At 43.5% G+C, this 62,591-nt stretch overlaps 1 protein-coding gene across 3 annotated transcripts; it reads left to right on the top strand.

Moving 5' to 3' along the window:
* Window positions 1–7,173: 7,173 nt before the first annotated feature.
* On the top strand, window positions 7,174–61,941 carry POMK (protein O-mannose kinase). 3 transcript variants are annotated; one of them, XM_055349169.2, is made up of 6 exons: window positions 7,190–7,258; window positions 11,234–11,325; window positions 16,209–16,304; window positions 16,757–16,843; window positions 17,232–17,534; window positions 47,451–61,941. In XM_055349169.2, exons 5-6 carry the CDS (start codon window positions 17,253–17,255, stop codon window positions 48,219–48,221), a joined length of 1,053 nt encoding a protein of 350 aa, XP_055205144.2. In that variant the 5' UTR covers window positions 7,190–7,258; window positions 11,234–11,325; window positions 16,209–16,304; window positions 16,757–16,843; window positions 17,232–17,252; the 3' UTR covers window positions 48,222–61,941. The 3 variants fall into 3 exon arrangements, with proteins under 3 accessions (XP_004047021.2, XP_004047022.2, XP_055205144.2); XM_004046973.4 differs by lacking the exon at window positions 16,757–16,843 and having other exon boundaries at window positions 7,174–7,258; XM_004046974.4 differs by lacking the exons at window positions 16,209–16,304; window positions 16,757–16,843 and having other exon boundaries at window positions 7,180–7,258.
* The last annotated feature ends 650 nt before the right edge of the window (window positions 61,942–62,591 follow it).

The raw sequence follows: 62,591 nt of genomic DNA, 5'->3' as shown, positions 1-62,591 counted from the left end.
AGCCTTTTATGATGCAGGACGCCATGCCAGGAAGGAGTTGGGAGTGGTTAGCAAGCTAGCTTGCTGTACCTGCACTTAATCTCACTTTATTATTTATTTTTATATATTGATTTTTTGTTTACAAGGAGTCCCACTCTGTCACCCAGGCTGGAGTGCAGTGGCGTGATCGCAGCTTACTGCAACCTCCACCGCCCAGGCTCAAGCAATTCTCCTGCCCCACCGTCCCGAGTGGCTGGAATTACAGGTGCCCGCCACCATGCCTGGCTAATTTTTGTATTTTTAGTAGAGACGGAGTTTTACCATGTTGGCCAGGCTGGTCATGAACTCCTGACCTCAAGTAATCTGCCTGCCTGGGCCTCCCAAAGTGTTGGGATTACAGGCATGAGACACCAGGCCCGGCCTCAGTCTCACTTTATCTGTAATTTTTGTTCAATGTCAAAGCACCAAAATACAACTAAGGAAATCATACAGCGTTACATAGTCATCCTTTCTCAAGATAAATTTAGGAAATAATATTTTAATACTTTTTGAAGAAAATATATGTGGTGTTATTTCTAACATTTTACATGTTTTTGTTATTTTTAGAATCCAAAAATTTCCAGTTTTATTTTTGAAGCTGCCATAAAGTGCCATTTCCATGTAGACCATTTCAAAGGTGTTATAAGGATCAAAAGCTACATAGAAAAGTTCTCATAAGATAGCAATTACTCTCTGCAGGGCACGATGGCTCACGCCTGTAATCCCAGCACTTTGGGAGGCCAAGGCGGGCAGATCATTTGAGGTCAGGAGTTTGAGACCAGCATGGCCAACATGGTGAAATCCCCATCTCTACTAAAAATTCAAAAGTTAGCCAGGCGTGGTGGCAGGCACCTGTAATCCCAGCTACTTGGGAGGCTGAGACAGGAAAATTGCTTGAACCCAGGAGGTGGAGGTTGCAGTGAGCTAAGATTGTGCCATTACACTCCAGCCTGGGCAACAGAGCGAGACTCAGTCTCAAAAAAAAAAAAAAAAAAAAAAGCAATTACTCTCAGAAACTATATCGGTGACCCAAAACTGATTGGATTTGGGACTTTGGACTCAACAGAGCTCATAGAGAGAGCTTAATAAAAAGCATAGTGAGGCTGGGTGGAGTGGCTCATGCCTATAGTACCAGCACTTTGGGAGGCCGAGGCAGGAGGACTGCTTGAGCCCTGGAATTCAAGACCTGCCTGGGCAACAGCAAGATCTCATCTCTACAAAAATATTTTTTAAAATTATTAGTGAAGAGTGGTGTGCGCCTGTAGTCCCAGCAACCCGGGAGACTGGGGTGGGAGGATCACTTGAGCCAGGGTGGTCCAGGCTGCAGTGAGCCATGGTCGTGCCACTGCAGCCTGGGTGACAGAGTGAGACTGTGTCTCAAAAACTGTTTAAAAAATGAGTTTGTTATTTCAAGGAAAACAACGGAATGTTGCCAATGATAAAATGTGAGCTTTCTTTTTTTTTTTTTTTTGAGACGGAGTTTCACTCTTGTTGCCCAGGCTGGAGAGCAATGGCATGATCTCGGCTCACCACAACCTCCGCCTCCCGGGTTCAAGCGATTCTCCTGCCTCAGGCTCCCAAGTAGCTGGGATTATAGGTGTCTGCCACCAGGCCCAGCTAATTTTTTGTATTTTTAGTAGAGACAGGGTTTCCCCATGTTGGCGAGGCTGGTGTCGAACTCCAGACCTCAGGTCATCTACCAGCCTCGGCCTCCCAAAGTGCTGGGATTACAGGCATGAGCCACCATGCTAGGCCAAAAATGTGAGCTTTCAAGTGACAATTTTAGGCTGGACGTGGTGGCTCATGCCTGTAATCCCAGCACTTTGGGAGGCTGAGGCAGGTGGATCACTTGAGGTCAGGAGTTTGAGACCAGTCTGGCCAATGTAGTGAAACCCCATTTCTACTAAATATACAAAAACTAGCTGGGTGTGGTGGCACGCACCTATAATCCCAGCTACTTGGGGGGCTAAGGCAGGGGAATCACTTGAACCCAGGAGGCGGAGGTTGCAGTGAGCCGAGATTGCACCACTGTACTCCAGCCTGGGCAACAAAGTGAAATTTCATCTCAAAAAAAAAAAAAAAAAAAATAAAGTGTATTAATTCCCAGGGGTTTGGAGAATTTCCTTCTATCTTCTGTTATTTCTAGTTGGTTTTATTTTGTTTTAGTGGTACTCCAGGGGTTACAAAATATTCAACTTTTCACAGCCTATTTAGAATATTTTGTCACTTCAGTTGGCATATGGAAACATTACCACCATATGTCTCCTTACCGTTCACCATTTCTTACATTGAAAACCCCATCAGAGGCCGGGCGCGGTGGCTCACGCCTGTAATCCCAGCACTTTGGAAGACCGAGGCGGGCGGATCACGAGGTCAGGAGATCGAGACCATCCTGGATAACACGGTGAAACCCCATCTCTACTAAAAATACAAAAAACTAGCCGGGCATGGTGGCGGGCACCTGTAGTCCCAGCTACTCGGGAGGCTGAGCCAGGAGAATGGCGTGAACCCGGGAGGCAGAGCTTGCAGTGAGCCGAGATCACACCACTGGACTCCAGCCTGGAGTGAGACTCTGTCTCAAAAAAGCAAAACAAAACAAAACAAAAACAAAAACAAAAACAAAAAAAAGACAAAACAAACAAAAATAAAACCCCATCAGATAATCTTATAATACTTTTGTATTAAACCACCAAACATATTTTAAAGAACTCAAGAAGGAGAGTGTATCGCATTTACCCAGTTATTTATATTCTCTGTTATTCTTTCATTTCTGTTATTCTGTCCAAAGAACTTTCTCTTTTTTTTGAGATGGAGTCTCACTCTGTCGCTCAGGCTGGAGTGCAGTGGCGTGATCTCGGATCACTGCAAACTTTGCCTCCCAGGTTCAAGCAACCTCAGTGCCTCAGCCATGCGAGTAGCTGGGATTACAGGCAAGTGCCACCACGCCCAGCTGATTTTTGTATTTTTAGTAGAGATGGGATTTCACCATATTGGCCAGGCTGGTCTCGAACTCCTGACCTCGGGTGATCTGCCCACCTCAGCCTCCCAAAGTGCTGGGATTACAGGCTTGAGCCACCAAAGAACTCTTTTAGCAGTTCTGTTAGAGTAGGTCTGCAGGCTACAAATTCTCTTAGTTTTCCTTCATCTTAGTTTATTTCAAGGTTATTCCTGAAGGATGTTTTCACTGCATATGGAATTCTGGGCTTGCAATTCTTTTCTTTCAGCACTCGAAAAACGTTGTGCCACTTTGGTCTTCGTGATCTCAGAGGATAAATTCACTGTCATTAGGATTGTGGGTCACCTAGAGCTCGTGGCATTTCTCTTTGGCTGTTTTCAACTTTTTTTTCCTTGTCTTTATTTTTCAGCAGTTTGATTTTGATGTGTCTGGGCATGGATGTCTTTGGATTTATTGCATTTGGGGTTTGCTCAGTTTTTTGAATCTGTAGGTTGGTGTTTCTTTCCCAAACTTGGGAAGTTTTCAGCCATTATTTCTTCAAAAACTTTTTAGTGCTTTCTTTCTCATCTGCTTTGGGATTCTGATGGCATAAATATTAGACCTTTTGTTATGTCCCACAGGTGCCTGAAGTTTTATTAATTTTTCCCTCCTCTCTGTTGGTCAGTTTGGATAATTTCTATTAATCTGTCTTCATGTTCACTGACTCCTCTGTCATTTCCATTCTGCCATTGAATCTATCCAGTGAGTTTTAAAATTTGATTATTGTACTTTTCTATTTTAAATGTTTATTTGGTTCCTCTTACTTTCTCCAAGTTTTTTACTCATACTTTCTTTTTTAAAATTATTATTTTTTATTTGTTTGAGACAGAGTCTCGCTCGGTGGCCCAGGCTGGAGTACAATGGCACAATCTCGGCTCACTGCAACCTCCACCTCCCAGGTACAAGCGATTCTCCTGCCTCAGCCTCCTGAGTGCACCTGCCACCATGTCCGGCTAATTTTTGTATTTTTAATAGAGACAGGGTTTCACCATGTTAGCCAGGCTGGTCTCGAACTCCTGATCTCAAGTGATTCGCCTGCCTCAGCCTCTCCAAGTCTTGGGATTACAGGCGCGAGCCACTGTGCCCAGCCCCATACTTTCTATTTTAACTTTTGTTTCAAGAATGTTTATAATTTTTTGAGCATTTTCATAATAACTAATGTCTTTTTCAGATAATCCTAACAGTCATTTTATAGTTGGTGACTCTTGATTATCTTTTCCCATGCAAGTTGAGATTTTTGTGATGGTTTATGCCTAGCAATTTTGTATCCTGAGCATTTTGAATATTATGAGGCTCTAATTCTTGTTTAAATCCTATGGAGAATGTTGGCATTTTAATTTTTTTTTTTTTTTTTTGAGAAGGAGTCTTGCTCTGTCACTCAGGCTAGAGTGCAGTGGTGTGATCTTGGCTCACTGAAACCTCTGCCTCCTGGGTTCAAGTGATTCTTGTGCCTCAACCTCCCGGGTAGTTGGGATTACAGGCATCCGCCACCATGCCCGGCTATTTTTTTTTTTTTTTTTTTTTAAGTAGAGACCGAGTTCCACCATGTTTACCAGGCTGGTCTCAAACTCCTAACCTCAGGTGATCTGCCCTCCCTAAGTGCTGGGATTACAGCTGTGAGCTACCGCCCCTGGCCAACATTTTAATTTAAGCAAGCACATGAACTAGTTAGGGACAGCCTGCAGGTTCCGATCTTCTTCTGGGGTTCATGTTCCAAAGTGAGTTCTGTGTTCATACCCTCTGTGGGGCTATTTGGATCTGTCTCGCGGCTGCATCCTCCCGTGGTTTGGTACCTGAACAAAAATCTGTTCATAAGCACAGTTCTCTGAGTGTTTGGTGTGCTCGTTAAGTCGATGATACGCAGGTCAGCGATGAGCCAAAGAGTTCAAAAATAACTCTGTGAGGTTGCTTGCCAGATGCTCTCGCCTTCCGCTATCTTCTCAGTGTTTTTAGGTTCCCTCAGGTTTCAGTGCGCTGGTCTGAAACTTCCCACTTTCAGTTTGGCTTGGGGGAGCTGCCCACTTCCACAATTGTGCCACAGCAGTGGGAAACAATTAAAAACAACAAAACACCAAGTTTGTGTCTGTCCTCTTGGAGCTGCAGTGCTACTGAATGGAAAGGACTATCTCTTTCCCTCAGACTTTTGGCTGCTGAAGCTTTTTGCTCTGGCCTTGGGCTTGACTGGGGGCTGGAGTGCAAAGAAAAGAAGAAAATAGAAAGAACAGGGAATTTTCTTCACTCCCTCTGAGGGTTAGGAGTTTCCTTTTCTGCTCCACGAGCCAGAATCAGAGGGTTTCTCCCGAGTCTCTGTGTGTGCCCCCGACACTCAGTTCCAGGCTTTGGACTACCTTCAGCTTGAAGATGGGTGACACAACCAGTTTGATGGTGCGTCAAATTCTGCTGTTCTTTTTATTTTTAATTTTTTGTTTGAATTTAATTCCTCTAATTTTTCATCAGTGTTAAAATTTCACCTTTTCCCAGCACCCCCAAAAAACCTGTGGGCACAAAATGGTGGCCACGTGGCAAAGAACTCAGCAAGGAGAGCTGCTGGTTGGTTTCTATCTTCGTTTGAGACGGAGCTTTGCTCTTTTGCCCAGGCTAGAGTGAAGTTGTTGGGGAAACCAGCCCCACACCACCCGGCGGGTACCCCGAGTCCAGCGAAGACAAAGGAATTAGAAAGAGAATAAGAGTTTAAAAGGCGGGTCCGGGGGACCGGAGCGTCGGAGGCTTGCTCACGGCCCCGAGCTCTCGGCCTCCACCCAATTTATTGGTGTGTATTCACACTGTTGTGCAACCATCACCCCCAACCATCTCCAGGACTTTACCATCTTCTCACACTGAAACTGTGCACCCGTTAGCATTTTTCATGGCTATGTGGATGTAATATAATTTCTTTCAGAAACCCCTATTGTTATACATTCAGGTTTCTTTTTTTCTCTATTATAAATATCTTTTATCAGCAATGCTTCAGCAAGATCTCTTGTGCATACATCTTGCAGACATATTATTTCTTTTTCTTTTTTTTTTTTTTTTGAGACGGAGTCTCGCTCTGTCGCCCAGGCTGGAGTACAGTGGTGCGATCTCGGCTCACTGCAAGCTCCGCCTCCCGGGTTCACGCCATTCTCACGCCCGCCACCATGCCCGGCTAATTTTTTGTATTTTTAGTAGAGACGGGGTTTCACCGTGTTATCCAGGATGGTCTCGGTCTCCTGACCTCGTGATCCGCCCACCTCGGCCTCCCAAAGTCCTGGGATTACAGGCATGAGCCACGGCGCCCGGCCGCAGACATGTTATTTCTGAAGGATAAATTCCTAGAAATGGATTTGCTAGGGCACGTAGGAGGAATTCCAATTTACACTCACCTGTATGTGTGAGGAAACTTTCAGACTCTACTGTAACGACAGGAGGTATTACCGCTGTTTGTCCATGTGATAGGCAAACGTTTCTGTTAATTTTAATACTGTTTGGATAGCTAGTACAGGCTCAGTTTTTCTAACCCACACCATGTTACTGTCTTGATTCTGGACTTTCGCAGTGTGTCAGTGTAGAAGCAGCTAACGCTTCCGATGTACACAACCTAGACGTTCCATGACCCAGCCTGACTTCGATGCTGCAAGCCTCCCTTTCGGTTCCCCGGAGCAAGCGCCCGAGTGCGTGTTGGGCTCCCGGCAGGGCTCCTGGCCGGCCCCCGACGGACTTCCCCGCCTTTGCCCAGTCCTGCCCCTCCGCGGAGGCTTGCCAAGGTCTTGTCTGCTGCGCTTGATGTGTGCAGCTCAGCTTTACTGCGTCTAGGCTAAGCCCCACAGTTTCTTTTACAGAGCGATTGTCCAACTTCAGGCATCTGGGTCCCCCAGTGGCGGGTCTGGGCCGGAGCTGGGAATCAGCCTTTCCAGCAAGGTCCCTGCAGATGCCGCGGGTCTGAGGACTACGCTTTGGAAGGCCTCGCAGTGCGTCTAGATCTGACAGCTGCTCTGCATGAGCCTGGCTCCAGGCTGAAGCAATAGTCGGTCAACACAAAATCGTTCTCCCAATTTCGGGAAGCAGAAGCCAGACAGGGAGACTGGGTAGGTGCGCGCTGGTACCGCCGCGGCGTTCGCTCCGGCTTCAGTGCACGGCCGGAGGAGGACGCCAGGGGGCAGCAGCGCCACGCTCGCCCGCCCAGGACGCGCTTCCGAACGCGCAAGCGCAGTAGGCCCAGTGCGTGCTGGCCCGGGGTGGCAGGGGCCGCAGAGGCTTGGGCTGCAGGTAGGTGCTGCGGGGAGGGGTGAGAAGGCGAAGGGGCGAGGGGGCGTGCAGCTGGGTTTCCCGGGGGACCCTGTACGTGGCCTGGGCCGCACCCCTCGCAGCCCCGGCCGCCTGCCCGCGGCCTGTCCGGAGGCTCCCTAGGAGGCTGCGCTGGGCCTGAGCTGCCGTGTCCACCGCGCCCAGCCCCTATCTCCGCGTCCACCCCTGCGCGGTAGCGGGTCGTTAAAGAACCAGAGAAGGGCCGGGCGAGGTGGCTCCAGCCTGTAATCCCAGCGCTTTGGGAGGCCGAGGCGGGAGGATCGCGTGAGCTCAGGCGAGAGCAGCCTGGGCAACATGGCGGAACTTCTGTCTCCGTAAAAAAGCACTTAGCCGGGCGCGGTGGCGCCGCCTATAGTCTCATCTACTCCGGAGGCTGAGGCGGGAGAATCGCTTGAACCCGGCGGGGGAGGAGGTTTCAGTGAGCCGAAATCGCGCCACTGCACTTCAGCCTGGGGGCCAGAGTGAGAGGCTGTTTCTATTATTATTACTTTATCATTATTATTATTATTTGAGACGGAGTCTCGCTCTGTCGCCCAGGCTGGAGTGTAGTGGCGCGGTCTTGGCTTCTGGGATTACAGGCGTCCGCCACCACGCCCGGCTAATTTTTGTATTTTTAGTAGAAACGGGGTTTCCCCATGTCGGTCAGGCTGGTCTCGAACGCCTGACCTCAGGTGATCCGCCCGCCTCTGCCTCCCAAAGTGCTGGGATTACAGGCGTGAGCTACTGGGTCCGGCAGAGGCTGTCTCTGTTTAAAAAAACAAAAACCAAACCAAACCAAAACAAAACAAAAAACAAAAAAACCAGAAAGGACCGAGGACTCTGTCTCAGCTCTTTGCCTTTGGGTGTTTATTCTGCACGAGATCATTGTTGCCAGGAGGTGTTAAGTGTAATCATATTCTTCTCTTTTTTTTTAGAAAGCAAAATTTCGCTGTTTTGTTGCATAATCTTGTCTTTGCCACCCTTTGCCTTTGCTATAGAACCTTAAGGCTAAATAAGCGTTCAGAATATTTAAAATAATCCTCTTAATGTACCTTGTGCTTTATTGGCACAATGGAATTCTGCTCTAAACTGTATTGGATGACACTACTCTGTGTCTTCCCTAGTTGTAGAAAATATCTTGTAAGTCGGTAAAAACTAGTTTTGTCCCTTTGCTTTTCTTTTCTTTTTAAGCTGTAAATGTGGAGCAGTGGGTCCCAAGCCTTTCTCTATCAATAAGCCTTCCTATCAGTGTCAGAAATGCTTTGCATTTCAGTCGTGCCTGAATTTCTCCTGCCCAACCTGCCCCACCATCTTTATTCCTTAATGTGCAGGCTGTTTTCAGGACCAGTAAATTTCAGTGGTTTTTGCTTGCTTCTGGACACGAAAGTTCCTTCAGCCACACAGCCTCATGCTATGCTCTGGGCGGCCTACTCCAGAATATGCCTCTGAAACAAAAAAGCAAATCGGGGTTGAGGTGGGCTGAAGTCTTCTTTAAGAAACCGGCAGTCCCAGGGTCCCCCAGCCCAGCCCCTAGCTGACCACGCTGGGTTTGATTTAGTTCAACTCCCGAGCATTGCGGTATTTAGGGGAAGAATGGGCTTGAGGCCAGAAAACTTGGCTCTTCTGTGTATAGTTCAGTGACGTTAGATGTATTACTTCACCTCTGACTCAGTTGTCTCATCTGTGGGATGGGAATAACAACAATTATATCCACTTCACAGAATTGGTGTGAAGTTGACAGTGTATAAAAGTCAAATGAATTTTTGGGTATTTTTTTAATTTGGTTTGGTTTGGTTTGGTTTGGTTTCTTCCTGCCGAGAGAGGATTCAGAAGTGAATGTGAGGACTTAGGGATATATAAAAGGTTTTTGGGGCATATGAAATTTGGATTCAGCAAGAAATGCATTAAAGGTTTTCTGAGTAATGCTGAGGGTCCAAGAGAGATTAGAAAATATGCATTTCTAGGGTCCCACAGAGTTTTGTAGCTGATGTTGGCAGCCTTTGAGTGGAAATGAAGAAGTGGACAGGGCAAGTTACATGGGGCTGGTGAATGACAAGCAGATCTGGGTTTATGATGAAGCCTCTAGCCTCTTCACTTGCACAAATACCTTCCAAAACCTTGCACAAATCCTCTTGCCAAAACTCTGGCAAGAGGCTCAGCACTTTTACATTCATAACTATTCTTCTCTTAAAGAATTACCACTCCTCGCCCCAACTTGTATAAGCTTCAGGCCCCATAAAACCTGAATCCACTAGTGGCAAGGAAGGATTGGTCGGAGGTTAGGGGTAAGGAGGGTTGGAGGGTTGAAAGGATTTATCGCAGGGTTTGAGCTGGGAAACTTGGATTGGAGAAGGAGGTGGCAGATGAGGGTCCTCAGAAGACAGGAGCCGTGAGGAGAGGAAGAGCGGATTCGGTGGAGCGAACACAGGAGAGGGAAAGCAGCCTGTGCGGCTGAGGCCATGAAGAGGGAGAGGTGCAGAGTGACCGGGCAGTTGGTGGGTCTTTGCTGAGTACCCGCTGTGTGCCAGGCACTGGGGTGCAGTGGTGAACAGGACAGGCAGGCAGGCCTCTTGGTGCTCAGAATCTAGAGGAAGCCGGGGCCTGGGTATCCCAGAAAGGGAGCCTTTGAGGAAAGCTCAGGGGCCAGAGAGTGGGGTGCAGGGAGGGTTTAGGGAAGCAGATAGGGGCTAGATTTCAGGAGGCCACATAAGAGTTTGGACTTGATCCTGTGGGCCGAGTGGGGGGGCTGTTGAATGTTAAGCAAGGTGGGATCAGATCCGTGCTTTAGAAAGCTCTCCCTGCATGGGCCGGACATGGTGGCTTATGCCTGTAATCCCAGCACTTTGGGAAGCCAAGGTGGGCAGATCACGAGGTCAGGAGATTGAGACCATCTGGCCAACATAGTGAAACTCTGTCTCTATTAAAATACTAAAATTAGCTGGGCATGGTGGCATGTGCCTGTAATCCCAGCTCTGTAATCCCAGCTACTCAGGAGGCTGAGGCAGGAGAATCCCTTTAACAAGGGAGTCAGAGGTTGCAGTGAGCTGAGATTGTGCTATAGCACTCCAGCCTGGCGACAGAGTGAGACTCTGTCTCAAAAAAAAAAAAAAAAAGAAAAGAAAAAAAAGAAAGCACTCCCTGCATGTATCAGAGAAACTTCCATGTATGCCTGGGGAGATGTATACATAGCTTGTCTCACTAATTGTGGAAAAGTCAAACCAGTTGAAAATAGTGAACTGAGTTTTGTGCATCTGCATGGATAAATCTCAGAAACGTAATCTGGAGCTTTTAAAAAAAACTAGTTGCAATAGGATAATACCAGCCCATCACTGTTTGTATAAAGCTTGAAAACATGTATGATTTATGGGCACATACTTGTGAAAATAAAAAGCATGTATGAGAAGCAGAGTTTGGTAACCCATCCCTGTAGTCAGTCCCAGCTGCTTGGGAGGTGGAGGCAGGAGGATCACTTGAGTCTAGCCTGGGCGACGTAGTGAGACTCCATGTCTTAAGTAGATAGATAAATAGGTAGGTAAATAGATAAGATCGATTAGATAGATAGATAGTATGTATAGGAATTATATACACCAGTGGTTTTCAGACTTTAGCATGCATCCAAATCACCTAGAGGATTTATTAAAACACAGATTTTCATTTCTGATTCAGTAGGTTTGGAGTGTGGACCCAAGAATTTGCATTTCTCCCAGGTTCCTGGGCTATGACGCCACAGGTCTGGGGAGCACAGTTTGAGAATCTCTGATGTCCACCAACTTGAAGATAGTGATCACTTTTTGAGGGGGAGTAGAATTGGATGGGGAGGAGTCCAGAGGGTCTTCAACTCTATTTGTAATATTTAATTTCTTTAAAAAAAGATCTGAAAAAATGATGCAGTGTGACTTGACAAAGCTGGATGAATGCTTATGTTTTTTTTTTTCTCTGTGTGTGAAACACTTAAAGAAAAAGGATCCTATTTGCTGTGTAATCCTGAGAATGGACTGCAAGAGAGGAAAAACTGGGCGTCTGCTTGGGAATCTATTGTGGAAACCCAGGTGAGAGGTGCTGCTGGCTCACGCAGTGGGGTGGAGGGGAAGGGCAGCAAGGAAGGAGAGATGCAAGCAGTTGTGAGGGAGGTTTTGGTGGGAGCATTGACTGCATGTGGTAATTGGTTGGTTTAGAGTTTAGGGGAGGGAGGAATCAAGTCACACACACCTGGTCTGTAACCTGAGTGGGTGGTTGGGTCATGAGCCCATGACAGAGGGAACCCTGGAGGAGGGGCATGTGGGGACTGGGGAGTTTTGCAGTGGACAGCCCATACCTTGATAGGCCAGTGAGCAAAGCATAGGACAGACCTGGGCTGCAGTGCAGACTTAGAAAGCAGCAGAGTTCAGATGGCTGCCAGTGTCCCAGGTGTGGGTGAGGTTACCTGGGCCTTTGGCAGACCTGGAGGAATGCCATCACCTAAGGCAGGGCTTGGCCAACCACAGCTTCTGCTTGTTTTTGCGTAGCCTGAGAGCTGGGAATGCTTTTATCTTTTTAAATGTTAGGGGGAGACTTCAAGGAAGATATAATTCACAAACCATAACATTTGACATTTTAAAGTGTACAATTCAGTGATATTTAGCATATTTACAAGGTTGTACAATCATCACCACTGTCTAATTCAGGAACATTTTAGCCAAAAAGAGACCCCATCCCTGTCAGCAGCTATTCCACCCCCTGCCTCCCCAGCCTCTGGGAGCCACAAATCTATGTTCTGTGTCTGAATTTGCTGTTTCTGGACGTTTCATGTAAATGGAATCTTACAGCATGTGGCCTTTTTGTCAGGCTTATTTCACTGAGCATGATGTTTCCAAGGTTCACCCATGTTGCAGCATGAATTAGTGCTTTATTTTTTATGGCTGAATAATATTCCGTTTATGGATGTACCACATTTTGTCTATCCATTCATCTGCCAGTGGACACTTGGCTTGTTTCCACTGTTTGGCAGTTGTGGATAATGCTTCCATGAACATTCATGTATGAGTGTGTGTGTGTGTGTGTTTTCATAGGTACATACTGGGCAGTGGAGTTGCTGGGTCGTGTGGTGACTGTGCTTAACCTTTTGAGGAGCGGCCAGACCGCTTTCCACAGTGGCTGCATTTTACTTTCTCACCAGTGATGTTTGAGGATTTCAGTTTTTCCACATTCCCCTATGTTGTTACTGATTTTTGTATTATAGCCATCCTCATGGGTGTAAAATGCCATCTTGTCACACTTCTGATCTGCGTTTGCCTTGATGACTGGTGAAGCTGAGCATCTTTCATGTATGTGCCTGTTGGCCATCTGTGTATCTACTTTGGAGAAATGTCTGTTCAAGTCCTTTGCCCATTTTAAAAATTTTATTTATTTATTTTTTTGAGACAGGGTCTCACTGTCACCCAGGCTGGAGTGTTGTGGCACGATCACAGCTCACTGCAGCCTTGGTCTCCTGGACTCAAAGGATCCTCCCACCTCAGCCTCATGAGTAGCTGGGCCTATAGGCACATGCCAACATGCCTGGCTAATTTTTAAATTTAGTTTTTGTAGACAGGAGGTCTTACTATGTTACCCTGGCTGGTCTGGAACTCCTAGGCTCAAGTGATCCTCCCGCCTTGGCCTCCCAAAGTGCCAGGATTACAAGTGTGAGCCACCAATGCCTGACCCTTTGCACATTTTTAAATTGAGTTGTTTTTTTTTGAATCTTTTGAGTTGTTCACCAGACATCCACATGGAGATGTCAAGGAAGCAAGCCTTGGGTTCTGAGGAGAGGCTGGGAATGGAGTTTTACCTTTGAAAGTTGTCAGCAGGCAGCGATGAAGTCCTGAGTCTGGGTGAGCTCTCCCAGGGAGTGTGGCAGAGGCCTGAGCTCTGAACTCTGGGGGACCCCACTACGTGGACTCAGAGATGAGGAGCTGCCAGAATGTAGTTTCCTGGAAACCAATTATATAAGGTGTTTAAGGAGGGAGTTATCAATCATGGTAGATGCTATTGATAGATCAAGGAAGACTGGGGCTGTGCTTTGACTGTTGTGTTTAGTGATGTGGAGGCCACCTGTGCTGACTGTGGTAAGGTCAGTTTGGGTGCAGTGGCAGTGAGTTGGAGAGAATGAGAGGACAGAGCTGGGCGTGGGGTTTGCCTGAGCTGGGCTCGGGGCCAGTTTCATGGTAACACACTGTTTGTAGTAATAGGAGAGTGCAGGAACCTGGGGTGGGGCTTGGGAACTGGCGGAAATGCTCTCTGATTGCTTCTGTTTTTCTGGTAAAATAGGATGATCTCGTTAGATGATCAGCTGAGAGTGAAGGTGGGGGAACAGGTGGTACATGTTTGGAGAAGGAGAGTGTGAGCTTCCAGCTAGCCTAAGGCCACTCGGGACACACCTATCACTTTTATTGACTCACTGCAATAAGCGGGGCTGCATACTGGCGGGACTTGCATATCTTCATCAGAGGGACAGAGAGTCATCTGAGAGGGCACGGGGCAGGAGTCCTTCGGGGCCTCTCTGACCTGGCCCGGGGCAGGGAGCTGGGGGTGGAAGTGCTATGAGTGCTAATAGGGAGCAGGGGGTCAGAGGAACAGAGGATATGGGAATGGGTGGTGGAGCTGGGAGAGACTGGAGCTTTGCCAATGGGGGCCTGGGCTGAGCAGGGCTCAGAGCATGTGGTGATGAGCCTTATGGCAGGTGAGGCTCAAGGCCCAGTGTGTGCTTAGGGAAGTGGGCAGCAGAGCGGTTGAGGGACCCGTGGGTGTATCACAGGGGTAGGGTGTTGAGGAAGTTCCAAAGCAAGCTAATAGGGGTTATGGCTGGAGAGAGGCCCAGTGTGTGTGCTAATGGGGGATAGTGTGGTAGAGGCACCAGGATGTGTGCTAATAGGCCTCTGAGGCCTCGTGTGTGGTGATGGGGGTGTGTATGGTGTTAGTGCTGTGTGTGTGTCTGTGGGGGCCTGCAGGGTAGGAGAGAATGGGGTGCTTATGGAGGGGAGGTGGTTGAAGGACTCGAGTGCTGGGTGTGCGCTTGTGGGGGTTGTGCCGTGGTGGGTGTGTGCATGTGCTAATAAAGGTCTGGGAGTTGGAGCCCAGTGCATGCTAATGGAACAGAGCTGGAGGGACCTCATGGAGGGATCTGATGGAGGGAGGATGGTGGGAGACCTGAGCCTGTGCTAGTGGGGATGAGGATTGTGGATCTCTGTGAGGTAGGGGGTGGTGGTGGTGCGGGAAGGGTCTTGGTACTGTCAGAGGCCCGGTGCACTAAGGGTCAAGTTGGTGTGAGGTGCACGTGTGTCCCTGAGCACGAGGACACTCTAGGAAGGGGCAGCCGGATGGTTTAAGGCGTTCTAGAGACTGCTACTGTGGGTTTGGAGCCATAGAGGCACTGAAGTGTGTGCCATTGCTGGGAGAGTCAGCAGTGTGAGGTCTGGAGTACGCTCAAGAGCGCCAGAACAGTGTGATCTTGTGTGCTTGCGTCTGTGGGGTACTGGAATGTGTTGAGGTTCCAGGGAATACTGATGCAGGGGATGAGTAGAGCCGTGGAGGGGATAAAAATAAATTTAAAAGGCCAGGTGCAGTGGCTCATACCTGTAATCCCAGCAATTTGGGAGGCTGACGCAGGAGGATTGCTTGAGGCCAGGAGTTCAAGGCCAGCCTGGGCAACATCGTGAGACCCAGTCTCTACAAAAAAAATACAAAAATTAGCTGGATGTGGTGATGCACACCTGTAGTCCCAGCTACTAAGGAGGCAGAGGTGACAGGATTGCTTGAGTTTGAGGCTGCATTGAGCTATGATTGCACCACTGCACTCCAGCCCGAGTGACAGAGTCAGACCCTATGTCAAAAAAAAAAAAAAAAAAAAAAGGAAGAAAATCATAGAATTTTGGAGATGAGTAAAGTTTAGGCAAATTTAAATGAAGTAGTGTTTTGATCGGCTCAAAGCCACGTAGAACTGAGTGTAAAGGGGCCAAGATCTAGTCTGGACTGCAAAGTGGTCCTCTTTCCTTGGAGACTACCAGGTTAACATAGATGTGCAGGATTATCTCCAGAAACTCCTTATCTGAAGGTCTGCCCTGTTTGGGAACTGAGGTTGCTTCTGTGTGTCAGAGTGACTTTGATCCTCCAGGAAAGCGTGGGATGTTTTATTCCAACTGATAAGACTTCAAACTGCAAAATTTCTGGTAGTCTGTGATTGTAGAGAACAGAATTTCTAGGCAGTAAAAAAAGGAGTCTTCATCCAAAGGGGGTTTTTGACACTTTATGGCTGCAGTGTGTTCTTAGGAGAAATGCCGTTTCCTGTTAACTTTGTGGTTTCATTGACGTCTTGTCCCAGCTCTGTATATGGGAGTGGATTTTGTTTTCTCAAGGAGGAGGTAGGAACAAGCTTCCTGTCCTGGATTTTTCATGGCTGGCTTCTCTCAGGCCTCTAGTCACAGTGTGAAGGTCACCTCCTCAGAGAGGTCTCCTGGGGTGCTTCCTCCAGGGAGTTCCTACACAGTTACTCTCTATCTTTGAACCCCCATCACAGGATGATGATAGACCTATTTGTTTACTTGTTTATTGTCTGTCTTCCCCACTGGACTTTTCCCCTAAGCTCCAGCAGGATAGGAACCATGCTGGTGTAATTCACTGTGTGTGTGTCTCCAGCACCCACTGTAGGGCTGGGCACATAGAAGCTGCTCAGGACATGTTGCGGGAATGAGCAGCCGGAAGTCAGTGATGGAGGTGAAGAGAGCAGACTGGGACAGAGAGACTCTGATGGGCTTCCCCATGGCCCTGCTCTGTCCTGGGGCTCGAGAACCTGAGGAAACCTGGACTTGAGGCAGGAGGAGAGCCCTGGGAAAGTTGGACCGTTTGGACTATGGCGATTTGTCTGGGTACATAGCTGCAGTTTCTGTTTACACACTTCCTGTTTGGTACTTTGTGGCAGGGTGTTTCCCGACCAGTCCCTGGGCGCCAACTAGAGTATGGACTGACCAGGTACCTGGATGGAGACCTGAGCTAGAGAAGGAGATGCGCTTGGGAGGTAACCCTGCATGTCACAGCTGTCTCTGACCCAGTTCTGTCCCAGTGCCCCAGCATTCCAGTGTTGTTTAGCTGGCTCCCACTGGCATGGCCACATCCACTGTTAAAGTCTCCATATACTTCCATTCTGCTCCATTCTGCTTCTGTAAATCACTTCTGCCATCCACGGTCCTACTTCAGGCTTCTCCGCAGCCAGGCCCCTCCACCATGGCCTTGCACGGCTCCAGCGGTAGAGCCCACACATTATCAGTGGTTACTTATCGCTGGTGTGACATCTGAGTGGTCATCTCTCCAATCTCATCGCTGTTATTCTAGCTCATGTACTTGTCAGCTCCTGTCCGTGGTCATAACCAGGGCTTCTTAATAACTAGTCTCCCAGCCTCAGTCTCTTTCACCCCAAATCTACCTTTCATAACTGCTGAAGAGTAGCTTTTATTTCTTAAAACTGTTTAGGGGATTCTGAGTACCTCCCAGGGAACAGGACAGCTGCTTAGCTGAGTTCGACAGAGGCCCTCAGCTTCCCAGCCTCCACCTGCTACCGTAAGCAGCCTCCTTCTGCTGTCCTTTGTCCACCCTCTGTCCCTATCCCACCAGTTGACTAATACATTTTGCTTTCATTTTACTGAATATTCATGAGCATCTATTTAATGCATGCTACTGTGAGTCGGACAGAGTCAGACACAAACACCTCCCACCTAACCTAATCTAGAGGAACCCACATTTTAGTTTGTAATAAAAAGTAATGATTATGGAAACAGCTAACATTGGGCATTTGGGATAAGCCTGGTGTTCGATACCTGCTTTAATCCCCACGGTAACGGGGCAGCTTACAGGACCCTTGAGTAGAAGAGGCATCAGAATACATTTTTGGAAATGAAAGGAAGTGAAAGCTGACTGTCATGACTTCTTGTTTCATTGTGTATTTTAGGAAATTGCAGAGGCCATCAACATGGAAAAGCAGCCCCAGAACAGCAGGAGAGGCCTCACCCCCCGAGAGGTGCCGCCAGCTGTTGGGCTGCTGCTGATCATGGCCCTGATGAATACTCTGCTCTACCTCTGCCTCGACCACTTCTTCATCGCTCCTCAACAATCCGCTGTGGACCCCACACACTGTCCCTATGGTCACTTCAGGATAGGACAGATGAAAAACTGCTCACCTTGGCTGTCCTGCGAGGAGCTGAGAACAGAAGTGAGACAGCTGAAGCGTGTTGGGGAAGGAGCTGTAAAGAGAGTGAGTCCGGGTTCATTTGTGATTGCTGTCATCATGTTATTTCGCTTAACACAGTGTCCTCCAGCTCCATCCATGCTGGCACGGATTACGGAATTTCATCCTTTGTTACTGCCAAAGTGTACTCCATTGCATATGTGCACCACATTTGCTTTGGTTGATTCTGTATCTTGGCAATTGTGAATAGTGCTGCAGTAGGCATAGGTTTCAGCCCTTGGGGAAGCACTGTGGCATCCAGTGTTAGGAGCCCTGCTAGCTCTACGTTTTTATTGTTGAGCTCAATAATCTTATATCTGGCACTTTATCTTTTTTTTTTGAGAGTCTCACTCTGTCACCCAGGCTGGAGTGCAATGGCGCCATCTCGGTGCACTGCAATCTCCACCTCCTGGGTTCAAGCGATTCTCGTGACTCAGCCTCCCGAGTAGCTGGGACTATGGGCATAAGCCACCACGCCTGGCTGATTTTTTAATTTCAGTAGAGATGGGGTTTCACCATGTTGGCCAGGCTGGTCTTGAACTCCTGACCTTAAGTGATCTACCTGCCTCGGCCTCCCAATCGGACTTTATCTTAATAAGTAATCCAAGGCAGGAAAAAAGTCAAATGCATAAAAGAGTGCCATAGTGATAGAAAACTAGAAACAAAACTTTTAGAATAGTTCATTAAATGATGGTCCATCCACTTGACGGAATATTCTGCAACTGTTGTGTAGTTAGGAACCCCAAGAGGCAACATGAATAAAACCTTATGATGATAAGTGAAGAAAACAAGATATAAAATTGTATAATTGACTTTTCAACTGTGAAATTATGTGTATATGTAGATAAATACAAAAATGGTCAGGCGCAGTGTCTTATACATGTAATCGCAGCACTTTGGGAGGCGGAGGTGGGCGGATTACTTAAGCACAGGAGTTCCGGACCAACCTGGGCAACATGGCAAAACCCAGTTTCTACAAAAATACAAAAATTAGCCTGGCATAATGGTGCACGCTACTTGGGAAGCTGAGGTGGGAGAATCTCTTGAGCCTGGGGAGTTTGAGGCTACAGTAAGCCATGATCTTGCCACTGCATTCCACCCTGGGTGACAGAGCAAGATGCTGTCTCCGAAGGAAAAAAGAAAAATATGAAAATGATAGAAATTGTGCTAGGGTGAAAGGGGGATTATGGGCAATTTCTTTTCCTGTTTTTCAAACTCTGTGATGGTATTATACTATTTTTAACAATTTATTTTTAATTGGCACGTAATAATTATCCATATTTATGGGGTACACAGTGATGTTTCCATACCTACTTACAATGTGTAGTTAGCGGATCAGGGCATATCTGCCATCTCAAACATGTATCACTTCTTTTGGTTGGGAACATTCAATATCTTCTCTTCTGGCTATTTGAAAGTGTATAATATATTGTTAATTATAGTCATCCTATGGTGCTGTGAAACACTGGAACTTGCTTCTCCTATCTAGCTGTAATTTTGTATCCTTTAACAAATCTCTGCCTATCCTCGCCTTTGCTCTACCCTTCCCAGCCTCTAGAAAACTGTTAGGCTTTTTACTTCTTTGAGTAAGCTTTTTTAAACTTCTGCATATGAATGAGAACTTGTAGTGTTTAACTTTCTGTTCCTAGTTTATTTCACGTAACATAATGTCCTCCAGTTCCTTTCATGTTGCCATAAATGACAGATTTCCTTCTTTTTTATAGCTGAATAGTATTCTATTTTGTATATATGCCACATTTTCTTTATCCATTCATCTGCTGAAGGACACTTACGTTGATTCCATATCTTGGCTATTGTGAATAGTGCTGCAATAAACATTGGGATGCACATATCTCTTTTTTTGTTGTTGTTTTTTGAGACGGAGTTTCCCTCTTGTTGCCCAGGCTGGAGTGCAATGATGCAGTCTCAACTCACTACAACCTCCACTTCTGGGTTCAAGCAATTCTCCTGCCTCAGCCTCCTGAGTAGCTGGAGTTACAGGCATGTGCCACCATGCCCGGCTAATTTTATATTTTTAGTAGAGATGGGGTTTCTCCATGTTGGCCAGGCTGGTCTTGAACTCCTGACCTTGTGATCCGCCCACCTCGGCCTCCCAAAGTGCTGGGATTACAGGCGTGAGCCACTTAGCCTGGCCGTGCATATCTCTTTGATATATTGATTTCCTTTCCTTTGGGTATGTACCCAGTAATGGAATTGCTGGATCATATGGTAGTTCTGTTTGTAATTTTCTGCGGAACCTCCATACTGTTTTCCATAATGGCTGTACTAATTTACATTCTCACTAACAGAGTATAAGAGTTCCCATTTCTCTGCATCTTCACCAGCATTTGTTATTTTTTGTTTTTTTGATAATGGCCATCCTAACTGGGGTGAGATGGTATCTCATTGTGATTTTGGTTTGCATTTTCCTGATGATTAGTAACACTGAGCATTTTTTCACAAATTTATTGGCCATTTGTATGTCTTCTTTCAAGAATGTCAGTTTAGATCATTTGCCCATTTTTTGATCATATTGTTATTTTTTTCTGTTGAGATGTTTGAGTTCCTTGGATATTGATCCCTTGTTAGATGAATAGCTTGCAAATATTTTCTCCCATTATGTAGTTTGTCTCTTAACTCTATTTGTTTCCTTTGCTGGGAAGAAGGTTTTTGGTTTGTTATAATCCCATTGGTTTATTTTTGCTTTTTTTTTTTTTTTTTTTTTTTTGACTGAGTCTTGCTCTATCGCCCAGGCTGGAGTGCTGTGACATGATCTTGGCTCACTGCAACCTCCACCTCCCAGGTTCAAGAGATTCTCGTGCCTCAGCCTCCTGAGTAGCTGGGATTACAGGTGTGTGCCACCACACCTGGCTAATTTTTGTATTTTTAGTAGAGACAGGGTTTCACCATGTTGGTCAGGCTGGTCTCGAACTCCTGACCTCGTGATCTGCCTGCCTTGGTCTCCCAAAGTGCTGGGATTACAGGCATGAACCTGTAATCACCTGGCAAGAATACTTTTTTTTTTTTTTTGGTAGAGATGGAGTCTTGCTCTGTCACCCAGGCTGGATTGCAGTGGTGTGATTTTGGCTTACTGCAACCTCTGCCTCCCGGGTTCAAGCAATTCTTCTGCCTCAGCCTCTCGAGTAGCTGGGACTACAGGTGCACGTCGCCATGCCTGGCTGATTTCTTTTCTATTTTAGTAAAGACGGGGTTTCACTGTGTTGCCCAGGCTGGTCTTGAACTCCTGAGCTCAGGCAATCCGCCTGCCTTGGCCTCTCAAAGTACCAGGATTACAGGCATGAGCCTCTGCGCCTGGCTAGAATAATTATTTTTTACATAGGCTTTTTAAATTGCCTTTGATGGAACTCTGTTCCATAAGGAATCTCAGATAAGACTTTCTAAAGCTGAGTCCCGCCATAGGTTTGTACCTTCAAATACTTACGAGTTGGGTAAGTTCCTCTCCTCTTGATGTCCCTAGATAACTTGGGGCTCCTGGGCCTGTCAGAAAGTGACATTCTATACTTACCATGGGTCAGGAACCCTGTACAGGGACTGTGTAGACAAAGTATGAGCTCAGTTTTCCCAAGGGCTTTTACTGGCTTTACAAGTCAAGGTTGACTCCGTAAAGGAAAGCATGCCATTCTAGTCAAACCCTTGGTAAAATAACCAGTCTTTTCAATAGTGTCCTGTTACAAAAGAAAACAGATTCTGATTGTATTTATGAAAATAACTATTGCCATAAATTAAGAATACTCACAAATAGTTTTTAAATTCTGGAGAAATCAGGTAGAAACAAATATGCACCAAATTTTATTCACAGGAGTGTACTTTACTCAGTTGCTACAAGCTGTAAATAGCTTAAAAGAAATTTCCCTGACTCTGAAAAAGCAAAGAATCAGCAGCATTTTAAACAAAAAGGTTACTTCAGACTTTTATTAGTTTAGTCCATGCATTTAACTTGTTTGATATTTATGAACATTTCAGCTTTCCATGAGAGTTCTAAAAGTTTTTTTCCCTTATTCTAATGTCATAATCTCCAAAGTTATCAGAAACTTGCATTCAAGAGCACATATCAAAGTTTTATAGCTGATTATAAAACCATCTTCTAAAGAGGACCAAATTAAAACAGCAGTTATCTTTGGATGAGAAAAGCATTTTAGGGAAGCCACAAAGACACAATTGACAAGGAAATTTGTTAATCTGTGGCACACAATAATTCAACACAACAGTTATTACTGATGACATATACTGAGGCATATCAGAATTGTAGGAATTTTATACAGTTTTGCAGCACATAACTTTATATCACAAATTTATATGAATATAACCCAAAGAAAGTTAAACACCATTTTCTATCTGACAGTGTTTCCTGCATGATTTTAATACATTAAATAAGCTGAATATGTCTTTTGTACTTTAGGGGACTTAATTTTTAAAAATTTTTTATTTTAACTTAGAGCTTGATTTTGAAAGGTTTGTTAAATACCAAACGTTTAAAACATTGGATATTACAAAATGGAGTCTTAGGTTTCCGTAAGTCATTCATTTAGCCAAAATAACTCAAAAATTTTAAAAAGGAAAAACCATTATTCTGATAGGAGACTCAGCTTTCCAAACAAGACCCAATGAAGATAGCATGAGGCTGATTGCCTCCTCTCTTTCCCCTCCCCCTTTTTTCTTTTGTAGTTTACTTAAAAGGTAAATAAAAACCTTTCATTATCTTTTAATATTCCATAAAAATCCTTTTTAAAAGAGAAAACCGAATTTTATGTTTCCATTAGTGTATTTTTAACGTTAAAGCCAGTTTTAATTAAATTTTATAAATCTGTCTAGTTCTAATTAGTTTGACCATAAGGTAAGATTTTTTTTTATTTTTTATTTTTTTCAAGACGCAGTCTCTCTCTGTTTCCCAGGCTGGAGTGCAATGGCATGGTCTCGGCTCACTGCAGCCTCCATCTCCTGGGTTCAAGCGATTCTCCTGCCTCAGCCTCCCGAGTAGCTGGGACTATAGGCATGTGCCACCACACCTGGCTAATTTTTGTATTTTTAGTAGAGACATGGTTTCACTATGTTGGCCAGGCTGGTCTCGAACTCTTGACCCCTTGATCTACCTGCCTCGGCCTCCCAAAGTGTTGGTATAACAGGCGTGAGCCACCGCACCTGGCCTGCCATAAGGTAAGATTTTTATGAATCTTTTATAACCCTTTACAATTGTTTTTTTCTTAGAACAAAACTGTTTTAAGAAAACTCTGTTGTGCTTTTATTCCAATTTCCAATTTATGGAAAAACTGCATAACGTGACTTAAACTTTAGCCAATATGTTCACACACAGAATCTCTTACAATTAAGTTTTTATAACCCTTTCACAACTTGTTCAAACCTTTAGACTTTTCCTATCTCATTTAAAACAGTCCTTTAACATTCTAAACTTAGGCAAGAAATCCACATTCCCATGCCTGCTCATAATCTTTTACCAAAAGTACATTTTACTTCCCTTACGTGCCTTGCGTATAGAACTGTTTCTTCAGTAGTCTCAAGTGCATATTACACTGTTAACTCAGCGACTTTTACTTTTGGTGGAAAGCCTGGTGAGTAAGCAATTTCAATTACATACCAGGAGTGGAGCCTAGGACACCAGAAGGTCTGACTGTTTCCAGTGTAGCTAGGGAGTGTGGCTAACTCCACATGTCTCAGGCCTTACCTAGCTATAAAGCAGGCAAGTTGTACAGTAAGAGTCATAGTGGCATTTTATGAAGTATTTAACAGGCCTAACAACCTTTGAATTGTACAACATTTCTTGCATAAATTGCCTTTTCATGAATACGTTCACGACTGACAGAGACCATCTACAACATGCTTGGACTTTCAGACTTTTCCTAAACATCCCTCTTTTTAAACAGTCATTTTACTTTAGGACCAGATTTTACCATACAAGATCTTTTCTTATATAAAATTTCTTGGCTGGGTGTGGTGGCTCACGCCTGTAATCCCAGCACTTTGGGAGGTCGGGGCAGAAGGATCACTTGAGGTCAGGAGTTAAGAGACCAGCCAACATGGTAAAACCCCGTCTCTATTAGAAATACTAATATTAGCCGGGCGTGGTGCTGGGTGCATATATTCCCAGCTATTCGGGAGGCTGAGGCAGGAGAATTGCTTGAAGCCGAAGCCGGGAGGCGGAGGTTGCAGTGAGCCGAGATTGCACCATTGCACTCCAGCCTGGGGTACAAGAGTGAGCCTCCGTCTTAAAAAAAAAAAGTCTTGGGGGTGAAGCCAAGATGGCCGAATAGGAACAGCTCCAGTCTACAGTGCCCAGCGTGAGCGACGCAGAAGACGGGTGATTTCTGCATTTCCAACTGAGGTACCAGGTTCATCTCACTGGGGAGTGCAGGACAGTGGGTGCAGCGCACCATGCGTGAGCCGAAGCAGGGCGAGGCATTGCCCCACCCGGGAAGCGTAAGGAGTCAGGGAGTCCCTTTTCTAGTCAAAGAAAGGGGAGACAGATGGCACCTGGAAAATCGGGTCACTCCCACCCTAATACTGCACTTTTCCAGCGAGCTTAACAAGTGGCACACCAGGAGATTATATCCTGCACATGGCTCGGAGGGTCCTACGCCCACGGAGTCTCAGTGATTGCTAGCACAGCAGTCTGAGATCAAACTGCAAGGCCGCAGCGAGGCTGGGGGAGGGGCGCCCGCCATTGCTCAGGCTTGAGTAGGTAAACAAAGCAGCCGGGAAGCTCAAACTGGGTGGAGCCCACCACAGCTCAAGGAGGCCTGCCTGCCTCTATAGGCTCCACCTCTGGGGGCAGGGCACAGACAAGCAAAAGACAGTAATAACCTCTGCGGATTTAAATGTCCCTGTGTGACAGCTTTGAAGAGAGTAGTGGTTCTCCCAGCATGCAGCTTGAGATCTCAGAATGGGCAGACTACCTCCTCAAGTGGGTCCCTGACCCCCGAGTAGCCTAACTGGGAGGCAACCCCCAGTAGGGGCAGACTGACACCTCACACGGCCAGGTACTCCTCTGAGACAAAACTTCGAGAGGAATGATCAGGCAGCAGCATTTGCGGTTCACCAATATCTGCTGTTCTGCAGCCCCCGCTGCTGATACCCAGACAAACAGGGTCTGGAGTGGACCTCCAGTAAACTCCAACAAACCTGCAGCTGAGGGTCCTGACTGTTAGAAGGAAAACTAACAAACAGAAAGGACGTCCACACCAAAAACCCATCTGTACGTCACCATCATCAAAGACCAAAAGTAGATAAAACCACAAAGATGGGGAAAAAACAGAGCAGAAAAACCGGAAACTCTAAAAATCAGAGCGCCTCTCCTCCTCCAAAGGAACGCAGCTCCTCACCAGCAATGGAACAAAACTGGACGGAGAATGACTTCGACGAGTTGAGAGAGGAAGGCTTCAGATGATCAAACTACTGCGAGCTAAAGGAGGAAGTTCGAACCAATGGCAAAGAAGTTAAAAACTTCGAAAAAAAATTAGACGAATGGATAACTAGAATAACCAATGCAGAGAAGTCCTTAAAGGACCTGATGGAGCTGAAAACCACGGCACAAGAACTATGTGACGAATGCACAAGCCTCAGTAACCTATGCGATCAACTGGAAGAAAGGGTATCAGTGATGGAAGACGAAATGAATGAAATGAAGCGTGAAGAGAAGTTTAGAGAAAAAATAATAAGAAACGAACAAAGCCTCTAAGAAATGTGGGACTATGGGAAAAGACCAAATCTACGTCTGATTGGTGTACCTGAAGGTGACGGGGAGAATGGAACCAAGTTGGAAGACACTCTGCAGGATATTATCCAGGAGAACTTCCCCAATCTAGCAAGGCAGGACAACATTCACATTCAGGAAATACAGAGAACGCCACAAAGATACTCCTCGAGAAGAGCAACTCCAAGACACATAATTGTCAGATTCACCAAAGTTGAAATGAAGGAAAAAATGTTAAGGGCAGCCAGAGAGAAAGGTCAGGTTACCCACAAAGGGAAGCCCATCAGACTCAGCAGAAACTCTACAAGCCAGAAGAGAGTGGGGGCCAATATTCAACATTCTTAAAGAAAAGAATTTTCAACCCGGAATTTCATATCCAGCCAAACTAAGCTTCATAAATGAAGGAGAAATAAAATACTTTACAGACAAGCAAATGCTGAGAGATTTTGTCACCACCAGGCGTGCCCTACAAGAGCTGCTGAAGGAAGCACCAAACATGGAAAGGAACAACCAGTACCAGCCACTGCAAAAACATGCCAAGTTGTAAAGACCATCAAGGCTAGGAAGAAACTGCATCAACTAACAAGGAAAATAACCAGCTAACATCATAATGACAGGATAAAATTCACACACAGCAATACTATCGTTAAATCTAAATGGGCTAAATTCTCCAATGAAAAGGCACAGACTGGCAAATCGGATAAAGACTCGAGACCCATCGGTGTGCTGTATCAGGAAACCCATCTCACGTGCAGAGACACACATAGGCTCAAAATAAAAGGATGGAGGAAGATCTACCAAGCAAATGGAAAACAAAAAAAGGCAGGGGTTGCAATCCTAGTCTCTGATAAAACAGACTTTAAACCAACAAAGATCAAAAGAGACAAGGCCATTACATAATGGTAAAGGGATCAATTCAACAAGAAGAGCTAACTATCCTAAATATATATGCCCCAATACAGGAGCACCCAGATTCATAAATAAGTCCTTAGTGACCTACAAAGAGACTTAGACTCCCACACAATAATAATGGGAGATGTTAACACCCCACTGTCAACATTAGATCAGTGAGACAGAAAGTTAACAAGGATACCCAGGAATTGAACTCAGATCTGCATCAAGTGGACCTGATAGACATCTACACAACTGTCCACCCCACGTCAACAGAATATACATTCTTTTCAGCACCACACCACACCTATTCCAAAATTGACCACATACTTGGAAGTAAAGCACTCCTCAGTAAAAGAACAGAAATCATAACAAACTGTCTCTCAGACCACAGTGCAATCAGACTAGAACTCAGGATTAAGAAACTCACTCAAAACGGCTCAACTACATGGAAACTGAACAACCTGCTCCTGAATGACTACTGGGTACATAACGAAATGAAGGCAGAAATAAAGATGTTCTTTGAAACCAACGAGAACAAAGACACAAGATACCAGAATCTCTGGGACACATTCAAAGCAGTGTATAGAGGGAAATTAAAAGCACTAAATGCCCACAAGGGAAAGCAGGAAAGATCCAAAATTGACACCCTAACATCACAATTAAAAGAACTAGAAAAGCAAGAGCAAACACATTCAAAAGCTAGCAGAAGGCAAGAAATAACTAAAATCAGAGCAGAACTGAAGGAAATAGAGACACAGAAAACCCTTCGAAAAATTCGTGAATCCAGGAGCTGGTTTTTTGAAAAGATCAACAAAATTAATAGACCGCTAGCAAGACTAATAAAGAAGAAAAGAGGGAAGAATCAAACAGACGCAATAAAAAATGACAAAGGGGATGTCACCACCGATCCCACAGAAATACAAACTACCATCAGAGAATAGTGTAAACACCTCTATGCAAATAAACACTAAAATCTAGAAGAAATGGATAAATTCCTCAACACATACACCCTCCCAAGACTAAAGCAGGAAGAAATTGAATCTCTGAATAGACCAATAACAGGCTCTGAAATTGTGGCAATAATCAATAGCTTACCAACCAAAAAGAGTCCAGGACCAGATGGATTCACAGCCAAATTCTACCAGAGGTACAAGGAGGAGCTGGTACCATTCCTTCTGAAACTATTCCAATCAATAGAAAAAGAGGGAATCCTCCCTAACTCATTTTATGAGGCCAGCATCATCCTGATAATACCAAAGCCTGGCAGAGACACAACAAAAAAAGAGAATGTTAGACCAATATCCTTGATGAACATTGATGCAAAAATCCTCAATAAAATACTGGCAAAGCGAATCCAGCAACACATCAAAAGGCTTATCTACCGTGATCAAGTGGGCTTCATCTCTGGGATGCAAGGCTGGTTCAACATACGAAAATCAATAAACGTAATCCAGCATATAAACAGAACCGAAGACAAAAACCACATGATTATCTCAATAGGTGCAGAAAAGGCCTGTGACAAAATTCAACAACACTTCATGCTAAAAACTCTCAATAAATTAGGTATTGATGGGATGCACCTCAAAATAATAAGAGCTATCTATGGCAAACCCACAGCCAATATCATACTGAATGGACAAAAACTGGAAGCATTCCCTTTGAAAACTGGCACAAGACAGGAATGCCCTCTGTCACCACTCCTATTGAACATAGTGTTGGAAGTTCTGGCCAGGGCAATCAGGCAGGAGAAGGAAATAAAGGGCATTCAATTAGGAAAAGAGGAAGTCAAATTGTTCCTGTTTGCAGATGACATGACTGTATGTCTAGAAAACCCCATCATCCCAGCCCAAAATCTCAAGCTGATAAGCAACTTCAGCAAAGTCTCAGGATACAAAAATCAATGTTCAAAAATCACAAGCATTCTTATACACCAATAACAGAGAAACAGAGAGCCAAATCATGAGTGAACTCCCATTCACAATTGCTTCAAAGAGAATAAAATACCTAGGAATCCAACTTACAAGCGATGTGAAGGACCTCTTCAAGGAGAACTACAAACCACTGCTCAATGAAATGAGGATACAAACAAATGTAAGAACATTCCATGCTCATAGGTAGGAAGAAGCAGTATCATGAAAATCGCCATACTGCCCAAGGTAATTCATAGATTCAATGCCATCCCCATTAAGCTACCAGTGACTTGCTTCACAGAATTGGATAAAACTACTTTAAAGTTCATATGGAACCAAAAAAGAGCCCACATCGCCAAGTCAATCCTAAGCAAAAAGAACAAAGCTGGAAGCATCATGCTACCTGACTTCAAACTATACCACAAGGCTACAGTAACCAAAACAGCATGGTACTTGGACCAAAAGAGAGATATGGATCAGTGGAACAGAACAGAGCCCTCAGAAATAATGCCGCATATCTACAACTATCTGATCTTTGACAAACCTGACAAAAACAAGCAATGGGGAAAGGATTCGCTATTTAATAAATGGTGCTGGGAAAACTGGCTAGCCATATGTAGAAAGCTGAAACTGGATCCCTTCCTTACACCTTATACAAAAATGAATTCAAGATGGATTAAAGACTTAAACGTTAGACCTAAAACCATAAAAACCCTAGAAGAAAACCTAGTTACCATTCAGGACATAGGCATGGGCAAGGACTTCGTGTCTAAAACACCAAAAGCAATGGCAACAAAAGCCAAAATTGACAAATGGGATCTAATTAAACTAAAGAGCTTCTGCACAGCAAAAGAAACCACCATCAGAGTGAACAGACTACCTACAGAATGGGAGAAAATTTTCTCAACCTACTCATCTGACAAAGGGCTAATATCCAGAATCTACAATGAACTCAAACAGATTTACAAGAAAAAACAAACAACCCCATCAAAAAGTGGGCAAAGGATATGAACAGACACTTCTCAAAAGAAGACATTTATGCAGCCTAAAAACACATGAAAAAATGCTCATCATCACTGGCCATCAGAGAAATGCAAATCAAAACCACAATAAGATACCATCTCACACCAGTTAGAATGGTGATCATTAAAAAGTTAGGAAACAACAGGTGCTGGAGAGGATGTGGAGAAATAGGAACACTTTTACACTGTTGGTGGGAGTGTAAACTGGCTCAACCCTTATGGAAGTCAGTGTGGTGATTCCTCAGGGATCTAGAACTAGAAGTACCATTTGACCCAGCCATCCCATTACTGGGTATATATCCAAAGGATTATAAATCATGCTGCTATAAAGAAACATGCACACGTATGTTTATTGCGACACTATTCACAATAGCAAAGACTTGGAACTGACCCAAATGTTCAACAGTGATAGACTGGATTAAGAAAATGTGGCACATATACACAATGGACTACTGTGCAGCCATAAAAAAGGATGAGTTGATGTCCTTTGTAGGGACATGGATGAAGCTGGAAACTATCATTCTCAGCAAACTATCGCAATGACAAAAAACGAAACACCACATGTTCTCACTCATAGGTGGGAATTGAACAATGAGAACACATGGACACAGGAAGGAGAACATCACACACTGGGGACTGTTGTGGGGTCTGGGGAGTGGGGAGGGATAGCATTAGGAGATACACCTATTGCTAAATGACAAGTTAATGGGTGCAGCACACCAACATGGCACATTTATACATAATGTAATCAACCTGCATGTTGTGCACATGTACCCTAAAACTTATAAAGTATAATAAAAAAAAAAGTATAACTTTTTTTTTTTTTTTTGCATAGCTAGGGGCCATGGCTAATTCCACATGTCCCCACGGCTTATCTAGAATCTGGTAGCTTCAAGGTAGGTAAATAGAACAGTTTTCAAAAGTCAAAGAAGCCGTTTATGACCTTAAAGCTTGTATGTTGATTTTTGTATCCTGCAACTTACTGAATTTACTTTTTTCAATTCTAAGAGTTTTTTGGTAGAGTTGTTATTTTTTTTTTTTTTTCTGTATCAGATTGTATCATCTGCAAACAGGAACAGTTTGATTTCTTCCTTACCAATTTGGATGCCCTTTATTTCTTTCTCTTGCCTAATTTCTCTGGCTAGAACTTCCAATGCTATGTTGAATACGAGTGGTGAGAGTTGTCATCCTTGTTCCATTTGTTAGAGGAAAAGCTGCAGCTTTTCCCCGTTCAGTACAATGTTATCTGCATGTCTGTCATAGGTGGCCTTTATTGGGTTAAAGTATGTTCCTTCTGTACCTAATTTGTTTGGGGTCTTTTATCATGAAGGGATGTTGAATTTTATCAAACGCTTTTTTCTGCTTCTACTGAGATGTTTGCATGGTTTTTGTCCTTCATTCTCTTGATGTGTTAATTTACTGATTTGTGTGCATTGAGCCATCCTTGCATCCCTGAGGTGAATCCTACTTGATTATGGTGTATGTTCTTTTTGATGTGCTGTTGGATTCAGTTCACTATTATTTTGTTGAGGATTTTTGCATATATATTCATTAGGAATATTGGTCTGTTGTTTCTTTTTTTGTTGTGTCTGTATCTGGTTTTGGTATCAGAGTTATGCTGGCCTCATAGAATGAGTTTAGAAGAATTCCCTCTCCTTCAATATTTTGGAATAGTTTGAGAATAATTGGTATCAGTTCTTCCTGAAAGGTTCAGTAGAATTCAGCTGTGAAGCTATCTAGTCCTGCACTTTTGTTTGTTGGGAGACTTTTATTACTGATTCAATCTCATTACTCATTATTGGTCTTTTCAGGCCTTTTGTTTCTTCTCGGTAGTGTGTATGTGTCCAGGAATTTATCCATTTCCTCTGAGTTTTTGAGTTTGTTGATGTATAGCTGTTCATTATAGTGTCTAATGCTCCTTTGTATTTCTGTGGTGTCAGGTACATGATGACTCCTTTTTTAAAAGTTTGATTTTTAAAAATGTTTTTATTTGAAAAAGAGAAAACACCAGAGGAGTGAGTTCAGTTCTCAAATAGAAGCTCGAGGAGCGGAGCCTTTGTCTCATTGGCAACCAGCATGTGCTACATTTTGTGTGGTCACTGTTTCTATGGTAACTGAGGCTTACTGACATAATAAAGGGTGACTCTAGGAACCCCTTACAGATTGTTGAATAGAGTCAGTTCCTTGTGAGGATGTATTGGAAATTCGCAAAAGGTGGGGAGATAATGTCCATGGGAGATGAGAAATAGGTCCATGGGGCTGCAGCTTGATAAATTGCTGGCTTGTATTTTCAGAGACTAGGAGACCATGGCTGCCTCCTCCATGAATGTGGAAAGGAGACAATCTTTTTTTTCTTTTTTTGAGACAGAGTCTCGCTGTGTCGTCCAGGCTGGAGTGCAGTGGTGCGATCTTGGCTCACTGCAACCTCCGCCTCCTGGGTTCAAGTGATTCTCTTGCCTCAGCCTCCTGAGTAGCTGGGATTACAGGCATGCACCACCACGCCTGGCTAATTTTTTGTATTTTTAGTAGAGACTTGCTTTCACCATGTTGGTCAGGCTATTCTCGAACTCCTGAGCTCGTGATCCACCCGCCCCAGCCTCCCAAAGTGCTGGAATTATAGGCATGAGCCACCGCACCTGGCTGGAAAGGAGACATCTTAAAGGAAGAAGCCCTTTAGGGGAAGGGAGAGAAATTTATAGAAAGTAAAACCATAAAACAAGGTACTGTTTCTTTTAAAGTTTTCTTCACTCCTTGTAGGTGCTGTGGAGGCAGCAGTTATGAAACAGAGACCCTGCTGTCTTCATGAAAGGTGCTTTTTAGTCGGGCAATCAAACACAAAGGAAAATAAGAAACAAATTTGGGATACAATATGTTAGTGATGTGTGCTGATAAGACAAAGCAGGACAAGGACAGTGAGTGGTGGGCTTGTCCCTTTAGCTGGACAGAGAAGGTCTCTGGCCAGGATGATGTGAGATCATGATGAGAGTGTACTTGGGGATATGTTCCAGTAAGAAGGAGGAGGACGATGGAGGCCCCAATATGGAATGTACCTGGTGGGCCAGGAAGGAAGCCAGTGTCACCAGAGATCATGACAAGAAAAAGGTCATGACATGAGGTCAGAGAAGGTTCAAGTCGGAGCCAGATCATGATGGGCCTTGAAGGCCTTAAAGAACCACTGGAACAATTGTAGTAGAGTAATTTGCATTTTAAAGGGATTGTCTTGGCTGCTTGTCTGTAGGCTGAAAAGTAGGGTGAAGAGTGGAAGGTTGGTCACAGCTGAACCAGGTGGTAGCAGTGGAGGCAATGAGAGGTCAATGGATCCTGGGTATCTTTTAAAGGTATTTGCAGGCCGGGTGTGGTTGTTCATGCCTGTAATCCCCACACTTTGGGAGGCTGAGGTGGGCGCATCACTTGAGGCCAGGATTTTGAGACCAACCTGGCCAACAAGGTGAAACCCTGTCCCTACTGAAAAAAAAAAAACAAAAACTGGATGTGGTGGCATGCACCTGTAATCCCAGCTACTTGGGAGGCTGAGGCAGGAGATTTGCTTGAACGTGGGAGGCGGAGGTTGCAGTGAGCCGAGATTGTACCACTGCACTCCAGCCTGGGTGACAGAGTGAGACTCTGTCTCAAAAAAGAAAAAAAAGGTATTTCCAGTACAATTTCCTAACAGATTGGATATGGAATGTAAGAGAAAGAGAGGATGACTACAGGTTCTTGGCCTGGCACCAGGAAAAACCGAGTTATCACTACCTGAGATGGGGAAGATGGAGAGGAGCAGATTCTGTGTCCAAGGTGCACACATAGTCGCGCATGTGGATCCTGGGCCGTTCGTTGGATGTGTGTGTCTGCATTTACACGAGGTCTGGAAGGAGAATAGAACTTTGGGACTTGTTATCGTTTATATGCTGTGGAAAGCATGAGGATGTGAAGGAAGTCACCAAGGAAGGGGTGTGAGTCAAGAGGAGGACTTGCAGTTAATTTCTGTCTCCTTCAAAGACATCATCTTGAGGGCCGCTCCCTTGCATCCAGGTTGCTGCAGTCGCCCAGAAGGTGTTTGGAATTTCTTTGTCAGGATTGCTTCCCACCCAGTTGCTCAAGCCAGAAACCTGGGAGTCACTTTGAGTCCTTCCATTCCCCCTTCAGTTAGGCCAAGAGCAGTTCCATCCATTCTTTTTTCGCAATGTGTCCCACATGTGTTTGATAATCTCTGCCCACTGGCCCATCTTCAGTAAATCCTCATCTCTTGCCTTCCACAGGTCTCTCTGCTTCTTTTGCTGTTCACCATGCACAGTTATCTTTTTTTGTTTGTTTGTTTGAGATGGAGCCTTGGTCTGTCACCAGGCTGGAGTGTAGTGGTGTGATCTCAGCTCACTGCAACCTCCAACTCCCTGGTTCAAGTGATTCTCCTGCCTCAGCCTCTTGAGTAGCTGGGATTACAGGCACCTGTGCCACAATGCCCAGCTAATTTTTGTATTTTTAGTAGAGACAGGGTTTCACCATGTTTGACAGGATGGTCTTGATCTCCTGACCTCGTGATCCACCTGCCTCTCCCTCACAAAGTGCTGGGATTACAGGTGTGAGCCACCCCGCCCGGCCCATGCACAGTCATCTTTTAAATGCACAGTCATCTTTGGAATTGTCAGGAGCATTGGGTCCTCTACCGAGAACAATAGGTAGCTTTGCCCCATGGCTACACTAATTGGTTTGTGAAAGACACATTGACTCTTTGCTTTTTCTTTATTATTGTTATTATTTTTTAATTATAAAAGCAGTACATTCAATTCAAATATTCAGTAGGAGGTGAAGTACAAAGCAGAAGTTCCCTTCTCCTCTTGCTGCTTTCTCTCTCCCCAATATATTCCCTGGGAATACAGTTGGAGATTGATCGCTTTGAGATTTTTTTTTATTTTTTATTTTTTAAATTTTATTTTATTATTATTATACTTTAAGTTTTAGGGTACATGTGCACAATGTGCAGGTTAGTTACATATGTATACATGTGCCATGCTAGTGTGCTGCACCCATTAACTCGTCATTTAGCATTAGGTGTATCTCCTAAAGCTATCCCTCCCCCCTCCCCGCACCCCACAACAGTCCCCAGAGTGTGATGTTCCCCTTCCTGTGTCCATGTGTTCTCATTGTTCAATTCCCACCTATGAGTGAGAATATGCGGTGTTTGGTTTTTTGTTCTTGCGATAGTTTGCTGAGAATGATGATTTCCAATTTCATCCATGTCCCTACAAAGGACATGAACTCATCATTTTTTATGGCTGCATAGTATTCCATGGTGTATATGTGCCACATTTTCTTAATCCAGTCTATCATTGTTGGACATTTGGGTTGGTTCCAAGTCTTTGCTATTGTGAATAGTGCCACAATAAACATACGTGTGCATGTGTCTTTATAGCAGCATGATTTATAGTCCTTTGGGTAATCCAGTAATGGGATGGCTGGGTCAAATGGTATTTCTAGTTCTAGATCCCTGAGGAATCGCCACACTGACTTCCACAATGGTTGAACTAGTTTACAGTCCCACCAACAGTGTAAAAGTGTTCCTATTTCTCCACATCCTCTCCAGCACCTGTTGTTTCCTGACTTTTTATTGAACGCCATTCTAACTGGTGTGAGATGGTATCTCATTGTGGTTTTGATTTGCATTTCTCTGATGGCCAGTGATGGTGAGCATTTTTTCATGTGTTTTTTGGCTGCATAAATGTCTTCTTTTGAGAAGTGTCTGTTCATGTCCTTTGCCCACTTTTTGATGGGGTTGCTTGTTTTTTTCTTGTAAATTTGTTTGAGTTCATTGTAGATTCTGGATATTAGCCCTTTGTCAGAGGAGTAGTTTGCGAAAATTTTCTCCCATTTTGTAGGTTGCCTGTTCACTCTGATGGTAGTTTCTTTTGCTGTGCAGAAGCTCTTTAGTTTAATTAGATCCCATTTATCAATTTTGGCTTTTGTTGCCATTGCTTTTGGTGTTTTAGACACGAAGTCCTTGCCCATCCCTATGTCCTGAATGGTAATGCCTAGGTTTTCTTCTAGGGTTTTTATGGCTTTAGGTCTAACGTTTAAGTCTTTAATCCATCTTGAATTAATTTTTGTATAAGGTATAAGGAAGGGATCCAGTTTCAGCTTTCTACATATGGCTAGCCAGTTTTCCCAGCACCATTTATTAAATAGCGAATCCTTTCCCCATTGCTTGTTTTTGTCAGGTTTGTCAAAGATCAGATAGTTGTAGATATGCGGCATTATTTCTGAGGGCTCTGTTCTGTTCCACTGATCTATATCTCTGTTTTGATACCAGTACCATGCTGTTTTGGTTACTGTAACCTTGTAGTATAGTTTGAAGTCAGGGTAGCATGATGCCTCCAACTTTGTTCTTTTGGCTTAGGATTGACTTGGCGATGCGGGCTCTTTTTTGGTTCCATATGAACTTTAAAGTAGTTTTTTCCAATTCTGTGAAGCAAGTCATTGGTAGCTTAATGGGGATGGCATTGAATCTATGAATTACCTTGGGCAGTGTGGCGATTTTCGTGATATTGATTCTTCCTACCCATGAGCATGGAATGTTCTTCCATTTGTTTGTATCCTCTTTTATTTCATTGAGCAGTGGTTTGTAGTTCTCCTTGAAGAGGTCCTTCACATCGCTTGTAAGTTGGATTCCTAGGTATTTTATTCTCTTTGAAGCAATTGTGAATGGGAGTTCACTCATGCTTTGGCTCTCTGTTTGTCTGTTATTGGTGTATAAGAATGCTTGTGATTTTTGTACATTGATTTTGTATCCTGAGACTTTGCTGAAGTTGCTTATCAGCTTAAGGAGATTTTGGGCTGAGATGATGGGGTTTTCTAGATATACAATCATGTCATCTGCAAACAGGAACAATTTGACTTCCTCTTTTCCTAATTGAATACCCTTTATTTCCATCTCCTGCCTAATTGCCCTGGCCAGAACTTCCAACACTATATTGAATAGGAGTGGTGAGAGAGGGCATCCCTGTCTTGTGCCAGTTTTCAAAGGGAATGCTTCCAGTTTTTGTCCATTCAGTATGATATTGGCTGTGGGTTTGTTTTAGGTAGCTTTTATTATTTTGAGATACGTCCCATTAATACCTAATTTATTGAGAGTTTTTAGCATGAAGTGTTGTTGAAGTTTGTCAAAGGCCTTCTCTGCATCTGTTGAGATAATCATGTGGTTTTTGTCTTTGGCTTTGTTTATATGCTGGATTACATTTATTGATTTTCGTATGTTGAACCAGCCTTGCATCCCAGGGATGAAGCCCACTTGATCATGGTGGATAAGCTTTTTGATGTGCTGCTGGATTCAGTTTGCCAGTATTTTATTGAGGATTTTTGCATCAATGTTCATCAAGGATATTGGTCTAAAATTCTCTTTTTTGGTTGTATCTCTGCCCGGTTTTGGTATCAGGATGATGCTGGCCTCATAAAATGAGTTAGGGAGGATTCCCTCTTTTTCTATTGATTGGAATAGTTTCAGAAGGAATGGTACCAGTTCCTCCTTGTACCTCTGGTAGAATTCGGCTGTGAATCCATTTGGTCCTGGACTTTTTTGTTGGTAAGCTATTGATTATTGCCACAATTTCAGAGCCTGTTATTGGTCTATTCAGAGATTCAACTTCTTCCTTCTTTAGTCTTGGGAGGGTGTATGTGTTGAGGAATTTATCCATTTCTTCTAGATTTTAGTGTTTATTTGCGTAGAGGTGTTTATAGTATTCTCTGATGGTAGTTTGTATTTCTGTGGGATCAGTGGTGATATCCCCTTTATCATTTTTTATTGCATCTATTTGATTCTTCTCTCTTTTCTTCTTTATTAATCTTGCTAGAGGTCTATCAATTTTGTTGATCTTTTCAAAAAACCAGCTCCTGGATTCACGAATTTTTCGAAGGTTTTCTGTGTCTCTATTTCCTTCAGTTCTGCTCTGATTTTAGTTATTTCTTGCCTTCTGCTAGCTTTTGAATGTGTTTGCTCTTGCTTTTCTAGTTCTTTTAATTGTGATGTTAGGGTGTCAATTTTGGATCTTTCCTGCTTTCTCTTGTGGGCATTTAGTGCTACAAATTTCCCTCTACACACTGCTTTGAATGTGTCCCAGAGATTCTGGTATGTTGTGTCTTTGTTCTCGTTGGTTTCAAAGAACATCTTTATTTCTGCCTTCATTTCGTTATGTACCCAGTAGTCATTCAGGAGCAGGTTGTTCAGTTTCCACGTAGTTGAGCAGTTTTGATTGAGTTCCTTAATCCTGAGTTCTAGTTTGATTGCACTGTGGTCTGAGAGACAGTTTGTTATAAGTTCTGATCTTTTACATTTGCTTAGGAGAGCTTTACTTCCAAGTATGTGGTCAATTTTGGAATAGGTGTGGTGTGGTGCTGAAAAAAATGTATACTCTGTTGATTTGGGGTGGAGAGTTCTGTAGATGTCTATTAGGTCAGCTTGGTGCAGAGCTGAGTTCAATTCCTGGGTATCCTTGTTAACTTTCTGTCTCGTTGATCTGTCTAATGTTGACAGTGGGGTGTTAAAGTCTCCCGTTATTATTGTGTGGGAGTCTAAGTCTCTTTGTAGGTCACTCAGGACTTGCTTTATGAATCTGGGTGCTCCTGTATTAGGTGCATATATATTTAGGATAGTTAGCTCTTCTTGTTGAATTGATCCCTTTACCATTATGTAATGGCCTTCTTTGTCTCTTTTGATCTTTGTTGGTTTAAAGTCTGTTTTATCAGAGACTAGGATTGCAACCCCTGCCTTTTTTTGTTTTCCATTTGCTTGGTAGATCTTCCTCCATCCTTTTATTTTGAGCCTATGTGTGTCTCTGCACGTGAGATGGGTTTCCTGAATACAGCACACTGATGGGTCTTGACTCTTTATCCAAGTTGCCAGTCTGTGTCTTTTAATTGGAGCATTTAGTCCATTTACATTGAAAGTTAATATGGTTATGTGTGAATTTGATCCTGTGATTATGATGTTAGCTGGTTATTTTTCTCGTTAGTTGATGCAGTTTCTTCCTAGCCTTGATGGTCTTTACAATTTGGCATGATTTTGCAGTGGCAGGTACAGGTTGTTCCTTTCCATGTGTAGTGCTTCCTACAGGAGCTCTTTTAGGGCAGGCCTGGTGGTGACAAAATCTCTCAGCATTTGCTTGTCTGTAAAGTATTTTATTTCTCCCTTCACTTATGAAGCTTGGTTTGGCTGGATATGAAATTCTGGGTTGAAAATTCCTTTCTTTAAGAATGTTGAATATTGGCCCCCACTCTCTTCTGGCTTGTAGAGTTTCTGCTGAGTCTGATGGGCTTCCCTTTGTGGGTAACCTGACCTTTCTCTCTGGCTGCCCTTAACATTTTTTCCTTCATTTCAACTTTGGTGAATCTGACAATTATGTGTCTTGGAGTTGCTCTTCTCGAGGAGTATCTTTGTGGCATTCTCTGTATTTCCTGAATGTGAATGTTGTCCTGCCTTGCTAGATTGGGGAAGTTCTCCTGGATAATATCCTGCAGAGTGTCTTCCAACTTGTTTCCATTCTCCCCGTCACTTTCAGGTACACGAATCAGATGTAGGTTTGGTCTTTTCACATAGTCCCATATTTCCTGGAGGCTTTGTTCATTTCTTTTTATTCTTTTTTCTCTAAACTTCCCTTCTCGCTTCATTTCTTTCATTTCATCTTCCATCACTGATACCCTTTCTTCCAGTCGATTGCATCGACTCCTGAGGCTTCTTCACTCTTCATGTAGTTCTCGAGCCTTGGCTTTCAGCTCCATCAGCTCCTTTAAGCACTTCTCTGTATTGGTTATTCTAGTTATACATTCATCTAAATTTTTTCAAAGTTTTCAACTTCTTTGCCTTTGGTTTGAATTTCCTCCTGTAGCTCGGAGTAGTTTGATTATCTGAAGCCTTCTTCTCTGAACTTGTCAAAGTCATTCTCCGTCCAGCTTTTTTCTGTTGCTGGTGAGGAGGTGCATTCCTTTGGAGGAGGAGAGACGCTCTGCTTTTTAGAGTTTCCAGTTTTTCTGCTCTGTTTTTTCCCCATCTTTGTGGTTTTATCTACTTTTAGTCTTTGATGATGGTGATGTACAGATGGGTTTTTGGTGTGGATGTCCTTTCTGTTTGTTAGTTTTCCTTCTAACAGACAGGACCCTCAGCTGCAGGTCTGTTGGAGTTTGCTAGAGGTCCACTCCAGATCCTGTTTGCCTGGGTACCAGCAGCGGTGGCTGCAGAACAGCGGATTTCCGTGAACCGCGAATGCTGCTGTCTGATCGTTCCTCTGGAAGTTTTGTCTCAGAGGAGTACCCGGCCGTGTAAGGTGTCAGTCTGCCCCTACTGGGGACTGCCTCCCAGTTAGGCTGCTCGGGGGTCAGGGGTCAGGGACCCACTTGAGGCAGTCTGTCCGTTCTCAGATCTCCAGCTGCATGCTGGGAGAACCACTGCTGTCTTCAAAGCTGTCTGACAGGGACATTTAAGCCTGCAGGGGTTACTGCTGTCTTTTGGTTTCTCTGTGCCCTGCCCCAAGAGGTGGAGCCTACAGAGGCAGGCAGGCCTCCTTGAGCTGTGGTGGGCTCCACCCAGTTTGAGCTTCCCGGCTGCTTTGTTTACCTAAGCAAGCCTGAGCAATGGCGGGCACCCCTCCCCCAGCCTCGCCGCGGCCTTGCAGTTTGATCTCAGACTGCTGTGCTAGCAATCAGTGAGACTCCGTGGGCGTAGGACCCTCTGAGCCATGTGCGGGATATAATCTCCTGGTGTGCCGTTTTTTATGCCCGTCGGAAAAGTGCAGTATTGGGGTGGGAGTGACCCGATTTTCCAGGTGCCGTCTGTCACCCCTTTCTTTGATTAGGAAAGGGAATGCCCTGACCCCTTGCGCTTCCCGAGTGAGGCACTGCCTCGCCGTGCTTCGGCTTGTGCATGGTGCGCTGCACCCACTGTCCTGCACCCACTGTCTGGCACTCCCTAGTGAGGTGAACCTGGTACCTCAGATGGAAATGCAGAAATCACCTGTCTTCTGCATCGCTGACGCTGGGAGATGTAGACCAGAGCTGTTCCTATTCGGCCATCTTGCCCCTTTGATGCTTTGAGATTTTTAAACCCAAGATTACATTAAAAGAACCAGTTGTGCACTCTCCCAGTCATCTCAAGGACACAGTACACCTGTGTCAGGGGAGCTGCTCAAAGTCTGGAATGTAGATTTGGGGCAACAGGAATATTAAGAAAAAAGATTATAGCAGAGCCGGGAGTCAAATTTTTTTTTTCTCTTCGTTATAATGAAATGACTTATTGAAGGGCCTGTTGTATAGTACATTAAAAATCCATACAGTATAGGTTGTATCCTGTCAGAAGAGTGGATTTGATTCTTTCTCTTAAATTATTTTGTAGCTCTCATTTTGTGTAACCTGTGGGAGGATCCCTTCTGATGTCTTAATGTTTGAGGCTATATTTAATGCTTACCTTCTGGAAAGATGTTACATGAACAGTCTGTTTAAAGCATGGAGGAATAGTGTCCACTTCTTGGCCTCTTGCCAGCTCTGCCTCCTCATCCCTTCCATCCCTTCTAATCCTGGACCTCTCGTCTTCTGTGCTTGTACCCCGCATGACGTCATCCAGCCTTCTGGCTTTATCTGTGCAGAGACTGCTTCCCTGAAGTTTTCTATCCAGCTGCCTACCCGACATGTACCTGGGGTTTCTGAGAGGCTTCTCAAACTCACCACGTCACAGATCTCCCTCAGGGCCTACTCACCTTTTATTATTTCCTAACTCCATCAGTCCTGCTGTTCAGGCCACCTATCTGGTCAATATCCTGACCTCTCTCTCATCCACCTTCAGTACATCAGCAAGTTACATTGTTTCTGCTTTTGGAAGCGACCTGGAATTTGACCACTCCTCAGGCTTGCACCAGGACCCAGCCCAGCCCCCCAAACCACCCTGACCCTGGACTTACATTGTTTCACCAGCCTCCAAAAATGGTCTTTCTGCTCAACACTTGCTCCCTAACTCTTCAGTCTATTCTCAACACAGCACTCAGAATGCCTCTTCTAAATTATTGGTCAAATAGTGTCATTCCTCTGCTCAAAATCCTTTGGTGCTCTCTGTCTCATTCTGAGTAAAAGAGCCCTTGCAATGACAAGGCCCTGCGAGACTTAACAGCTTCCCTCCAGCTCTCTCCTGCTCCATGGTCCCTGTCCGGTCTACTCCAGCATCAGAGCCATGCTGTTCTGGAAGCCTGTGGGCATGCTTTCACTCCAGGGCCCTTGGCCCTTGCTGTTTTCTGTCTGGGCTGTAGTTCCACAAATAACAAATGGTTCCTTCCCTTACCTCCTTCACGGTCTTGCTCAAAGGCCACCCCAGTGAGAAGTCCTTCAACCCCGTTTAAAATTGCAAACCATCCCTGCTTAATTCTTCTCTAAAGCGCATTTCTCTTTTCAATATACTTTATACATTTCCTATTTACTTTATTCATTGTTTGCCTACTGCACTAGTATGTAAATTTCATGATGGTAGGGATTTATGTTTATTGACATAATGAAGACACATTTGACTACATAGCAGTTAAAATATTGTAAGACCACATTAACTAAGTTAATTATATTCTTTTTCTTTTCAGAGACAGAGTCTCTCTCTTTTGCCCAGTCTGGAGTGCAGTGGTGCGATCATAGCTTATTGCAACCTCAAACTCCAGTGATCCTCCCACCTCAGCCTCTTGAGTAACTGGGACCACAGGCATGTGCCACCATGCATGGCTAATTAAAACAATTTTTTTTTTAAAGAGTTGAGATCTTGTTATGTTGCCCAGGCCGGTCTCGAATTCTGGGCTCAAGTAGTCCTCCTGCCTTGGCCTCCCAAAGTACTAGGATTACAGGTGTGAGCCACTGTGTCTGGCCTCATTATTTTCTGGATCTTGTCTTTTACATTTGTAATAAAGGATCTCATAGGTAATACATTGACCCTTGAACAATGTGGAGATTAGGGGCACTGACCCCCCACATAATAAGAAATCTGCTTATACTGTTTGATTCCTTAAAAACTTAACAACTAAAAGCCTACTACTGATATCATAGTTGGTTAACTGTACTTTATATAAGTATTATATACTGTATTCTTAAAGATAGGTAGATTTCTTGCGTGTCCGTGTGAAGAGACCACCAAACAGGCTTTGTGTGAGCAATAAAGCATTTAATCACCTGGGTGTAGGGGGGCTGAGTCTGAAAAGAGTCAGCCAAGGGAGATAGGGGTGGGGCCATTTTTATAAGATTTGGGTAGGTAAAGGAAAATTACAGTCAAGGGGGGTTTGTTCTCTGGCGGGCAGGAGTGGGGGTCCCAAGGTGCTCAGTGGGGGAGCTTTTTGAGCCAGGATGAGCCAGGAAAAGGACTTTCACATGGTAATGTCATCGCTTAAGGCAAGGACCGGCCATTTTCACTTCTTTTGTGGTGGAATATCATCAGTTAAGGCAAGGACCGGCCATTTACACTTCTTTTGTGGTGGAATGTCATCAGTTAAGGCGGGGCAGGGCAAATTCACTTCTTTTGTGATTCTTCAGTTACTTTAGGCCATCTGGGCGTATATGTGCAAGTCACAGGGGATGCGATGGCTTGGCTTGGGCTCAGAGGCCTAACAAGATAGAAATGTTATTAAGAAAAATCATATGAAAAAATACATTTACTGTTAATTAAATACATTTACTGTTCTTTAAGTGGAAGTGGATCCATCATCCATCACAAACGTCTTTATCCTTGGTTTTTTCACAGTGAGTGGGCTGAGGAGGAGGAGGAAAGGAAGAGGTTGGTCTTGATATCCAAGGGGTGGTAAAGGCAGAAGAAAATTTGTGTGTAAGTGGAACTGCGCAGTTCAAACCCATGTTGTTCAAGGGTCAAGTATATATAGAGAGCTCCCAGTAATTAATAAGCACAAGGCAGACAACCCTATAGAAAATTGGATAGAGGACAGTGAACAGACTTTTGACAGCAGAAATACAGAAATGCCTAAAAAGATGACAAATGCCTAGCCTCATTAGTAATCAGGGAAATACAAATTAGAAGAGTAAGGTATTTTCATCCATTGATTGGCACAAATTACAAACAGTGGTAATAATCTGGTGTGACTAAGGGTGTATTCCTAAGATTCTCTCATGTGCTGCTGGTGAAAGTGCATGCTAGCACAGACTTTGGAGGGTAATGATGGCAATAGATACTTGGTAAATTCTGTCTACTTACCTAGCTTATAAAATACTTGTGCATGTACATAGACATGTAAATATAAGGCTATACACTGTAGCACTGTCATTAGAAAAGGGACTAACTTAAATGTCCAGGTCTTTAGAAATAGATCATATAAGATCTTATTAAAGGTCTTTACAAAATTATAGCTACATAATAATCTTAAGAAAGAATCCAATTTATTTTGACAGCATCCATTCCAAATTCCTGGTATTTTTATTATATTATACTTTAATTTTAAAGAAAAAAGGTAGTAGTATCTGTAAAACCTTACTGGAAATACACAAGCGTAGGTATTATGCCCACACTATGAGACATTACTCAGCTTTAAAAAGAATGGCCTAGATCTACATGTATATATGGAAAGGATTTCTGAGGCTCAGTTAAATGAAAAAAAAAGCTGCAATGTATGTATGTTATAACGCCATTAGTATAACAGCAAACCCAAATGCTGTTTTACAAGTGTACATTAATAAATAAAGGCATAGAAAAACTTCTGGGAGGATGACAGCCAGTTACCAGGTTTCCTTTGGGTCAGGAAGTAAAACTGGGGGCAGGGAGACATCCTGCCTATCCTCTGTATTTGAGTTTTTACCAAGAAAAGTGTTCATGATTAATTTTATAATAAAAAAGTAAAGTATTTTAACTGTTCTTTCCAAATAAAAGTCTTTTAGAAAATGATTAAAAGCAACTAAACTAGAGGTTGTGAGAAATGATTCTTAAACAGTCCATGACTAGCAAATTTTTTATATTGGAGGATTCAAATATTTGTGTGTTATCTCAAAGACTAATAGTATTTCATAATAATATTTAATAATCTTTATTTATCTCAAACAAAAATGAATTAGACACAAATGAGGGATCAGGAGCCCCGGGGCCTGTGGCTGAGCCTCCCCAACTTACTGTTTTTTTGTTGTTGTTGTTACGGAGTCTCGCTCTGTTGCCCAGGCTGGAGTGCAGTGGCCTGATCTCGGCTAACTGCAAGCTCCACCTCCAGGGTTCATGCCATTCTGCCATTCTCCTGCCTCAGCCTCCCGAGTAGCTGGGACTACAGGCACCTGCCACCACGCCCAGCTAATTTTTTGTATTTTTAGTGGAGATGGGATTTCACCATGTTAGCCAGGATGGTCTCGATCTCCTGACCTCGTGATCCACCCGCCTCGGCCTCTTGAAGTGCTGGGATTACAGGCATGAGCCACCGCGGCCGGCCCCCCACTTATTGTTGAATGTGTAGCGGCAGCTTCCCAAAAGCCAGCATCGTTTTTAGGTGAAAAATGGGCCTAGAAAACCAAAGCCATTGCCAGTGCTGGTGGTGACCATGCAGAGGTGGGCGTAAGGAAGCCATGGATCTGAACAAAACCTCAATTGTTTGTATTAGAGCCAATTATCAGATTCAGTGGGATGCAAATCTGTGGAGAGCGTGTGTTCAATATGAAAATTTAAAAAAATCTTGAACTTTTAGAATGTGGTCTTACCTAGTCCTTAAAATTTAGGAAATTTTTAGTGCATGTAGCAGCCAGAGTGAAAAACAGCTTTTTTTTTTTTAGACGAAGTCTGACTCTAACCAGGCTGGAGTGCAGTGGTGTGATCTTGGCTCACTTCAGCCTCTGCCTCCCGGGTTCAAGCGATCCTGCCTCAGCCTCCTGAGTAGCTGGGACTGCAGATGCACGCCACCACACCCAGCTAATTATTTTGTATTTGTAGTAGAGATGGGGTTTCACCATGTTGCCAGGCTGGTCTCGATCTCCTGACCTTGTGATCCTCTTGCCTCGGCTCCCAAAGTGCTGGGATTACAGGCGTGAGCCACCGCGTCCGGCCCAAAAACAGCTTTTTAATAGAAGTTTTTATCCTTAGTGAAATTTCTCAAATATGAGGATTAGAGAGTCTTGAAAGAGTTTTCATTTGAATGTTATGAGCCAATCAAAGTTATCTGGGTTTTTCCATAATGAACCTCCCTTCTTGGATCCAGAAAAGATCTTCATGGTCCTTGGGTCCACCTCCATTTTATATAATATTTTTTTCTTTTTTTTTTTAAATTCCCAATGTTAGTTTTTCTGTAATTTTATATATTTTTGAGTTAAAAAATTTAAGTTGTAAAAGTAATGTATGTTCATCTTGGAAAATACCAAAAGATATGAAGGAAAAAAAAAATCACCCAGAATCTTACCACATAAAGACAACTAAGGCATTAGCATATTTCCTTTGATTTCCATGTGCTGTAATTTAAATTTGTCTCGTTTTATGCAGTTGGAACAATATTATACAAACGGTTTTGTATACTTCTCATTTGTAACATTGCTTTTTTTTTTTTGAGATGGAGTTTCACTCTTGTTCACCCAGGCTGGAGTGCAATGGTGCAATCTTGGCTCTCTGCAACCTCCACCTCCTGGGGTTCAAGCTACTCTTCTGCCTCAGCCTCCTGAGTAGCTGGGATTACAGGCATGCACCACCATGCCCGGCTAATTTTGTATTTTTAGTAGAGGTTTTAGGTTTTAGGTTTCGTCATGTTGGCTAGGCTGGTCTCCAACTCCTGACCTCAGGTGATCTGCCTGCCTTGGCCTCCGAAAGTGCTGGGATTATAGGTATGAGCCACCGCACCCAGCCGTACCATTACTTTTATCTGTTATAACTGTATAAATATATACATTTTGGTGACCACATGATATATATATATATTGAATGATCCTCCCACCTCAGCCTCTCCTGAGTAGCTGGGGGTACATGTACGCTCCATTACACCCTGCTTGTTTCTTAATTTTTCTTTTTTTTTTTTGAGACAGAGTTTCACTCTTGTTGCCCAGGCTGGAGCACAGTGGCGTGATCTTGGCTTACGGCAACCTCTGCCTCCCGGGTTCAAGTGATTCTCCTGCCTCAGCCTCCCAGGTAGCTGGGATTACAGGCATGCACCACCACGCCTGGCTAATTTTGTATTTTTAGTAGAGTCGGGGTTTCTCCACGTTGGTCAGGCTGGTCTTGAACTCCTGACCTCAGGTGATCCACCCGCCTTGGCCTCCCAAAGTGTTGGGAGTACAGGTGTGAGCCACCACGCCTGGCCCACCCTGCTAGTTTCTAAAAAATGTTTTGTAGAGATGGGTTCTCACTATGTTGATCATGCTGCTCCCATCTTTTGATAAGTTTCAGTGTATGCTTTTATAAATAATGTCAGATTTTTATTCCTGGAGCTTCTCACCTATTTCCGATTATTGCCTTAGATTTAGATGTTAGAGTCTCTTGATAAATAATTCAAAAAATTGCTTTGGAAACCATAACCTTTATTTGAACGATGACATGGCACACTGCTTGCAGAATGAGCCTGGGGCAGGAATCTCCTGAGTCCTGAGCCTGCTTTCTCTTTTGTAATCTTCTGCCTTCTCTTGGGATTTAAGCAAAAGATCAGAGGTTCTTTCTTTAATTACAGTGCTTCCTGCAAGCAAATGAAAGGTGAAAATCCAAGGCAGAAATGTGCACTTGCTCTTCTATTAGCTGTGGACTGTATGAGAAGGTCTAGTGTTTATGTAGCATTTCAGCTCCTGCCTTTACAGCTGAAGTAACACCAAACCACAGAACATGCAAAAATGTTTTCCTTACATATAAATGTTCTTATTTATGATTTACTATGCCACCTTTTAAAATTAATGAGTAACATTGTTACACGTGATGGGCAGGGCCCTACGCCCTCATGTAGGCTTTTTGGGGTCTCCACACTTACCCACTTTTCCAGTCCACTCCCCTGCCTCCTCTTCCTCCCCACCCACTGTGTGGTGGTCCATTGGAACTGGCAGTCTACTTGCCACTCCTCCCTGCCATGCAGTTATATGGAGTCTTCCCTCCTGAGCTAGCACTCCCCTGCGCTACATCGAATCTGCAGGTCCCCCTCGTTCTATGAGACCAGCTTCCCGAAGCCTTCCAGCACCCTCTGCAGCAGCTCTCAGTGTCCTGCCCAGAGGCAGTCGCTTCCTGCCCTGAGGTTCCACCCACTAATGTGGCACTTGCCTTGCTGAATGCTGTGTTTGCTCATCGGTCTCTCTTCATAACTAGATGGAGAGCAACTCTACGATGGGGTCTGCACCTTGTTAATTTCTGTATCTTCTGCAGAACACCTGCCACTTAAAAGATATTTGTTGTTCTTTGGTCACTAAATTAGGTGAGAGTTCAGGCCTGATGCTCTCTATGGCTTTGTTGCAGGTCTTTCTGTCTGAGTGGAAGGAGCACAAAGTTGCTCTCTCACAGCTCACCAGCCTGGAGATGAAAGATGATTTCCTCCATGGACTGCAGATGCTGAAATCTCTACAAGGCACACATGTTGTCACGCTGCTTGGCTATTGTGAGGATGACAACACTATTCTTACTGAATATCACCCTCTAGGTTCCTTGAGTAACCTGGAAGAAACACTAAACCTTTCAAAGTACCAAAATGTGAACACGTGGCAGCACAGGCTGGAGCTGGCCATGGACTATGTCAGCATCATTAATTACCTGCACCACAGCCCTGTGGGCACACGGGTCATGTGCGACTCCAACGACCTGCCGAAGACACTGTCCCAGTATCTGCTAACAAGCAACTTCAGCATTTTGGCAAATGACTTGGACGCCTTACCCCTGGTGAACCACAGCTCCGGGATGCTGGTGAAGTGCGGCCACAGGGAGCTGCATGGGGATTTCGTGGCTCCAGAGCAACTGTGGCCCTATGGAGAGGACGTTCCTTTCCGTGATGATCTCATGCCCTCATATGATGAGAAGATTGACATTTGGAAGATCCCAGACATCTCCAGTTTCCTTCTGGGGCACATTGAAGGGAGTGATATGGTCCGATTCCATTTGTTTGATATTCACAAAGCATGCAAGAGCCAGACTCCCTCAGAAAGACCCACTGCCCAGGACGTTCTGGAGACCTACCAGAAGGTCTTGGATACACTTAGAGATGCCATGATGTCTCAGGCAAGAGAGATGCTGTGAAAACCAGTCCAGCCAATGAAGGTGGGATTGAAGGGCTGAATGGAAGTTACAGCATTCTACTCTGATGGTGGAGTTTTTTGCCTGAGTTTCGTGTTTTATTGTTTTTTTTTTTTATGGCTTAGCCGTGTGGTTCATTGTCCACACCCACATGTACGTTTGTATGTAGTCCACATTGGTTGTTAGATTTTTTTTTTTTTTTTTTTTGAGATGCGGTCTTGCTCTGTTGCTGAGGCTGGAGTGCAGTGATGTGATCTTGGCTCACTGCAGCCTCTGCCTCCCAGGTTCAAGTAATTCTCCCACCTCAGCCTCCTGAGTAGCTGGGATTACAGGCACACCACCACGCCTGGCTAATTTTTGTATTTTTAGTGGAGGTGGGGTTTCACCATGTTGGCCAGGCTGGTCCCGAACTCCTGACTTCCTCGGCCTCCCAAAGTGTTGGGATTCCAGGCGTGGGCCACTATGCCTGGCCAGTTGTTAGATTTCCATGGATTTGTAGTTTCCAAAGTTTCTCGTTATTGATTTCTACTTTTCTTCCATTGTGGTCTGAGAAGGTACTTGATATGATTTAGATTTTTAAAAATTTATCGAGACTTGTTTTGTGGTCTAACATATCGTCTATGCTGCAGAATGGTCCATGTGCTGATGAGAAGAATGTATATTCTGCAGCTGTTGGAAGAAAGGGTCTGTAAATGTCTGTTAGGTCCATTTGGTCTATAATGCAGATGAAGTCTGATGTTTCTGTCTAGATGATCTGCCCAATACTGAAAGTGAGGCATTAAAATCCCCTGCTTTTTTTTTTGTATTAGGATCTGCCTCTCTCTTTAGCTCTAATAGTGTTTGTTTATACATGTGAGTACTTTGGTATTGGGTGCATATGTATTTAAAATTGTTACATCCTTTTGCTGAGTTGATCCCTTTTTCATTATGTAATGATCTTCTTTGTCCCTTTTTATGTTTTCTGACTTAGTCTATTATGTATAAGTATAGCTACTCCTGCACATTTTTGGTTTAAATTTGCACGGAATATTTTTTTCCATCTGTTCACTTTCAGTCTATATGTGTTTTTACATGTGAAGTGAGTTTGTTATAGGTAACATATAGTTGAATCTTGTTTTTTTAAAATCCATTCAGCCAGTCTATGTATTTTAATTGGAGAATTTAAATTATTTACATTCAGGTTTTTATTGATAGGTGAGGACTTAGTCCTGTGCTTTTGTTTTCTGATTGTCTTGTATATATTTTTTCCTATCTTTTTTATTTATTCTTATTTTTTATTTTGAGACAGAGTGTTGCTGTGTCTCCCAGGCTGGAGTGCAGTGGCAGGATCTCGGCTCACTGCAACCTCTGCCTCCCAAGTTCAAGCAATTCTCCTGCCTCAACCTCCCAAGTGGCTGGGATTACAGGTGCCCACCACCACACCCAGCTAATTTTTGTATTTTTAGTAGAGACGGGGTTTCACCTATCTTCTTTTGTATTGTTTACTTTACAATTTGGTGGTTTTTTAAATAGTCATAATGTTTGATTCCTTTTTCTCATTTGTGTTTCTGTTCTATTAGTGAGTTTTAAGCCTTTGTTTGTTTTCATGATGGTAGATACCATCCTGTCTATTTGAAGATCAGATGAGATTGGGTGCGTTCAGGGTGGTATTAATGTGGGAATGAAGGAGGACTGGAGAGACAATGGGGTGAGACAAGAGGATTTTTATTGAGTGCACTCAGACCCAGCTGATAACATTCCAAAAACTGGGCCCAGACAAAGACAGTACTTGACTTTTATACACACTTCTAAAAGGGGGTGGGCTAGCTTGAAACAAGCTTACGGTGGCGTGAAGCAAAGATACAGGGGCAGAACAAAGGCAGCTAATCAAACTGTGACAGGTTCATGAGCCAGGATTACATATGACCTTTGCTGTGCAGCTCACATGGCTGTTATCTAGGCTTGCTCAAAAGAGCCTTGCATGGGCTTATCTCATAACGTTCGCTATGGCACCCAGACTGCTGCAGCCCAGGCCTGCTCAGGCATGTCTTACAACCTTCACTGTGCTGATTAGTTAAAACAGAGTACTTGTAGTTACTGGTTACAGAAAACCGGAATCTATAAACTCATATGTTTACTCATAGGGGAAAGGAAAATTAGTTTTTTTCTCCCTATGTTGAGGGAGTGCTGGGAGAGTCTCCAGAGTACATTCCTTTGAGCCTTTGCTTATTTGATAATGTTATCGAGACTTTGTCTGGGTCCAGGCTTTGCCTGTTAACTGCCTTTGGGATGAGTCAGCCTAATATAGAAAGCTTGTTTTTCTCTTTTTAATTTTATTTTTCTTTCTTTAATTTCCTGCCTCAGTATGGCTGTCTTTCTCTTCCAGATGTAGGATTCCCTTAAGCATTTCTTGTAGGGCTGATCTGGTTGTGATGATTTCCCTGTTTTTTTTTTTTTTTGAGATGGAGTCTTACTCTGTCACCCAGGCTGGAATGCAGTGGCACAACCTCTGCTCACTGCAAGCTCTGCCTCCCGGGTTCGCGCCATTCTCCTGCCTCAGCCTCCCAAGTAGCTGGGACCACAGGTGCCCGCCACCACACCCGGCTAATTTTTTGTATCTTTAGTAGAGATGGGGTTTCACCATGTTAGCCAGGATGGTCTTGATCTCCTGACCTCGTGATCTGCCCTCCTCAGACCTCGTGATCCACCCGCCTTGGCCTCCCAAAGTGCTGGTATTACAGGTGTGAGCCACCGTGCCTGGCCAGTATTTTTTTTTTTAAAGCTAAATTATCATTAATGTTAAAATTTAACTGACCATGTATATAACTGTGTAATTGCTGCTTTCTCACAGAACTGTCTAGGATTCATTCAACAGACCACAGAAATGAGGTCTGGCATTTAACAGACTAATGATAGAGGAAATAAACTGGTTTATACAAGAATATCAAAATACTGTCATGTGGTTTAGTGTAGCTCAAGTTATGAATTAGTGCCAACTCTTGCTGCAGTGTCTCTGACACAATTTTATCTTGGAACTTGGCGATTTAAGTTGACTTTCTTCACTGAAAAGAGTTCTTTCATGATACTCTTCATGAATTGCTCATATAGCAGCTTAATCTCTTTCATTTGCTGTTTCCTAACAATGCTAATTTGTTGCCACATCTTTGGTTGCTCTTGAAATATTTTAATTAGTTTTTCTTCCTCTCCTCAGTCTTCTACATGTCTATGTTGTATTCTTGAAGCAAAGTCAGCAACTGTATAGGATATCTATAATTCCATTTCTGCATTCTGTGTTCTCAAAATAACATTCAGTTATGTTCTCGGTGTTGATGCAAGCTTTTGTATATACTTTTGAGGCCTTTTTCTTTTTGCAGCAAGACCCTGTTTAATGGCAGCTGCAATTACTTGTAGCTTCTCTACATCAACCCCCTTGTCTTCCTCATCTGTTTCTGCAAAGGTTTTCTTTCCCTGTGCTAATCAGTTTCTGGATCCTTTTCTCCCTGTTGCATTTCCTGGGTGGCCATGACCTGAGCCTCCAACTGGACCTTGGCAGCCCTCCTGTTGCTCCTCCTGCCTTGGGTGCAATCTCTAGTTGTCCTGGGATGCCAGAGGCGACTCCTCAACCCTAAGGGACCCTTGATGGTGCTCCCTTACAGGACCTGTATAATGCCTCACTATGAGGCTCCTCTGAGGGCCTGGGGTCCTCCTTCTCTCAGTTTTTACTTGTGTGGGAAAGACTTTATGTGTCCTTCAATTTTGAAGGATAGCTTTACTTAGTTTAATATTCTTGGCTGGCAGTTTTTTTTATTTCAGCACTGTAATATATATTATCCCATTCTCTCCTGACCTGTAAGTTTTTTTTTTTTTAAACAGGAAATTCTCTTATAAGTGACTTGATGGTTTCCTTTTGCTGTTTTTTGAATTCTCTCTGTTTTTGACTTTTGACAATTTGATTGTAATGTGCCTTGCAGAAGACCTTTTTGGTTTGAATCTTTTTTGGGATTACTGAACATCCTGTATCTGGATGTCTGTATCTCTTGCAAGACTTAAGAAATGTTTGACTATTATTTTGCTAAATAGGTTTTCTGTGCCTCTTCCCTTCTCTTTCTTGAATTTATTTGGTCTGACTGGGTTATTTCAAAAGACCTGTCTTCAAGTTCAGAAAATCTTAGTTTTGCTTTATCTAGTGTACTTTTGAAGCTCTCAGTTGCATTTTTTAATTTTATTCATTGAATTTTTCAGTTCCAGGATTTGTTTGGTTATTTTTCTATATCTATCTCTACTGACTGTCTTATTCAGATCATGAATTGTTTTCCTACTTTCTTTGTATTATCTGTGTTCTCTTGCAACTTGCTGAGTTTCCCTAAGATAATTATTTTGAATTCCTTTTCTGGCATTTTTATAGATTTCCTTTTCTTTTGAATCTGTTACTGGAGAATTATTGTGTCTCTTTGGAGGCATCAAATTTCCTTGCTTTTTCATGTTTCTTGTGTCCTTATGTTGATACCTATTCAGCTAGTGGAAGAGTTGCTTCTTCCAATTTTATGGATTGGCTTTCATAAGGAAAGACTTTTTTGTAGGCATATCTGTAGTTTTGGTTGTGATTAGGATGTTTTGGCTTTGATTCTGGTGAGCACAGGAGTGTAGGCTCAATGATTTCTTCAGCTGTAACCAATGTAACTGGTGTCATGTAACCATGTCACTGTGAGTCCTCAGTGGCTTAAGTTGCCATTGTTAGCTGAGGCTGTTGTGAGGCTTTTCTGGGGAAAGGGATGCCAGAGGGGCCAGTCCCTGGGCCTTTTGGTGGCATGGGCAGGCTTTAGCTGTGGTGGCGATGGGCTGGGCATGCTAGTCCTCAGGACCCCAGCTGTTGTAAGTGCTGGTAGTGGGGGGCCCAGGTGGGCTGGGCCTCAAGCCCCCAGGCAGCATTTATGGTGCTGGCAGTGGCAGTAGCAGCAGTGGGCTAGACACTGGACTGTCAGGTGGCAATCATAGCTGTTGGCAGTAGCTGTGGCAGGATGAATGGGACAGTTTCTAGCCCCCTAGGTGATGCACTTGGGTGGGCACTGGTGGTGGTAGGTGGGGCAGGCCTGTTCAGGCCTTGGGATTGTGTGCATGGGCACCAGTGGTGTTGGATGGGGTGGGCCAGTCATCAGGCCCCCCTACAGAGCATATAGGCACCAGTAGTGGCATGAGGGAAAGATAGCACTGGAGAACACTGGTGACAGTGGGTGGAGCAGGCCTGTCTTTAGGTTCTTGGATGGCACATATGGACACACTGGTCCTCAGGCCCCCTGAAGGTGCACACAGGCATGCTGTTGCCCTGCTGAGAGGGGCAAGGTTCTGTTGGTGGCATTGGTGTTGGGAAGATGGCTCCCAGGTTCTGGGAGCTTCAGCTCCCTTTTTGCTGGGGTAGCCTCCGTGGTGTGCTATACTGCCTGTTCCCTGGGATATAAGACACTTCATGGGTCAGAGTACTGGGGGCCTGGCTGCACTGCTGGGTGATTGTGATACTGCAACCTTCTGGATGGATGTGGGAGGATGTTCTTGGGGGCCCAGGGATGTGGACTGCAGGGGCTTATTGGACCCCAAGGCAGGATATAATCTGGTGGGGGCTAGCCTCTTAAAATGGTGCTGTGCCACAGCAGCATGTTTCTTGGGATGTGAGTAGGATCCAGTGGAATTCCCTTTCTGGAAGAACACATTTGCATGGATTCCAGGCAGCTCCGTATACTGGACTCAGGGCCTGTGAAGGCTGACGGCATCCCCTGTGGGTGCCAGCATCTGTGCTGCGAATGTGGACCACTGCAGTTGTTTGACTTTTCTTTTCCCAGAAATGGGATTCCCCTCCTGCTTCTGAGCCAGTCCAAGACATGCTGGCTGCTTTATTTACTGCTCCCTTTGTGCCTCAGAAGTTCCCTGTTGAATAGTGTTCTGTCTTTGGTGCTCTACTTGACATGTGGTTAACTACTTGCTTTTTTGGTCCTTTGTTGTGGAGGAGTTGAGTGCCAGGCTCACGGTTTTTTGATTACCATAGTTTTGTAGTATTTTTTGAAATTCAGAAGTGTGAGACCTCCAACTTTTTCTTTTTCAAGATTATTTTGGCTGTTGAGTCAATTATGATTCCATATGCATTTTAGATGGATTTTTCTATTTCTGGAATTTTGCCATTAGGAGTCTGATAGATACTGCATTGAATCTGTAGAGTGCTTTGGGTAGTATTGACATCTTACCACTATTAAGTCTTCCAGTACATGAACACATGCATTTTCCTGATGACTAATGATGTTGTACCTTTTCATATGCTTATTGGCTATTTGTAGATCTTCCTGGGAGAAATGTCTATTCAGACTTTTTGCCAATTTTTTAATTTGTCCATTTAAAAATCAGGGTTTTTTTTTGTTGTTGAGTTGTAGGAGTTCTTTTTGTATTCCTTGTACTAGTCCCTTATCAGATATATGCTTTGCAGATGTTTTCTCCCAGGTGGGTTGTCTTCACTTCCTTGGTAGTGTCTTTTAATACACAAAGTTTTAAATTTTTATGAAGTCAAATGTATCTACATTTTTCTTTGGTTGCTCATGCTTTTGGTGTTGCATCTAAGAATCCACTGCCAAATCCAAGGTCGTGAAGATTTACTCCTATGTTTTCTTCTAAGAATTTTATAGTTTTTGCTGTTACATTAAGGTCTTTGAGCCATTAAGATCTTTGACTTAACTTTTGTATATGATGTAAAGTCATTGTCAAACATCATTCTTTTGCATTTGGCTGTCCAGGTATCCCAGCATTATTTGTTGAAATGCCTACGCTTCTTTATATTCCCTTGACTCCTCTAACCAAGGCAGTTGGACCTTTGCTACTACCACTGCCCTGAAACTGCTGTCACTGGGTTACTGAGGACTGGGTAGCTTAGTTGAGTAGATAATCTTTTGTTGTTTCCTCCTTGTAATATACAAGCCTTGGCTTCTGTGACATCATACTCTCCTAATTTTCCCCCTGTCACTGTGGCTTCTTCTCAGTCTCTGTCCATCCCTGGTGCTCCTGAAGGTTCTGTTCTCAGCCTTAAACACATTACCTGGGTGATCTCATTCTCTGCCATGACTTCACTTGCCATATATGTGCTGATTTTCCCCAAATTCCTATTTCTCCCGACCTTTACATCTATTTTATTTGCAGGTCATATATCTAATAAGGAATTGATATCCAGTGTACATGTAGAACTCCTGTAATTCAATACAGAAACCAAACAGTCCAATTAATAAATGGAGAAGAGATTTGAATGAACATTTTTCTAAAGAACATCTCAAGCTCAAGATTTCCCAGATAACTTTTCTTTCTTCAAAATCTGCTTCTGTGTTTCCTTATCTGTAGGTGGCACAGCATACATCTGATTTCCCAAGCCAGAAACCTCATAGTTATTCTTGACTCCAGGAAGAAATATTATTGAGTTTTTAAAAACTCAGCTTATTGACTCATTGTTTTATATAATAAAATGCAACAGTTTTAAGTGTATATTTCAATGAGTTTTAATACATTTATGTACTTGTGTCACTATCCTCATAGATAGAGACAAAACATTTCTATCACACCGGCAATTTCCTATGTGTCCCATCCCAATCAATCCTTTCCCCTTTGCTGGCTCCAAACAATGACTCTTTCCTATCTTTTTAGAAAGATTAGAATTGCTTTTCCAGAGTTCCAGTAATGGAATCATACAGTGTCTAAGTCTATTTGTGGTGCTATAACAAAATACCTGAGACTGGGTAATTTATAAATTATAGGAATTTATTTCTCACAGTTCTGGATGCTGAAAAGTTTATGATCAAGGCACTAGCAGGTTTGGTGTCTGAGGGCCCAGTTTCTAATTTGAAGATGGTGCTTTGAACACTGTCCTCACATGGTAGAAGGGGCAGATGGGCAAAAAAAAAAAAAAAAAAAAAAAGTGGGGGCAAATGCTGTGTGTAGCCCCTCTCATAAAGGGCTTAAGCTCATTCACCAGGGAAGAGCTCTCATGACCTAATCACCTCCAAAGACCCCACCTCTTAATACTATTGCATTGCAGATTAAGTTTCAACATGAATTTTGGAGGGATACAAATATTCAAACCATAGAATATAGTAGTATAGTGTAGTATATATTTTTTGTGTTTGTCTGCTTTTGCTCAGTGTAATGTTTTTGAGGTTCATCTATGTTGTTGCATGTATTAGTAGGTTGTATCTATTGGTGCATAGTTATTCCATTGTATGTATGTACCACACTCTTCATTTACCTGCTGATGGATATTGCATTGTTTCCAGTTTTGGGTTATTATGAATAAAACTGCTGTTAACCTTAAAATATAAGTCTTTGTGTAGACATATGTTTTCATTTGTCTTGAGCAAATACCTGATTGGTCAGATGGTCATATGTCAGTATATGTTTAATATCATGTACTTCCAACTGTTTACCAAAGTAGTTGTGCCATTTTATTTTCCCACTAGCGATGTATGAGTTCCATTTGATCCACATCTTTGCCAACACTTGTTATTTATTTCAGCCCATTAAATTTTAGCTGTTTTAGTGGGTGTGATTAGTGTCTCAATGTAGGGTTTTTTTGTTTTTGTTGTTTTTTTTTTATTGCCTTTCTCTATTGCCCAGGCTTGAGTGCAGTGGCACAATCATAGCTCACTGCAGCCTCAATTTCCTAGACTCAAGTGATCCTTCCACCTCAGCCTCCCAAGTAGCAGTTAGCATCAAGGTTTCTTTCCATGTGGATATCCAATTGTTCCAGCATTATTTATTGACAAGATTATCCTTTCCTTCATTAAATTCCTTTGGCAGCTTGGTGAAAAACCAATGGGTGGGTTTATTTCTAGGCTCTCTATCCTGTCCCTTTTTGTTTTTTTTTTTTTGTTTTGAGACGGAGTCTTGCTGTGTTGCCCAGCTGGAGTGTAGTGGCATGATCTCGGCTCACTGCAACCTCCGCCTCCCGGGTTCAAGTGATTCTCCTGCTTCAGCCTCCTGAGTAGCTGGGATTACAGGCATGCGCCACCATGCCCAGCTAATTTTTGTATTTTTAGTAGAGATGGGGTTTTACCGTGTTGGTTCGGCTGGTCTTGAACTCCTGACGTCGTGATCTGCCTGCCTTGGCCTCCCAAAGTGCTGGGATTAGAGGCATGAGTCACCACGCCTGGCACCTATCCTTTTTTAGTAAATCTTAACATCAGGTAGTTGTAAGACCTGCAAATTCGTTATTTTTCACAATTGTTTTGGCCATTTTAGGTCCTTTGCATTTCCACATACATTTTTAGAATCAACTTGTCAATTTTAACAACAACAACAAAACAACAACAACAACAAAACTCCTGGAATTTTGACTGGGATTGTATTGAACTTATAGATCAATTTGGGGAGAACTGGCATCTTAACAGTAATGATTCTTCCAATCTATGAACACAGTATATCTCTCCAACTTTTTAGGTCTTAATTTTATTAAATTGTTTGTAGTTTTCAGTGTTCTGGTCTTGTACCTGTTTTAAATTTTAAAAATTCCCACTTTGGGAGGCTGAGGCAGGCAGATCACGAGGTCAGGAGTTCGAGACTAGGCTGGCCAAAATAGTGAAACCCCATCTCTACTAAAAATACAAAAAAATTAGCTGGGCATAGTGTCGCACATCTGTAGTCCCAGGTACTTGGGAGTCTGAGGCAGGAGAATCGTTTGAACCCAGGAGGCAGAGGTTGTAGTGAATCGAGATTGTCCCATTGCACTCCAACCTGGGCGACAAGAGCAAAACTCTGTCTCAAAAAAAAAAAAAAAAAAAAAAATTCCATCATAAAAGAAAAAAATTCAATTGTAAATTCCAGTTTTTTCAGTGTCAACATCCAGTTGTTTATGTCCAGAAAATAAAAATACAATTGATTTTTGTATACTGACTTTGAATTCTGTGACTTTGCCAAACTCATGAGTTCTAGTAGCTTTTTGATGGGTAGATTCCTTAAGATATTCCACATGTACAATCAGGCCATCTTTGAATGGAGCCAGTTTGTTTGCTTTTATATTTCTTTGCCTTATTGTGTATCCTTGCTTTGTTCTTGATCCACAGGGGGAAGCATTCGGTCTTTGCAAGTGTCAGGTTAGGTTTTTTGGAGATGCCTTTATCATACTAAGGAAGTTCCCTCTTTTTCTAGTTGCTGAGAGTTGAATAGGTGTTCAATCTTGATCACATGGGGCCATATGACTTGCTCTGGCCAGAGAAACATGAAGGAAGTCATAGACATCTCTTCTAGATAGGCGCTTGAAGAGCCAGTGTAGGATTTGCTACATTGTCCTCCCACTGCCGCTTCTGCTGTGATGAAGCGTTGGGCATCAGTGTGAACAAGAAAGGGATTGTTGTTGGGGTAAGCCATGAGGTTTTGGAGCTGTTTGTTAATGTATTACAGTCTAATGAGAAGGTTCTTGCCCTCAGGACAAACTCCTTGCCTTCATGGAGCTTACATTCTAGTGCAAGTGGGGCAGACAAATACACGTAATGTCAGGTGGAGATTAGTGTAATGAAGAAAAGCAGGATCCGAGGCTCCAGCACCTTTTAGCTTTAGATAACGGTTTTTGTGGAAGGCCTCCTTAAATGAGGCAGCAGTTGGCCTGAGAGCTGAATGAAGTGAGGGAGGAGCCATGAGGTGTCTGGGTAAGGAAGGGTCTTCCAGCTACAGGAACAGCTATGCACAGCCCTAAGACAGGAACTCCAGACTCTCCTGGACATGGAGGGTGTGACAAAACTGTCCTCCAAGTGAAAAGAGAAGGGCACATTCACCCAGTGACTTCTGTGGTTTAAGCCAGGGCTGGGCTAGAGAGGGCCGCTGCTGTGTATTAGGCAGAAGATGACTAGTTGGCCATGGCCTGGCCAGACCGCTCCAATGCCAGCGTCCTTCAGCTCCTGGGATTTCGAGCGATGGGGCAGGGGGCAAAGAGGAAAGAGGGAGTACCTGAATGTCCTGACATTCTGGCATAGGGGCTTTCTTTGAGAAAAATCATTTGACTGAACTTGAGTTTGTGAGATAGCTCATGACCATTACTTTCCTGAGTTATTCTCCACCTTCAAACTCACCAACAGCTTCTACTGTACTTAGGAAGAAGCCTGCACTCAACTCTGCTATCTAGTTCACCTCCTGTCTCCCCTCTCCCCTTAGAGAACCCTGCTCCAGTTGCCCCAGGTTTCTTTCAGTTCCTTCACAAAGTGACACTTTCTCTGCGCTGTTGGAAAGGCTGTTCCTTCTCCTGAGAACACTCTTCCTGCTTTCTCCTGGCTAACATCTCTCAGGGCTCAACTTAAATGACAGTCCTCCTGGAAGCCTTCCCAGACAAGCCTGGGTGCTTCTGTCAAATGCCACCTTAGCATTTTGTCCTTCTCCTAATAGCACTAATCACATTGTCTTGTAGCTTTAAAAAATTATCAAATAATTCAGACACCCAAAGAAGTATAAAAAATAATACAAAATGCACCGTATCACCCAACTTAAGCAATGAAACACTGCCAGTGAAGCCCTTAAGGTTCTCCTCCCTTCCTGCTCTCAACCCTTACCAGAATTTAATGTTTATCTTTCTGAGACAGCCAGGTGGGAAGGGGTCCCCAGAGAAACTCCAACTGGCATGCACACTGGTGTGCTTTGCATGTCTGTGTGGTTTGTAGGTAACTTCACTGCAGGCCTCCATCTTGTTTTACAATCTGGGGGCATGGCCTGTAACTCCCTGGTAAGGCTTTGTTTAGCAATCCTGCCTTAGGGAGTGAGTCCCTTTCTAGTTTGATAGCTGCATGTTTTCCTAGCCCTGTCTCTTAAAGGATCCCACCCAGTGACTGAGGTTTCTTCTGCCTGTCTGTGTAACTATATATATATGTTGTGTATGATGTCTGTAAAAAGAGCTCTAATTAATCTGGCCTAAAGAAAGACAAGCGCTTAGATCAAATTTTTTTTAAAGAGAAGATAAAAGCTGTGGTACCTTTCAGTTTATGTGACTTTAATCTTTGAGAAATAAAAACAGCTTTAAAGATTATTGGTAAAAAGCAGATGCCATCAAAATGTAAATAGGCGGACTAAATTATGCAGGCCAGATGCAAGGTTTGCTAAGTGTTTTAAGGTTATAAATTGCTTTTTGGGTTTTGAGAACTATTTGACTTGCTGGCTTCACAATTATTAAGGCCTGGGAACATATGGAACTAACCACACCCTTAATTATGCTAGGAGTCAAACCTTGGCTGCATCTGGCACACAAAACAACTTACCAAGTTTTACATTAAAATTAAAAATTGCTAGGAGTTACTGTTTTAACATGTAATTGAGACTACTGGAAATAGATTTATATGCGAGGTGTGTAAGAACAGTAAATTTTTTTTTTTTTTTTTTGAAACGGAGTCTTGCTCTGTCGCCCAGGCTGGAGTGCAGTGGAGTGATCAGGGCTCACTGAATCCTCCGCCTCCTGGGTTCAAGCTATTCTCCTGCCTCAGCCTCCCAAGTAGCTGGGATTACAGGCATGCGCCACCACGCCTGGCTAATTTTTGTATTTTTAGTAGAGATGAGGTTTCACCATGTTGGCCAGGCGGGTCCCTAACTCCGGACCTCATGATCCACCCGCTTCAGCCTCCCAAAGTGCTTGGGATTACAGGTGTGAGCCACCACGCCCAGCCAAATGTGTTTTTTTGTAAAAGGTTATAAGAAGGCATGGAAATGTAAATTTTTGCCTAGGGTTAAAGGATTGTTTTAAATTAGATAGGATGAAGTTGCAGGTTCAAACAAGTGGTGGAAGCATTGTGGAAATTAATCTTGCAAAGGGGTTCTCTATGTGAACATATTGACTAAATTTCAAAGGGTATTATATGATTTTTCTGTAAATTGAGCATTGAAATAAAAGCACAACAAGGTATTCTTAAGGCACTGATCTGCTCTTCAGCAAAATTTGTAAAGGGTTATAAAAGATTTTTGCTTCTTTAAAATTTCTGAGTCATCATTTTGGCAAAATAAATAACTTATGGTAATCTGGAATTCTGTTTCATAACATCAAGTGCTTTAAACCTCGAACATATTTAACAGCCTTCCCAAAATCAAACTTCAGTTTCAAAATTGTCTTTCCTGATGTTTGGCTTTTTGGACTGTTTGGAGTGCCCCTGAAATATCCAAGAAATAGGTAAACAGGATCATTTGACATGTTTAGGTACATGGGATTGCCAAAATGATGTTCAGTTTTCTTTAGGTTATATTTTTGTGAATAATGCTAATATATGTTCCAAAATTATATGGGATTTCTAAAACTCTAAGTATATGCTATCAACCATAATTAAGGTTGTTAAGTTATTGTAAACCACAGAGATAGCCAAACTTCTTTGTCAATTGTGTTTCTAACTGCAACTAACCTGGACATTTGGCTAGTCACAGACAATTGTTGTCTTGTTTTAATCATTTTCAAAAGATGGTTTATAACAAGCAATAGGACTCTGGCAGGTACTCTCAAATACAGGTTTCTGATAACTTTGGAGATTGTCACATTGGAATAAAGGCAAATGTACAGGATTCATAAAGAGCTGAAGTGTTCACGAATATCAAGCAAAACAAGAACTAAATGGACTGAACTCAAAGCTGAAGCAAACTTTTTGACTTTTGCTGGGAATATTGTTGATCCTTGTTTTGTTTTTCAGAGTCAGGGAAACTTAAACTATTTATGGTCTTCAATAATTGACTAAGGTATACTCCTGTGAACAAGATTTGGAGCATGCTTGTTTCTCTTTGCCTGGTTCCTTTTTTTTTGTGGACAGAGTGTTACTCTTTCGCCCAGGCTGGACTACGGTGGAGGGATCTTGGCTCACTGCAACCTCCGCTTCCCTGGCTCAAGCAATTCTCCTGCCGCAGCCTCCTGAGTAGCTGGGACTACAGGCGCGGGCCACCATGCCCAGGTAGTTTTTGTATTTTTAGTAGAGATGGGGTTTCACTATGTTGTCCAGCCTGGTCTCGAACTCCTGACCTCAAGTGATCTGCCTGCCTTGGCCTTCCAAAGTATTGGGATTAGCTGTGAGCCACTGCGTCTGGCCTGGTTCCTCTAGAATCTGGAAACTATCTGTGAGTATTCCTAACTTGTGGCAATATAGTTGTTTGGATCGGTGCGATAGGAATCCATTTGTCTTTTGTTAACAAGACGCAATTGGAAAAACTGGTTATTTTCCCGAGGCTTTCACTGGAAGGCTATGCTTCTGTTTAAAGAATCAATCTCGACTTGCAGGGCCAGTAAAAGCCCAGTGGGGAAATTGGCCTCATACTCTTGTCTACACAGTCCCTGTACAGGGTTCCTGACCTGTGGTCAGTAAAGAATGTCACTTGCTAACAGGTCCAGGGGCTCCAAGTTTATCCTGGGACCTTAAGAGGAGAGGATCACCC

Source organism: Gorilla gorilla, chromosome 7 (genome assembly GCF_029281585.2).
Source record: "Gorilla gorilla gorilla isolate KB3781 chromosome 7, NHGRI_mGorGor1-v2.1_pri, whole genome shotgun sequence".
Lineage (NCBI taxonomy): Eukaryota > Metazoa > Chordata > Mammalia > Primates > Hominidae > Gorilla > Gorilla gorilla.
This window is presented reverse-complemented; position numbering and strand designations above follow the sequence as displayed.

Bases quoted from the DNA above. Each gene is read 5' to 3' on its own strand.
- POMK (XM_004046973.4), top strand. From the start codon at position 17,253: ATGGAAAAGCAGCCCCAGAACAGCAGGAGAGGCCTCACCCCCCGAGAG. The intron at 17,535-47,450 runs GTGAGTCCGGGT...GCTTTGTTGCAG, and splicing joins GGGAAGGAGCTGTAAAGAGA to GTCTTTCTGTCTGAGTGGAA.